At 46.4% G+C, this 71,833-nt stretch overlaps 1 protein-coding gene across 1 annotated transcript; it reads left to right on the forward strand.

Annotated features, from left to right (window-relative positions):
* The first annotated feature begins 22,116 nt into the window (after positions 1 to 22,116).
* PXDC1 (PX domain containing 1) lies at positions 22,117 to 50,445 on the forward strand. Its single transcript, XM_086706404.1, has 5 exons — positions 22,117 to 22,517; positions 37,180 to 37,271; positions 37,971 to 38,088; positions 46,014 to 46,125; positions 50,194 to 50,445. The coding sequence occupies exons 1-5, from the start codon at positions 22,262 to 22,264 to the stop codon at positions 50,309 to 50,311; spliced, it is 696 nt and encodes a 231-aa protein (XP_086562530.1). The 5' UTR covers positions 22,117 to 22,261; the 3' UTR covers positions 50,312 to 50,445.
* Positions 50,446 to 71,833: the final 21,388 nt, after the last annotated feature.

Here is a 71,833-nt window from a genome sequence, read left to right on the forward strand (position 1 = left end):
GGGTGTTCATAGCTATGGAAAATTTGAGAGATAAAGTATCCTTGGACGCATGAAGAATAGGCCACACACACACACACACACACACACACACACACTCCCAAACTTTGAGAGGTTCATGCCTTGATTGTTGTATAAAAATAACAAGTTAATGTGAATGTGGTTTGAAAAGTAGACATGGATTTCAGTTATGAGAGAGGGAATGGAAGTTGAGATTCCCTTACTGGAGGCTGAACTGGGTTAACTTAAACACACACTGCTTTTCTGGTAAAGAAGGGGCTATATTTTCATCTCGAGCAGGCGGCGACAGATGAGATGAGCTTACTTACGCTTTGGCACGCGGACAGTCTATCAGCATTTAGCGATGCGTGTAGCTACACATCCTTGCTGATTTCATCGCATTTGTTTTCTTAGAAGGAACTTCAAGCTGCTGCATGAAAATGACATGTTAGCAGTGGGAAAAAGGAACCCAAAAAAGCCATGTTCTGGACTAGCTTTCAGCAGGGAGACAGGTCCTACGGGTGTCAGAAAAACGGTTTCTTCCAGCTTTGCTGGCAATTGTCACTTATTGATCTATTGATTTGGAGGAGAAAAGCAGTGACTTAAAAAGGCTCCCTCCTGAATCCTGCTGTTGAACAAAACAGCACATGGCAAGAAGGGAAGTCCCTTGAGAGGAGGGGCCCAGGGCATTCCCTGACATTCACACTGACCACCCCGCAGACCTTGAAAAGAAGCTTTACCACCAGCTGCTTCAGGGCCTGGCCATGTCACACGGAGAAGGAAAGAGCCCATGCACTGTTTCGTGGGCTCGACTCACCTTCCAGGAGGTTTGCATGGACTCCACAGAAAATTCCTCTGACAGGGACTATTGGGTGGAGGAGGCTGATTAACACGCAGCTCTGTATTGTCCTTGGCGGTTCCCAGGGACGCTTTGCAGCTTTCCATGTTCTCTTTAGAGTTTCTCCGCCATTTCCAAGTCCTAACTACTATCTCCATCCACATTCAAAGGACACCGTGCTTGCCTGGGACACAGACCTGGCCAGACAGCAGGTCCGAGAGCTCAGGGACATGCTGCTTATGCTGCTTGGAACAGCTGCCATTCCAGCCAGGCCTGTCACCTCACCTAATGCCCCTCCTGCCCCTACCCAAACATTTCCTTGCTCCATTCCTCTCTCTTCCACAATATTCTAACTAGTGTCTTGAGTTTCATGGCCCCTTGAGCAAAAAATTTCAGTGCTGAGTTAGAGCTCAGCCAAGCCACGCACGAGACCAAGGCTTCTCCCCAGTTCCCTCCTGTGCTTCCCACTTCCTTTAGAGGCATCATCACGGTGGTAAGCACAGCTCATAGTCACATTATCCATTCCTGGGTCCCCACATCTAGTTAGTGTCAAATTCTGACACCAGCCCCTTTTCCATGTTTCTTATCCCAGCCCTTTCCTCCTGTTTCCTCTGGTACTTTCTAACTAGCCAACAGCCCCCTTCCAGCTCTCCCTGTCCCCAACCAGAGACTGTCCTGGACAATGTATCCTACAAACCCCTAAAGACTATCCCCCCAACAATGCCTCCTATGTGCTACTACCAGGCATCAGATAGGTCTACTCCTATCACGTATGCCCCTAACATACATGTGCCTGTGCATGTACACAAACCCAACACACACACACCTAAAACACACATCCAACATATTCACCCAATACACACACGCTCAACACATCTGCCCAACATACACATATCTAACACATTCACATCCAGCACACTCACCCAACACACACACACTCAGCACATATACCCAACACTCACCCAACACACACATAGACCCAACACCCAACTGAACACAAACACACACATGTAACACACACACCTAACACACACACCTTCAACATGCACATCACACACACACACATATACACATACACATACACACAAACTCCTGCCAGCTCTTCCTAATATTCAGAGTAAAGTTTGTAGACAATGTCCAGCCTGACATGCAAAGCCTCCCACAGTTAGCCCCTACTTACTTATCTAGCTCTCCTCTCACTAGCTCTCTGCTCCAGAGATGACACATTTGGTTTTTTTAACACATTTATTATTGAGAGACAGAGACAGAGCGTGAGCATGGGAGGGCAGAGAGAGGAGGAGACACAGAATCCAAGCAGGCTCCAGGCTCTGAGCTGTTAGCACAGAGTCCGACATGGGGCTCGAACTCACAAACCGCGAGATCATGACCTGAGCCGAAGTCGGACGCTCAACCGAGCCACCCAGGTGCCCTCAGAGATGACACATTTAAGGACAATTTGAAATAAGCTCATCATTTGCAGTGGAAAAAATTTTCAGTGGAATATTTTGTGGTTGTTTAACTGTTCTGCAGACAACACAAGCTATATATGTATATACACATCTGCACATACATACATATGTAGATATATATGAGAAATGTATGTTATGTAATATATAGTATATCCACGTCTATGAGGAAGGAGAAATGACCCAAATGCCGGTCTTTGTCCTTATAACTTTTGGATCCAAGGCAGTGGTGAGGTTCTGTAGGATCCAGATATCGATCCCCCAGCTCACTACTGGTGCCCCATTACAGCTTTTATCACAACCAGCTGTAATCCTTGATTTGCTTGTCTGTCCTCAACGGGATGGGGTTTCCTCTGAGACAGGGGAGAGGGTGGTGCACCCTCTTCATCAGTGTGTTCTCAGTGCTCAGCACAGCACAGAGCCAGTGTGGACCCCCTGCGATCTCCTCTAGTGAAACAGAATCGGGAGAGTTCTTCCACATTGGGGTTGTGGGGAACATGGCAAGGGTGCTGCTCAGTGATGTGTGTGTGAGCCTCCATGAAGCCTTCATTTGCAAATCTGTGATCTCTAAAAGGTAAGTTTCCAAAATCCTCAGGCAACATTTTTTTGGGGGAGATGTGTGGTTTCCTTAAGCCAATCCACACCACTGTGGACACTGAGGCAGTGGCAGGCCTAGGGGAGATGACCAGGATCCTATAATGGCACTTCACATCCAAGAAAGACCTACTTGCCCCCCAAATTTTCCCCCTACTAATATCGTCACAGTGTCCAATCCATCCCTTTGGGTTGTGACCGTGGTTCTCAACCCTGGCTACGTGTTTAAATCACCTGAAGCACTCAGTCCTGACACTGGAAGCTTCTGCTGAAGGTTCTGGTTAATGGTCTAGGGAGGGCGATCAGGATTGAGGACGCTTGCTAACACATCAAGAGGCACAGTGCTTCATTTCTTAGTTCCCAACCAGTGTTAGCGACAGTGTTCCATGAAGCTTCATGTTGTTGAAGGTGCCAATGGCACCTGCTTCTACTTTCATTTCAAAACAATAAATGAATAAAGCAATTACTCAGAGATTCCTCCCTTTCCAGCCTAACAACTTGCACTTCTAAGTATTCAGGGAGTGAGCCCACATGGCTATGCACCTAGACAGTGCTCAGATTTTGTTACTCAGTTTGCTGGGTACAGCTAGCCATGCTGGTACTTGTGACAGATTTTATATCATTCTTCATCTTAGTTTTACCTTTTAAATTCGTGCCCATAATGGGCCGTTGGCTAAGCAAACAAGGTGTTTGAAATACTGACATTTAAATACAAGTTTATGAAGAAAATAACACAATCACTCCCTAAATAAGCCTCAAAAATTCTACCAGTTATATTCATTGAATCAAAATTCTTAAAGGACATCAGCTTCCAGTATCTCAAAACCATTGTCTACAAGAGAAAATACAGGAACTATTTTACCCAGTTGCTTTTCCATTTACTGAAAAGAAAATTTCACAAAAGAAATACCCTCTCCTTTATCTTCTCATTTTGAAACAAAGTATGAAAATTATTAAAAAAATAAGTGTATGGGTTACTTTTCATGCCCCTAACATGACTAACTTTCAAGCTGCATTTTAATATTCGTTCTTTGCCCAAACCAAACACAATATAACAGGCCATTTTAAAAATTAGTTTGTGGGGCGCCTGGGTGGCGCAGTCGGTTAAGCGTCCGACTTCAGCCAGGTCACGATCTCGCGGTCCGTGAGTTCGAGCCCCGCGTCGGGTTCTGGGCTGATGGCTCAGAGCCTGGAGCCTGTTTCCGATTCTGTGTCTCCCTCTCTCTCTGCCCCTCCCCCGTTCATGCTCTGTCTCTCTCTGTCCCAAAAATAAATAAACGTTGAAAAAAAAATGTTTAAAAAAAATAAAAATTAGTTTGTCAGCAAATTGTGCTTTTTCATATGAAATGAACACATATTAAACAGCACAAGCCACTTATTAAGTGAGAAAAATAAAATGCATCTTATAAATAGTGATCGTCATTACTCTAGCATTAGAAATACTTTATGACATCCTTTAATATCAGATTGATATGAAATAAAACACTAAAATGAAAATAGCTTTTGGTCAAAGCCATGCAAAAATAATAAAATTGGGGCGCCTGGGTGGCTCAGTTGGTTGAGCGTCCAACTTCGGCTCAGGTCATGATCTTGCGGTTTGTGAGTTTGAGCCCCTCATTGGGCTCTGTGCTGACAGCTCAGAGCCTGAAACTTGCTTCAGATTCTGTGTGTGTCTCTCTCTCTGCCCCTCCCCCACTCACACTCTGTCTCTCTTTCCTTCAAAAATAAACATTAAAAAATTTTTTTAAATAATAATAAAATTATTTTTCTTAATTTTGAAGGAGTTCTTCAGATTATACATTACAAAAAAGAGGTACGTGAGTTACAAACTTTGGGGAAATGGCATCTTTCCCATAACTTGATTATCAGAATCACCCAGGGAGCTTGTAAATAAAGAGACTTCTATTTCCTATCTCCTAGACCCACAAATTAATCTCCAAGAGATGCTGAGGCACCTCTATTTTTATATGCACCCCAGATGATTCTGATGGTGGGCCTGGTGTGGGAAACACCCGTCTTGCCAGAAAGCAGTTTCTCGAGGCAAAAAGAAGCCAGAAAAGCAACTGTCTCAGCTGGCAGGAGAACACAATTGGCAGAAGGCAGCCAGAGCGGCACGTAGCCCTGCCCCGGAAGATGTTAGCAAGCTGGAGGGAAGGCAGGAAGACACTGAAGGGCTAGATTCAGGATTCCATGAGGATTAAAGCTATAGGTTATTGCAAACCTGCAGATGAAATTACTTGTCTCAGAACTGTCTCTTACCGTGGGACCTAGGGGCAGTCATTTGCCTCAGGTTCTTCATGTGTATAATGAAGGTTTTTATTTCTGAAGATTTTTATTTCTTTTCTTTTTTTTGTTTTTCTTTCTTTTATTTATTTTTTTGAACGTTTATTTATTTATTTTGAGAGACAGAGACAGTGTGAGTTGGGGAGGGGCAGAGAGAGAGGGAAACAGAGAATCCCAGGCAGGCTTTGCAGTTAGCTCAGAGCCCAGTGCAGGGCTCGAACTCATGAAACCACGAGATCAAGATCTGAGCCAAAACCAAGAGTTGGATGCTTAAAAGACTGAGCCACCCAGGCGCCCCAGTAATTAAGATTTAAAAAACAAACAGACAAACAAACAAACAAACAACAACCTGCTAAGGTTGTGATAGGGGTTAAAATAAATTATCCAGGCAAGGCATTTGGCCCCTAAACAGCCCCAACATAAGTAGGGAGCCCCAAAGAGAGGCTGGGAATAACTTTGAAGAATGCTTTTGATTCTGCTTTTGACCTGCCTCAGCAAAACTATTATTATATTTTTTGAAACTATAACTTGTGTTTTGTCCTATTCTTTTAGGAGTGAGCGACTGTCTATTCATAACCAATCTGGGATCCCATGCCATTTCACTCAGCTGGCATTTCAAGAGGTGAACACTGTCTCCAAGCCTGGAAATGATTCTTCTCTAGGGAGATAGAGTTAAGGGCATCCTGGTAAAGGAGGTTGAACAATGCTGCCCTTTGAAAGTAGCTTCTGTAACGTTCTCTGGGTGATGATGAAGGTTCTGGAGAAGGGGAGTTTTACAACACCAACCTCCACTGAACAAGCCAAGTAGTCAGGCTACCAGTTGGGGGCTGCCTACGCTGAGGTCTTCGATTTAATTCTGACCACAAAGCATTCGTTTATTTAACATCTTTCAGAGATGAAAATGTGATTGGGAGCTAGGCTTACAAATTGGTGGTCCAATTCTAAAGCCTGTAGACTAACTCAATGGAAGCATACGGGCTGGTAATGAGATTAGAGACTCAGCTCTCAGATATCACACAGACTAAAATACATATTCAGGAAGCCAGAGATGGGGTCCTGGAGCGGACCAAAAATATGTTATGCAAATACAGTGTGTCTGTATTAGTCTGGGAAGTAATGAAAAATAGAAAGAAAGTAATCTTGAGAACTTTCTTGTCCTTAAAGATGTGGTGGGTTCAGAATCACCCCCCTGAGAGGATGCCCCCTCTCTGGGTTCTGGCTGGCTCTGCAGAACACGGATGGGTAGCTCTGGGAAGGCACATGTAGATGAAACCTGTCCCCCTCCCACCCCCCGCCTGCTTCTGCCAATGCACAGGACCTGCAGCAATAAAGTGAAAAGCAGAGGAAAGTATGAAGTGATTATTTTTCTCTTTATCCCTTGTGGTTGGGCATGGCTGCCCTCAATCTGTTGTTTGAATTGATTGTGTTTTCATATCTCTGCCTTCCTTCCAGACACAATGCTCTTCACTGCTACAAATTATTAGCATATTTCATCAGAAATTCTTACAGCAGAAGTATGCCACATGATGATAATTCTTTTCATCAGCAGAATGGGACATTGCTATTCATGAAGTTATGTATCCATGGCATCTCTCCTTGATGAGTTTCCTCCCTAGTCCATAGGCTAACTAAATCCAGGACAGGAAATGTGTATGTGAATGTGATAAAGAGAAATTGAGATAATTTGCTCTGACAAATCTAATGTGCTGTTTTAAATTTACTAGAGAGGTCCAGCACGGGGGCCTCTCAACATGTACTCAATCTGTAAGTGAGCTCGTTACCACAGAAAAAGTGTCCCTTTAAATGAGTGAGAAAATTGGTTCAGAAGTTAATGGTCTGATGTCTGGAGGGGGGGGGGAGGGGTGGCGGAGAGGCGGTATAGAAAAAAAAATTCCAAACTTTATTATCCAGGTAGCAGTCTACAGAAGGTACAGATAGCATGGCTACCTACTAAATCCAAAACAGCATTCTAAAGATCTCCCATTGGGGCGCCTGGGTGGCTCAGTTGATTGAGTGTCCGACTCTTGATTTCTGCACAGGACATGATCCCAGGGTCATGGGATCCATCCTTGTGTCCAGCTTCACTCTAAACATGGAGCCGGTTTAAGATTCTCTCTCTCTCTCTCTCTCTCTCTCTCTCCCCCCACCCTCTGTCCCTCTCCCCCACTCACACTCTCTCTCTAAACAAAGAAAATGAAATTTAAAAATAAAAATAAAAAAAGAATAAAGAGTTCCCATTGATTATAGTCAAGGGTGAGGCAGATATTGCTTACGATATGCCACAGATTTCTTCCTCCTGAAAATTAAGCCATGGTGGAATGAAAAGCTGATATACGGATTTACCAGAGGCACCAGATGATCGGCTTCTAGAATATCATCTTTCCTTCCCCAGACCCCAAGAGCCAGTAATTCATGATCTCTTAGGCTAACAAATGCAAATTTAAAAAAGATAAATGAAAGCCCTGACTTCTCAGGGCCCAGAGGACCTGGTTATGTTTCACAAGGAAGCAGCTGAAAACAGAAGATTCCACACTTGTCTTGGTGCTCTTCTGACCTGGTTTACCAGCCAGCAATACAAAATCTGTGCATTGAAGGAATGAATGAGTGGTAAAAGAATGGAAATGTGGACAAAGAGGGCCTTTCACAGGGAGAGGAAAGGGTTGGGTGGCTATATTTTATGAAATTGAATTGGAGGTTGTGCCTGGGTGGCTTGGTCGGTTAAGTGTACGACTCTTTATTTCAGTTCAGGTCATGATCTCATGGTTTGTGAATTCAAGCCCCACATCAGGCTCTGTGCTTGACAGTGCGGAGCCTGCTTGGGACTCTCTCTCTCTCTCTCTCTCTCTCTTCTGCTCACTTTCTCTCTCTCAAAACAAATAAATAAGCTTTAAAAAAAGACATTAAATTGGAGGAGTGAAAAGAATTTACACATGTAAGAAAAATAACTGGTTAATTGAGTAAATAGTCATAGGTTTTAAACCTGGGTTTATAAGCAGCAAACTGAAAAGTAAGGAAACAAACAAACAAACAAACAAAAAAACTTCTCGAGATCACCAATAAAGTTACAGAGGCATTTCGGAGTTTCATTTCCTTAGGAAGTGTGCTCGTTCATACCACACTGACGTAAAAACTTTTTTTTTTAAGTTTATTTATTTTGAGAGAGACAGAGACAGCGTGAAGGGGAGAAGGGCCGAGAGAGAATTGAAAACAGACTCCACACTGCCAGCACAGAGTCCGACGCGGGGCTCACACCCAGGAACCGTGAGATCATGACCTAAGCCGAAATTGAGTCAAATGCTTAACCAGGTGAGCCACCCAGGCACCATGCCATAGAAACTTTTCTTAAGTATTTTCCTGCCATTCTGTTGTTCCACTGAAGGATCCAGAAGACCGTCCTATAGTGGATCGAGAGGACATTCCCACTTTTACCCCTATCCTGCTCACTCCCTCCACTAAAAGAATTTTGTATTAGTCCTTTCTTTGATATAAGAGTTCCTCGAAGTGCCTCCCAGCTAGGAGCCTGTTCAGAGAAGTCTACCTATTCAGGAATAAGCCTTCCAGGCAGGAGGTATTCAGGCTGCAAGAAGACAGTGCAGACTTCCTATACAAAGGCATTATCTAATTTGGGATAATTTGGAATATGCATAAATATTTTTACCCACCTTATTAAGATGATTTTAATTCCATGTTTGTATTGACAGCTAAATGGTATAAAAAATGGCCTGAATGATACACTTAGTCCTGTTTGCTTTTGAAGCCTCTAACTGGAACAGGGTATTCCCAGATTCAGAGTCATTTTTCCCAGGACAATCACCCTTATACCTCATGAACTGAAATGAACGGCCAGAGCAATAGAGAAGTGAAATAATTTGGATATGCTCAGTTTCTGCCTAATATTCTTAGCTATTAAAATAATTCTTTTGTTCATTGTGTTGGAAGTCACTTCAAACCCTTTTCAGAATGAAACAGTTATAATAAATAATTGAACAGTGTGTGTGTGGTTGCAATTCGAGGAATAACTACGTTTCTCCTAACATGGGACTTAAAATCCTTGGAATTAATTTGAAAACACCCTCCTCGATTTCATTTTCTCTCAATTTAAAAAATACTGAGTACATGTCAAAATCTGTTTCCTGAAGGTGACCAGAGCAGCAAAATTAATCACCAAGAGCTATTATCATTGAATATAAAACTGCATAAAGGCCCCTGAAGACTAGACTGTGCTTAAATTTCAAGAGGGTGTGGTTGTGGGTGTGAAATATGGGGCTATCATGTAAACCTTGGATGTTTGCCCAAAGCATGCCCACACAGCCACCCCTGGTTGGCCAGCTCTCTCAGACAGACTGCCTTTAAGTAAGGCCCTCTTACAGCATGGTCTGAGAAGGAGCCATGTGGGCTGTGCCACAGCAGCTGCTTTGGTGATGAGTCTGTTTCTCAAATGCCGTGCATCAGCAAACCAAGGAAACGATCTCACTTACCATCACACTGTCATCTGCTGACACTGAACTTGGAGATTCAGGAGTATAGTCAGAATCAAAGGAGATCCCGGTCTGCTAAACTTTAAAATAGGTTAGTAATGGCTTAGCTTCTGGACTATAGCTGCAGCCCAAAATTGGTCTTCAGAACTAGCCTTGGTTCCTTGGAACATACTTAATTTGGGGGTCTGATGGTGGATAGTCCCTCAATAGTAAACTTCCCACACATACATGATCTTCTCATTCGGAAGTTTAATGTAAATGTCATAACAATTTAACAAAAACTTCAGTAAGGAGGAAGCAAACTTTCCAGTTATTCTCAGCTCCTCTTCCATCACTGGCCCGAACAGGAGGTTTTTGGAAAGCAGTGTTTTGTCCATCCCTTTAAAAATATATTTACATGTTTTTTCAGGCTTATGACTTCTGCTCTAGGCTTATTGAAGCCAGGTCATTTTGAATGTTTGAGTTAAACAGCCCTTGGGAAAAGAAACTTCAATTATTTTCCTGTCTGGATAAGTGTCAGAACAATTCATCATAACAACTAATACAAATGTACTTACTTCTATGAAAGTCAACTCCTTGAACCAAGACACTGGTATTTGTTCCATTGCCCTGAGCTTTTTTTCTGATTTCAGTTCACTGAGCCCTTTATGCCTGGGCAGAATTTAAGCCCCATTGGTGAGGTCTGCATAGTCACGAGATAACATATAGCAGAAATTTGACAATTAGCTGAAATACTTGGGCTGTGCAGACAAGTAATTTGGGCTGCTACTTAAAAAATACATATTCAGGCCAACTAGAGAGAAGGAGAGAGGGGTAAAAGTAGAAGCTTTCATTAACATGGCCATATCTGCATTGAACATATCTGGGGATGAAAATACAAATAGGCACAAAAGCCAAAAAGAAAATCAGCATGTGATGATTTACCTTAGAAAGGAAGGTCACCCAAGACTCTCTAAAATTCTCTTGATTTGCAGTAAGCTATCTTCAAACATTATCTTGATGTAAATTTTCCCTTATTTTCTTAGACTGACCCTCAAGAAGAGCTAGAATGTTTGTGTCAAAAAGGCAAAGAGAAAAAACAAGAGTGTTCCACCCTAGAATGGTTATCTTGAGATTCCAAAAGGAAAGTCACAGTGGTGCAGGAAATAAGAGATTATGTCCTGGAAGGAGAGGAAAGGAAGAACCCAAGTCACATGGGGTGTATGGCAGGGAACATGGCAGCAAAGGTGCTGTGGGCAGTGGGTGGGAAGAAAATTGAGACAGAAGAGGACCATCTGGCAGGCAGCACAGCTGCTGCCTGGAAGACAAATCACACAGGCAGATCCTGACATTGTGAGTGGTGAAGAGCTGTTCTACCTGTCCTCATTGGGCCAGGACCCTCATAGACACCTGCCTGCCTACTGCCAATGGACAGGGTGCTCATTTCTCCAAACATCTGCTGAGCCCTAGAACTGCCTCTTGTTTCCTCCCTTGAATGGCCTAAACAGAATTCCCCCCAAAGTAGAGTGGGTCTTTGCTACTCAGTCACGCTGTTGGAGACAAATCCAAGGCCCTCAACCGTGTGGGTGAGATTGAGTGGAAAAATATAGCTCCCATTACAAATTCCTGCTCATTCTAATCAAATTTATGGAAATTGAGTCAATCCATATCTTTTCAGAAGCATATCTTCTCCATAAAGAGAGGGGTCCTGGAAGTAACCTTGGTCTTCTTAACTAGGAGCCCTTGTTCACCTCACCTATATGGCTGATGGGTGATGTGTTAGTTTGAGAAGGCAGTAAATGGACAATATTTGGGGTATACAGATATGAGCAGATATCAAATGGAGTAAACATGACCCAAATGTTTCCCCATAATTTCCTAAAGAAGCCTGAAGTGCCTCACTCTCCTTTTCATTCACTCATAGAAGAAAACGTTTGCCAGGTACTAATCTAGAGTCCCTCTGTTATATCATGCAACTAATGCAGGTACATTCAGGGAAATAGCTGTACCTTCAGGAGCATTAATAATTGTACAACCAACATTGACTACAGTGAAATGATCATTAAAGTCCCATCTAGCTAGCAGGTGAAATGATTCTATTAAACTTTAGTTGAATATCTAACTTGGGGAAATTGGGTATAAAATGCAATGTCCTGGACTTAATTTGGGGGAGGGGGGTTCTTGTGTCCTACAGTGATGATGGTGTGCAATAAACCTGGGTATCTCAGGACCAAGGACCCTTGAAATATGGCTGTCCCCACACTCTTTATTGCCTTGTGCACAGCTACAAGTTACACACAAGAAGCAGTATTGTTTGATTTAGCTTTTTCCTTGACTTTTAACTCAGTGAATAGGAATTCCTCTGGGACGAATTTTAACATGCTCGATAAAAATCCTTGCCCACTGATGCTTATACAGAATCTGAGCCTTAATACCACTTTAAGACTATCAGCAGAAATAAATGGCTTCTCAAGGCAGAAAACAGGACTTTTCCCCTCTCTTCTTGCTGATTTATGACTTACTGATTTGAAATCACATTTAGATTATCTGCATACTATAAAGGAGTAGAAATAAAAATATATTCTCCCTCTACAATTTTTTCTTTTAAAAATTTTCAAATATTCAAAAGTTGAAAGAATAAAATAGTAATAAGGGACTGCAACCCTTTCCTTGGATTCCACAATTATTAACATTTTGCTATAATCACCTCACCTATCTATTTATTTATTGTGAAGCCAATTGAAAGCTAATGTTTAACATTATGGCATGTCATTATAAGGACTTTGGCATGCAAAGCCTAAAAACAAGGACATTTTCAGTACAAAATATCATTATTACACTTATGAAAACAAAAATTCTGAAATGCCATTTAATATCTTGTTCATCGTCTTTTCCAATGGTCTAAAAATTATTCTTTATGCTGATTAATAGATTTACTTTGATGTACTAGGTGTGACTTCTCAACACTTGGTTTCCTCTATTGGCAGAAAGCATGACTTATGAGATTTGAGACTGTTGTAATATGCAGATTCTCATTTCTAGTAAATGTACTCCAAACTCAGTTACTTGAAGGCATATTTTATTTGACAATGAAGTTAGCCTGGTGGGATCACCAGTAATCTAAGTTGGTTATCTGTCTATGTGCATAGGCATGTGGCAACCAATTACTAAATGTTACTCTGACCTTTTCCTAGACGCAGATCACCGTGGACCATCTTGAGGGTGGACAATACCAGGGCCTCAACTGTTGTTTTGTTCAGGCAGGAAAGCAGCTCCTGGGCTATGGGCAGTTTTAGGTGTAGATCCTCCTTGCCCTACAACCATATGTGCTGGATGTTCCTCAGACATCGCAGTTATGAGGATTAATCAGATCCAGACAAGAATCCTGTCCTAGTGATTGAGAGCATATCCATGCACTTAAAAAAAAAAACAAAAAAAAAAACAGAAAAACAAAATAACAAAAAAGCAAAAAAACACCAGCTGAGCATTCAGACAGCAGGATGGAGTTCTTTCATGCAAAAATGCCTGCACTCTCCCCTGGCCAGAGTCAAAGCCTTAGCCATTTGCTATCTCACAGAGTTTCCCTGCCAGTGAGGGGACAGATCATGCCTAGTCCTCGGAAGGAAAAGAAAACATGGGAAGGAGTTAGTGATGGGTGGAAGCATCATGCTCTTTTGGTAGGGGGGTTGGGAATGACTCTCTTGTGAAATGGTGGATTTGAGTAGAGACCAGGGAGGGCGGGAGCCATCCTGCCATCCAGTAGGACACCGGGCAGCTTTAAGCCCAGGCAAAGTAGCTGTGAAGGCCTGGGGTGGGTCTGCCTGACGTATCTGCAGGGGAGTGGACTGAGGGAGTGGAAGAATGGTAGGGGATAAGCTGCAGGCCTGGGAGGGCTGGGGGGAGAGGGTGACACAGCAGGTCATGTAAAAGTCTTGGAGGACAGGCTGGATTTGGGAGCTTAACTCTCAGATGGAAAGCCATTTACAATCTGCATTTAGTACCTGAATGCAGGTCTGTGGCCTGCATATCTATGTAGCAAATTTCCTTTGCTCCTCTTTCTCATCCCCTGTATTGTTTTAGACTTTCAGTTGTAAATTATGCATTTTTTATTGCATGTATAATTTGGCAAGTCACCTGAAATCTTTTGTGGAATCAAACAAGACATATCTGTATCTCTAAATCTATCTATCTAAACAGTAACAAAAATTTAAATTATATTACCTGTCTTGGCCTAACATTTCTGGTTAATATGAGCTGCTATGTTAGCTCAAAACACTAAAACCAAGTTCAGGCATGGAAATTTTATTTTGATTCAGAATAAGGAAATTCAGAATCCTAGTAGTAACCATGATCCTTTATTTAATCTAACTATTCAAAGAGGACTGATATCTGTCCTAATATAATAGATAGCCCTCATATAAATATTATGGTCAGTCACTGTGTCTCAAGCTACAATGCCAATTCCTTAATATTTCAACTTTGGTCTCGGGGTGCCTGGGCAGCTCAGTTGGTTGAGCGTCCAAATCTTGGTTTCAGTTCAGGTCATGATATGGTTCTTGAGTTAGAGCCCTATGCTGGGCTCTGTGCTGAGCATAGGGCCTGCTTGGGATTCTCTGTCTCTCTCCCTCCGCCCTTCTCCCCTGCATGTGTGCTCTCTCTCTCTAAAATAAATAAAATGAAAAAAAAAATTAAAAGTATTTCAACTTTGATCTTTAAAGTTTCCTTATTTTTCCTGTATAGTTTCCACAAACAATTCTGCTCATGGTGGCCAATAGAAAACAGCTTGACTGGATGTTTTGATGAGCTAATAAATGTGAAAACAATGTTTATCTTGAAACCAGAAAATTATGTTAAATCACCTCATATATTCATGCATTTGTACCATTAGAGGAAATGGAATGGGTGCGGGGAAGAACTACAAATGTTGTGTCTGTCCACAGGCTGTTTGCTGACTCACCTCACACAGGTTATACATTGAAGAATATTTATGGAATTCCAGTAACTAAACAGTGTGAACACCATCAGCCTTTCCCAGTGGGATTTTTAGGGCTGTGACTAATGCTGATAGTCTCAGTCTTGGGTTTTCATAGAATTTTCAGAGTGTCATGCTAAAAAATGGCAACTTAAATTTAGGCAAACACCTTGGCTGCAGCGAAGGGTGAAGTCTGTTATCTGGGCCTTAAGTAACGAAATTCCATCCTCAGAAAAGGGAGAGTGTGAAACAATACTCAGTTTGGCAGAAGCAAAGATGAGATTGGCGGTGTAGGGGCTGAGGGCAGGTCACCTCAACATGTGCCACTTTGGCATACTGATGATTTCAAAGAAAAGTTACCTAAGATACAGCAGTGCAAGAAGCAGTGCTGAAGGACTTTCAGACTGTCCTCCCTTCCCCTAGAAGCAGGATATAAATCTCACATGCAAAAGGGAGCCTCCTTGTACCAGGAGGTAAAGAGATATCCTTACCACCAGACAGAGGGAATTCAGAGCTTAGAAGGCCGTATAAACAACTTTTGCTACTTTTTACTAATTTACCACCCAGCCCAAATTCTGTTTAGAATTTTTTTTTAAGTTTTCTTTATTTATTTTGAGAGAGAGAGAGAGAGAGAGAGAGAGAGAGGCGGGGAGGGACAGAACGAGAGGGGGAGACAGAGGGAATCCCAAGCAGGATCCACACTGTCAGCACAGAGCAGGACGCAAGGCTTGAAATCAGGAACCATGATGAGATCGTGACCTGAGCTGAAGTTGGTTGTTTAACAGACTGAGCCATCCAGGTACCCCTAGAATTTCTTACTGAACGAAGCTCTCAAAGTTAAGTTTTATTCGTTCTGTCAACTCCCTGTAGATTTACGGTCTCTTTGGCTAAAAAGTATGAAAACTGCCTGTTTGGTCATTTCCTTAGTTCTTAATTTCACTGTTGGGCCTTCATGCACATTTAATAAAACTTTGGGTTTTTTCTCCTGCCAATTTGTCTTATGTAAATTTAATTCTTCATCCAGCTAGAAGAATTCGAAAGATAGAGGAAGAATTTTTCCTTTCCCACAATAGGAATAGGGTTAGGATCCCTTGGGGATAAGAAGGACGAGATGGATTATATGGATAAAAAGACAGATTCAGGGAGAACTGATGCGTGAGTGAGTCTCAGTGGTCATCTACAGCCTGATCTTACTTCGTAGTCAGGAAACAGAGACATTAGGAGCACAAGTGATTGACTACACAGCTAGCTGAATATCCTTAGTGACAAAGGAGAAGTGACCGTGTAGACAGTATGAGAAAGAATCTGCTTAGATGAACTTGAACTTTTAAATTACCTTCGATTTACTGCAGTCATGCCTGATTATTGCATGAAATCTGGAAAATACAAAAGTGCACAAAAGAAAATAAAAACCCATCACTGAGAAATAGTCATCATGAACATTTTAGTCTGTCCCTTTTTAAAACGGTTCAATGCCTGGGGTTGGATGATAAATTATGAAACTTCCCCAATGTCTAATTGTTGGAAATCAAGGGATGTCATTTTGGCAGGAGAACAGTGTTGGCTCTCTGGCTCATTCAGCCATTCCACAGTTATTCAGTGAGCATTCATCAGGCGCCAGGCCCTGTGTTGGGCATGAGGCATACAAATATGAATAAAACAGGTATAGTTAGTCCCTGACCTCATGGAGATTACATTTCTCTCCAGGAAAACACGATTAACACTTAGGTACAATTATGAATGAATGCAGGCATTATGAGATTGTACAATGGTGTCTCTTGACATATTCCAGAGTCACTTTCTCTGGTTGTTGCTACCCAGAGTGGACTGCAGGCCATGAGCATCAACATCTCCTAGGAACCTGTCAGAGATACAGACTCTCAGGCCCATCCAGACCTAATGAAACACGATCTGCTGTTCACCAAGCTTCCTGGGGACCCACAAGCACATGAGGGTTTGAGGAGCACTGGTCTAAAGTATGACTGGGAATCAGCAGTCCATGGCAAGTGGTGGAGGGAATGGGGAAGGCCTGTCAGGCCCATAAGTGGGCTCTGGGTGGAGGTGCCTGCCACCTGGAGACAGTGGAGGCAGGCCAGTGTGGCTGGAGCAAGACCAGATGGGGCTGGTGGGATGAGCAGGGAGGCCCTCAGTCTGGGGCTTGCCATGGGTTGGAACCACTTTAGATCCTCTTGGAGCCTTCAGTGTCCTCACCTGCCAAGGGACAATTATCCTCCGCCCCATCCCCCCATCCCCAGGGGCTGTTGGGAGGCTCAGATTCGTTAATGTGCCACAGGTGTTCACAGCTGTGGGCCTCTCACTGCTCTTCTTTGGAAGAAAAACGAAGAGCTGTGGTTTCCAGGATGCTCACTGAATTACCTTACCATGTCTGGAACTGGTGAGGTAGGACTCAAAAGTAATTCCTGGTGCTCATACAAATAGTTTATCAAATGCATACTAAGCACAGGTAGTCATTCTGCATATTGGTGGAGGTAGAGTGTTAGGAGAGGGGTTACAAATGGTGGAAACTGTGAGGTTAGGGCTGCCCCTGGGGCTAGGACTACCTCCCCCATCCCCGGCTCACTGCCTGGCATCAGCGCCCTGCTTCCTATAGTGTTGTGTTGTCAGATACAGGAGGGGGACACAGGGTGACCTGGAGAAGTGACTATCAACCTTTGCACTGTCTTCCTCTTAACAGTGAGGCCTGGAGAGAAAGGGAAGAACTTAAAACAAAGCAAAACAAAACACCACCAACAAACGACAAAGCCAAAACAAAACAACAAGAGAAGAAAAATAAACAGAGAAACCAACCTCCCTTCAAAAGTAAAGGCCTTGAAGCTCATTTGCTATTATGAATCCGACTGAAGTATCTGGTTTCCATGGCTCTTACCCAGAGCAGGGCTCTTCCTGCGTTGCACCTGTGTAACTCTGCACCAGGCTTGAAAGATGGACAAGGTGAGCCGGAGAGCTCCTCTTTGTTCTCCACTTTCACACGCTATTATGCAGGCTCAGGCACTGAGCTGGCTAATCAGCTTGATTTACAGCCTGAAACCACCCTACCTCCTGTGTATCTGGTCCTAACATTTATATACTACGGACCTCAAAGGTGTTCACGGCTCACTTTCTGCCACCTACCATGTTATCTGTCCTAGTAACAGGCATGGGCTTTTCCAAATTCTTGTTTACAATTCCTAATTCACAGAAAGGCATATCCAGGCCAAGAAAGTTTAGGTGGGTTTGAGGTAAAACAGCTGGAATCAGTCAGTGGCCCCACAGGACCAGAACTCAGAAGTGCTAGTACTTATTTCAGAGATCCATTCATCACCATCAGATGATGATATTTAAGTAACAAAAAAATACTAAGACAGAAATCTCATTAGCAGTTATTCCCACCACTGAGACGCTAGCACTGGGGAACGCTCTGGCTATGTACTACCAGCCTCCTATAGCACCCTAGCCTTTTTAAAAATTACACAGTAGGGGCGCCTGGGTGGCGCAGTCGGTTAAGCGGCCGACTTTAGCCAGGTCACGATCTCGCGGTCCGTGAGTTCGAGCCCCGCGTCAGGCTCTGGGCGGATGGCTCAGAGCCTGGAGCCTGTTTCCGATTCTGTGTCTCCCTCTCTCTCTGCCCCGCCCCCGTTCATGCTCTGTCTCTCTCTGTCCCAAAAATAAATAAACGTTGAAAAAAAAAATGTTTAAAAATTACACAGTATATGGGGCGCCTGTGTGGCTCAATCAGTTGAGCATCTGACTTCGGCTCAGGTCATGATCTCACAGTTCGTGAGCTCGAGCCCGGAGTCTGGAGCCTACTTGGGATTCTGTGTCTCCTATCTCTCTGCCCCTCCTCTCCTTCAAAAAAATAAAAATAAATAAACATTTAAAAAAATTACATGGTATGTGAATTCCTCTAATTCAGAAATATACATAAGAACAGTATAGATAAAGCCAATATCCCTCTGACACCCTCCTATCTGGACTCATTCACCACCCCAAAGGTAGCTTTATGAATTTGGCAGTATCTTTCTAAATTTAGAATTGCTTTGTCATACATATCTTTATTACTACACTATACCCATCAGCCGTTTCCACTGACATTTTGTTTCTGGGATCTATCATACTTTTATAACTGATCCATTTTTTTGTAGCTGCATTGTATTCTATCACGTGTCACTAATTTATTCATTCCACTTTTGATGAATGTTGAAGCCCTTTCCAATTTCTTACTGTGACAAACACTGCAACAATGAGTGTCTTTGTACCTTTCTTTTCCTGCCCACATGTAAATACTTCTTTAGGATAGAATCCCAGGTGTTGTTGGTTGAAAAGTTACACACATTTTCAATTTTAACAACTACTGCTAAAGTGCCTTCCAGAGAGCCTGTCCCATCTGATGCAACCAAATCAGTGTATGAGGGTACGTGTCTGTCCATAATCTTGCAAAAATCCTTATTGTCAGACGTGTCCAAGTATACTTTTCAAAAGTTAAATACAACTCTCAAATGTTTCTACAAATATGGCATGCACATGTGTCAAAATTTTTTTTACTTCATCAATTAATGAGAAAATTTGTAAGATGAAAAAGTTGATTTGAAGACCATTTGAAGAAACAGGTTTATACAATCCTTAAAATATATCAAAACAATATTGCTAGACTAGACATAAAGATGGTTAATGTCCAGGGTGCCTGGTTGGCTCAGTAGGTTAAGCATCTGACTCTTGATTTCTGTTCAGCCGACTCTTAATTTCTGCTCAGTTCATGATCTCATGGTTGCTGGGATCAAGCCTGATTAAGCCCCACGTGAGCTCTGTCAGCACAGAGCCTGCTTGCAATTCTTTCCCTCTCTCTCTCTGCCCCTACCCTGCATTCGCATGCACACGTGCATGCTCTCTCTCTGCGTCTGTCTCAAATAAATAAAATTTTAAAAAATGGTTAATGTCCTACAGGGCAATAAATTATAACCTGTGAAGTTATCTTTTCTCTGGGGCGAAAATTATCTGCATCTCTACCAAGCACAAATCTACAAGTTAATATATAACTTTACAGTCTTAGCCTTTCATTAATAGTAAATAGCAACATCAAACAATGGTGCATTCTGCTAGAAAATTAAGTAATCCTTAGGCTTTAAAACAATGCCCAATAACTATGAAAGAACATAGATTGAGAGGGTGACTATTCTCTTGGCCTTCTTTCTAGATATTGGATAAGTTTCTTAACAGATTTTTAGAAATCTGTATCAATGCAATGTATTAAAAAATAGTAGTTCATTGTGTTTTAATCTGAAGTTCTGTAATTACTAGTGGCTTTGGGGCAGTCATTACTTTTTAGTTAGCCCTGGTTTTCTCTCCTTCCAGGTCTCTTGAAACAAATATCACTGATAGGAAAACACTTTCTTCTCTTTAGTGACCAGGAATGCCCGCCACAGCCTGAGGGGCAACTTGACAAAGTTAGGTCTCCCTAGCAACAGGGGCCCAAAGACCTGATTGTTCCTAGGCAAGATTTTACAGAATGCTTAAAAGCACCTTAATTCTGGCCTTTAAAGTACCAGGGATGGCTGTTCAGCTCAGTGGCAGTAAGAGAAAAAGCGTGTGTGTCCTGGGAGGGTGACCATGGGGGGGGGGGGGCGGGGGGAGAATTGGGGGGCTCAGTGGGGCTTTGTTGAGGGAGGTCAAACTCCGCCCTGCTCCACTCCTTCAGCCTCTGCCCTCAGGCCCCTGGGTGCACAGAGCAGACTCCCTGGGGTCAGCCTATCAATCACACCACACTTACTGACTGCCACCACAGTGCCAGGAGGCCATGCCAGATTGTGGAAAACCTCTTCTCCTCCCAGTTTGCACAGCAAACGGGGACTATGACCAGCACGGGGGGACCGGGCGGGGGTGGGGGGTGGTTTAAGATAAACCTAGATGGTGAACCATGAAGATAGGATACCTACAAGTCACTGGAGCAGTCTGAATAAAACCTGGTGGTGGTGATGGCGTGATGGGGGTGGGAAGGAGGACACGTCTGGGTCTGGACTCCGTCAAGTGACCAGCAACCTGCCCTCAACCTCTAAAGTTTTTGTGCACTAGCTGGCCTTTCGATACTTTCTAGAAATCTGTAAAGTGCTGAAGAGCCAACCCGGTCTCTCCCACCCCTGCCTAGGGCGATGTGAAGTCACTTGAGACACTTCAGGACCCAAGTTCCAATTCTTAAACTATCCCTTGAAATTATCCACCAATGAGGAACAGCCTAAGAAATCAAGGCTGCTATAGATCCCAGTTTTCAATGTGGGCAGTTAACCCACTTAGACTTCCGAAATCCCAGTCTCACAAAGGGCTACCAGGCTCCGGGGGAGGCTCTTTCAGAGGAGACGCCTTTCCCACCACCAGTTTGTCCCACTTCTTAAAAAGATTTAGGGTCTTCTTTTCCTTTTGGGGGCGACCGCTTGGCTGGCTGGCCGGACGAGATCTCAAGAGACGCCCCTTCTCAGTCTGTCCATCCCGCCGCGTCCTGATCTGCAGCAGGCGTCCGGGCTGCTGCAGCACGACTGGAATGCGCGGGGGGACGCGGGGCGGGGAGCGGACGCGGGGCGGGGTGGAGACGCTGGGCACGGGGAGGGGACGCCGGGCGCGGGGAGAACGCGGGGCAGGCGGGTCTCTGCCCTAGACCTCGGCTCCCGGCCCTGCCTGGGGTGGGTGGGCGACGGCTCAAGGACTAGGGCGAGACCAACAGTCCCGACGCCCGGCGCGACCGGACCTCTGGCACCGCAGCCTCGCCCGCGCTCCGCCCAACCCTCGTCCCGGCCCCGGCACACGTGCAGTTTCCTTCCCGGTCGCCGGCCGGGTGGGGCGCGCAGCCCCCACCCACGAGTTCCCCAGGACCGAGAAACGGAAGAGAAGAAAGTCTGCACCGCGAGCCCCGGGAGTGCAGGCCCGCCCCCGCCCTCCCTTCCCAGCTTCTCGTCCAGTCACCGGCCGGCGGCTCAGGGGCCGGGAGGGGAAGGAAGCGGCGGGGGCGGTCCGGGTCCGGGCCCGGGCGGGGGGCGCGGGGGAGGGGCCCGGCGCTCGGGTTTCGGCCGGGCTCCCGGCCGCCAGGGTGCCGGCGGCCCCAGCAGCGCGGGCTTCGCGTGGGCGGCGCGGGGCGCGGCGGGCCAGGCCACCCCCTCCGCTTGCGGCCCGCGGCCCGCGGCGCGTCCGCTCACCCGGAGGCGGGAGGAAGGCGGCGGCGGCGGCCTCGACGTCGACGACCGCGCCGCCCGCGATGGGAAGTGCCTTATAAAGCCGCAACTCGGCCGGGCCCGACCGACTCGCCGCCGCGCTTCCCCTGGAGTGCGCGCAGAGGCCGGGGGCTGACCCCTGACAGACCGGGGTTACTACGGACTCCGGCCCTTGACAGCCGCCAGACGGACCGCGGCTCCGGACAGACCTCGGACGGCCGGCGGACTCCGGCCCCATCCCGGGTCCGAGCGGCCCACAGGCAGACCCCGGCCCGATCCCAGCTCCGGACAGACATCGGACGGACCCTGGCCCCGGATAGACCTCAATCCCGGGCAGACCGCAGGCACACGGCGGCCCGATCCCGGCTCCGGAGACCTCGGACCGACCCCGGCCCGGCAGGCGGGCGGGCGGGCGGGGGCCGAGGGCGCCCCCGGAGGCGGGGGCATGCGCGGCCCGCGGCATGGCCTCGGCGGTGTTTGAGGGCACCTCGCTCGTGAACATGTTTGTGCGCGGCTGCTGGGTGAACGGCATCCGCAGGCTCATCGTCAGCCGGCGCGGCGACGAGGAGGAGTTCTTCGAGATCCGCACCGAGTGGTCGGACCGCAGCGTGCTCTACCTGCACCGCAGCTTCGCAGACCTGGGCCGCCTCTGGCAGCGCCTCCGCGACGCCTTCCCCGAGGACCGGCCCGAGCTAGCGCGCGCGCCGCTGCGGCAAGGTTCGGGGGCCCGCGGGCACCGGGGTGGGGCCGGGGGGCGCCTCGGATGGGATCTTAGCCGGAGATGTGGTTGCATGGTCGTCTTACAGCGCAATGAAAGGAGGAGGGGAAGTTACTTAAACCGAGATTGCGGCTTTCCCCTCCATCCCTGGCACGGGACAGGGGACGCTCAGATCCTCCGCTCCCAAATGAAGGGCGCCCGAGGCGGCAGTGGTCGGAGGACACGGAGTCAGCCCGTGGAGCTCTGGGGCCTCTGGGCCGAGATTAGCAAGACAGGCGCCCTGACTGTCCCCAGGGACGAGTCACTGACCAGTACCAGTGCAGCGGCCAGTGTTGGGGTGAACCCAGCCCCTGCTCCGGCCTGGCGGCCTCCCCACCTCCCAACCCCCGGGAGGGCGGGCTGCGACCCCCGCCTCGCCCGGAAGGGGACAGGAGAGAGTCGGTGAAACATTTGGGAGGAGTTAACCACAGTGTCCGGCTGGGGTCGCGTCGGCTCTGGCAGCCGCCCCTCCGAGGGCTCCGCTGGAAGGGGCTGTGTCTCCGGTCTCCTCCGGTGACGGAGGAGCCTGGGTGCGAGGTGCCACGCAGCCTTCTGTCACTCCTCCGGAGGGGCCTCCCTTCTGGCGACTACTAGGGAGAGCCCGGTCCCCACCCCAGGGGTGGGTCCAACATTTGGGTTTGATTAACCGCGGCAGCCTCCTCCCTGGCCTTGTGACTGCCCTGGCCCTTGGAGATTTGAGTTCTCAGAGGACTACCGCGGCTTCCTTCTGCCAGGCTGACGCCCTTCCAGGGGCTGCACTTGGGAGGCAGTAGGAGAGGCGGCCGGCCGCCAGAGGGAAGGAAGCGCCTGAGCGAGGCGAGCCTAGAAGTAGGAGGGGCTGGGGGAGAGGGGGCCAGGGAAGGCTGTAGGGCTCTGAGCAATCTTCCTCCACCACCGCTTGTGACCACCTGCAGCGCTGAGAATGGTCACACATCACCCAGAGGCCGTCCTGTCCACAGTCTTCTAAACATACCTGGGGGCTCCTTTGGGGGCATTTTACTGAAGCAGAGGGTGGCCGGGACGAGTCTCCTTAGCTGCTGGTCTGCCTGAGGTCTTATGATAACCTCTACTTCCCCGGGTCGATTCCCCTCCCCAGTGTGTGAATTATATGGATAATTAGCTCAGTTCTCATGACACATCCTTTGGAAAGGCTCCCAAAGCCAGCAAGTTTGAAGGCCCTGAGCCAGACGGCCTGCCTTTCAGGGTTCTCTTTGCCCCCCAGATTCTCACATTGATTTCGGATATGGAGATAGCTTTGTATTGTTTCAGCATGGCAGAGTTTTCCTTGGATTTGCTATTTGGGTGTGGATGTTGTTGTATTTTTTGATTTACCAAATGAATGCCTGAATCAGGAAAGCTTAGATGCAGGAACAGCAGTTTATTGTTGACTTACGTCCTTGCTGGAACAAGGCTGACCATTAACACATGAGAGCCCCTGAGAGCTGGCAGAGAGCTGGCCCTCCCCTCTGTGCTCCCCCCGACACACCCCCTCCACCCCTGCTCTAGGTCTCACTCTGGTCAGGTGACACAGCTAAAGTGTGTGACCCCAAGCAGGTAGATTGGCTGGAATTGTTCCCCCCCGACCCCGCCCCGTAGCATAGTACTTTTCCTATTCTTGTCTTTTTCTTTTCCTTTTTTTTTTTTTTTTTTTTGGTGAGAATTACAATGCATAGTATAGTGTCCAGCAATAGTTAGTCCTTCCTATACTCTAGTTGTTACTGTTACCCTCAGCGTCAGCACTTCTGGCAAGGGTTGTAGCCAGCTGGGAGGCCCCAGGATATGGTAGTGAAAACACCTTGCCTGGAGCAGAGGTGGGGGTGAGTGTGAGGCACCAGACTTGCTTTACACACGCAGCCAGGCTCTGTCCTCTCTGCACTCACACTCTGGATCCGTTCTGGGTTCGTGATGCGGAGACACATAGCGTGCGTCTGAAGAGTGGAGCATCTACAAGTGAGAAAGGTTTAGGAAGAAAGTGATTATCAGGGAGAAAAGAAGATCCAGAGGGACAGGATGGCTGCTCAGGTATCTGAGGGGGACTAGAACTGGGTGTTAGCCAGGCTGCTGGTAGAGGTAGGGGCGGTGGGGGTGATCAGGACGGGGACCAGTGGTTGGCTTTATACTGGAACTGTTGGCACTACCTCCTGGGCTAGAGTCCTGTCCAGTGGAGACCTCCTGCCAGGGCTGGGCTGGCACCCCCTGGAGGGGAGGAGATGGGGCACTGGGACCAGAGGAAGGCGTGACCTTAATTCTTTGTTCCGGTCCTAGATTCTCTGCCTGGGGGCAAGCTGGTACTGACCCTTCCTGCACTACCTGAGTTTTGGGGCGCAATCCCAGGGGAACCCCTTTTCCTTTCTTAGATCCTTTTAAGTCCAGGGAAATTGTGCACGGAATAAAACACATAACAGTAACGTAAGAGAAGATTCTACCTTATTTTTATGCAGGTTTATTATTTGCATAAAAACATTGTCTGGATATACAAACTGTAAATACAAAAGGTAACCAGGTGCATGTATTCTATTGGAAATGCCAGGTTTTCTCAGTATAATTCCCCATCAGATTCCCTCGCTTGAAATTTATTAAAATAGTTCTGGGCTGGGCTAGATCTGGGCTCTCTACTTTTATTAAAAAGCTTTGTGAGGAAATCTGGGTTTCGGAGCTCACGCTGGCAGCCGGTTGGTAGCTCTTATAAATGTCTGACTGAACACCCTCACGGGGTGTGAAAGCCTTGGCCCCTACTTGCATTTTTGAATCTGCATGCAATTAAAAGGATGTTGAGCCCTTTTTCTTAGTCCCCCAAGTACTGCAGTGGAGGAAAATGTTTATGTGGAGAGAATGTGTTTTTTTCTCCCTTGTGCACATGCACTGTGGTGTTAAGCTCGGCAACCGTCCGTGGGCCTTAATATTTCACAGAGACACATGCGCAGAGATACTTAAAGCCCTGCATGGGTAGAGGCACAGTGCTCACTAATTTACCTTCCTGGCCTCCTCTTTGGGCAGGGCTGACCACCCCGTCCTTTCTTGGGCCCCAGCCTGAGAAGATGGAGACAGCTGCTTCCTGTGGATATTATCTCTGGGTGACCAAGGGGTTCCTTTTGCCTTTTCTACACCTTCTACCCAGTGGGGCTGGGTCTTTAAGTTGAGTTCCCTCTGCATAATACTTGTGTGGTTCAGAGTTTCCTGACCGTGGCCAAGGTTTCCTGCCTATTACATCCCTTACATCTGGAAAGGTTTAACATGTTAAAACATCAGCATGTAGAATCTCTGATTGACCATTTGGGGCTCTTGGACTATTCTTATTTTTGTTTTTTTAATAGCACCAATATCAGGCTTTGTGAAGTCATCTGGTCATCACTGCAGCAAGAAATTCTATTTCCAAAATAGTCAGGTGATCTTTGATTCCTGACTACCGTGAAGTCAACATTTTGATTTCCCATTCATCCATTCAGTGAGTATCCGCTGAGTACCTACCATGTGCCAGGAATTAGTCTAGGTGGTGGGGACACAGCAGTGATCAAAAGAGACAAAAAAAAAAAAAAATCCCTGCCTTCATGACTCTCATTCTCTTGTTGGGATAAATCTAATAATAAACAAGAAAGACAAATAAATAATATGTTAGATAGTAATAAGTATTAAGAAGAAAAAAGTAAGCAAGGAAAGGGCCTATGACCTCTAAGGGGAAGAGTTAACTTTCAGATAAGGTTCTCCAGAAAATCTCAAAGGAAATGAACTTTGAGTCGAGACCTGAAGGAAGGGAGGGAACAAGCCATTTTGTCAATACCTGGGGAAGAAAGCATTCCAGACAGAGGTGAGAACAAGTGCAAAGGCCCTGAGGCCAGCATATGCCTGATGGCTTCAAGAAGTGAGGAGGCAGCCCTCATGGCTGGAGTGGAGAGTAGGCTATGGAGAGTAGGTGACCAGAGAGGAGGGAATGGGCAGATCTGGGAATACTCTGGCCGCTGAGAAAGAGTGGAGGTGGGCAAGGGGGAGTCAAGGAGATGGGAGACAGGTGCTAGGGCATCCTGCCAGGTGCAGCAGAGCAAGTGTAAGAAGTAGTCAAACACTGATGTGTGTGGAAGGGAGAGAGATGAGATTTACTGAGAGACCAGAGGTGGGGGGTACGGGAGGGTCAGGGCCACACCACCGCATTCAGTGTGAGAAGTAGAATAGCCATTTCCTGGAATGGGGGAGCCTGCAGGAGGGCTGGTATTGGGGCCCAGCTTGAGTGTGGTATTTGAGCATTTTCTCTAAATAAAGCCCATCATTGAGGGCCTGGCTGTGCTGCTAGCATACAGGCCCGTATTCACTTGTATCACCAAGGACGTTAATCTACCTGCATATCGCAGACGGTCTATTCTTCAGTTTGAGATCTGAGGAATGGAGTTAAGGCATCCAGGACAGCAGCAGAAAGGGCTGGCCATGGATCCACTTGCCCAGCTCGCACAAGCCTGACTGTGCCCCCAGGCCCTAAGCCTGCATGCTTATTCTCATGTGGACTGCGGGGGCGAAGGTCTGTGCTACCCTGAAGCTAAAGGGGAGATCACCACCTGATGCAGGGACAAAGCCACTGACTTTACTTTCTTAGTGAAAGTGGCTGAAAAAAGGTTAGAGGCCACACGGGTCCCAGGCAGCAGACCAGAGACAAAAAGCCCACCTCTGCCTAGCCCAGTGGACCCTTGCAGCGTGGTTCTCAGTGGTGTGGGTCTGACACAGCTCCCCAGGCCCCATGCATGGCTTCACTTTAGGGCATCCTGCCCCTTCTGACTGGGGCAACTTCACTTCTCACAGGGATTTGGGGTGTTTTTGATTCACAGGTGTATTTTTGAATCTCTTCTATGTATAGGGCGCCGGGGCTGGTGTGCTTTTCCCGGGCCCCCGGGGTATGCTGTGCTGCCCTAGCCCAGCACCAGGACCTCCGTCTCCTTGTAACTTGTTCTCTCCTCTCTGCCTTCTGTTTTCTCTTTCTTCCCCAAATGTGCACCCTTGCTGCCACCCAGCCTCCGCTGTGATTTCCTTTTCCACTCTTCCAGGGCCCTCTCCTTTCTCTTTAAGTGGCCACGTGGCTGAATTTGGTTCTTGGTCCTGTGATCTTATCCCATCGGATCTCAGACTGTGCTGTGGGCCCCTGGTGACCTGACCTAACCTCTCAGCTGGAGAAGGAGCCAGCCAGAAACTTACACAGGTGGTTAGGTAGCTTGCTTCTAGGTCACCGTGACTTTCCGCCCAATTTCCAGGGAGAAATTTGGCCTGCTTCTTGAGCAGACAGCATTGTGAACCTACTGGTGGCATCTTGGCTGCCCTTGAACTAGCCCCCTGGAGACACAGGTCCCCTTCCCTTTTAAAACAAGTCTGGGCCTCCTGTGTCTCTGCTGTCTGTTTTTACAGACACTTTTCCAAACGGTGAAAGATGTTTCTGTGTTGTGAAGAGTCAAGTAAAAGGAAGATTCAAAGTGCTAGTGGATGGTGACAGTGCCACGCAAAGTTACTGAAATAATGGGCATTTGATTGGGGTGCCTGGGTGGCTCAGTTGGTTAAGCGTCTGACTTCAGCTTGGGTCATGATCTCACAGCTCATGAGTTCGAGCCCCATGATGGGCTCTATATTGACAGCTCAGAGCCTGGAGCCTGCTTTGGATTCTGTGGTCTCCCTCTCTCTCTGCCCCTCCCCCAATCACACTCTGTCTCTGTCTCTGTCTCTCTCTCAAAATAAATATTTAAAAGATAAAAAAAAATAATAATTTGATCAGTTTGCCACTTCTCACTGAAGCTCCGTGTGGAGGGGGGTGGGATTCGGGAGAGTGAGGACAGGCTAGGAGTATGAACCCAATATGCATTTTACCCTCATGGCCTCCCCGACAGACATTGGCCATGGCCCACTCTTTGTGTGTCCTTGGGAGGGAGTGGGAGAGACAGTAAACTGAAGTGAGTCCTCATCAGTAGTTGGTTGCTGGTCCACTGAATCCATGGAAATAGCTTTTTATTGGTGTTTGTGTCACGTTTACTTTTTTGGGTGACAGTAGGCATCCACTGGACACTTTTGGTCGTCATCACTGAAACATGGACCCCGTGTCCTGGAACGGGTCTGGGAAGCTCCCCGGGGCCGCTTCATCTGCATCCTCTCTTTGATTGATGGGTGGGGCAGGGACAACGTGGGGGCGAAGGTGTCCATGCCCCATCCTTTCCTGGCCAGGCTGCAGCCTCCCTTAAATGGTGAGAGCACAGATGTGTCATGCCCGGCACAGACCCATGTGCGGGGATGATCGTATTCTCCAGACAGACTCTTCCAGTCCACCCTCCTCACCCCACCCCCTAAATTGAGTCATGACTGTGGACAGAGCCACTTAGCTCTTTGGCTGATTTACACTGGCAAGTTTTCATATTTGTCTTAAGAACAAAACATCTTAATCACCCTTTGCAGGTACATAACTTAGAATCAGCAGGAAAAATATGATGCACAGCAATTGGACAGAGGATAGAGAGGGAGGAGGGAAGGAATAACATGTGATTAAAGCTTTTACCTAGAGAATCTGAATCCCACCAGAAGCCCCTCCTGTGTCCTTCAGGAGAAAATCCCCAAGGCCCTGCAAGATTGAGGACCCACCTGGGGACAGAGGGTCCAGGTGGGAGAGGTCAGGGTCATAGTGACTCACCTATGGATACAGCAGCGTCACCGTGGAAGAGGATCAGGCTGAGTGGTTGAAGGCATTGGCTTTGGAACCAGATGGGTGAAGATTCAGACTCTGGCTCTGTCACCTGCTATTTGCTGGGTGACTTCAGGCAAGCTGCTTGGTTCCTCAAGCCTCAATGCCTGACTGATGAAAGAGCAGTAATGATATCCACAGGCAGGACTGCTGGAGTACCGAAGCAGTGACAGCCACAAAGTACCCAGCACCTTGGTGGACACTGGAGAGCTGCTTTGGACTCAGGTCCCTGAAGCTTCTGCCCTTTGCTCTCGAACACACAGCCTTCCCTCACTGAGAGTCAACCAGATGGGCAAGTGCGAGTATCATTGCCCGGCCTGCTGCCCCTGACAGCGTCCTCTCCAGGTGTGGCTCTTCGTCCTCATGTCCCTAGGAGGCAGGGATGGTGATAGCCCCTGCCTAGGCTAAAGAGAGCCCACAAAGGGGGTCACCGAAATTACCTCAGTGGGATGCTTACAGACCAGGTCTGTGGCTTTGCTTATCCAGAAACTAGAATTTGGTGTTTGACGTGGGTCATGCTTGGGGACTGTGCTCCAGGGGGCAGTTTCACAGGGGGCAGATTAGGGTGGACTCCTAGGGCAGGTATATGTATTAACCGTAAGAAATAGAACTGCCAAGTGGGTAGAGTTGGGACCAGAGCCTGCATAGGAGGCCACGGCTCCCATTGCCTGCCACAGGGCAAACCCTTAATGCAGTTTGTAAGGGCCTACTTGTCTCAGTCCTCGCCTTCCAGCCTCCTTAGGGCCTCTACACTTCCTGACCCTGTTCCCTGTTCCCGTCCTCCCTCCCTGCCTCCTGTATCTGCTCACCCTTCAGGCTTCCTCGCCTAGAGAGGGTGGTCTCCCTGCTGGGAGTCTTCCCAGCCCCCCATGTGACACCCTACTCTTTGTGTCCAGTGTTTGCCACAGCTCCGTTCTCCTGGCTCTCAGGAAAACTCTGGGGATCTAGGGGTGCCACGGCACCCCCACCTGACAGGGTGCCCGGCCAGTCAGTACTTCAGCATGTGTGGGTAAATACATGCTTCCTGTTTTGTGAGTGTGGCATGGGATGGGGTGCCCTGAATACCTTTGTTGGTTGAAGACAGACTGGCCGAGTGAGTGGATCTTAAACTCATGAAGTGTGAAGTTCAGGAAGGGAACTGTGCTTTTATTGGGAGAGAATAATGAAGAGGCCCAGGGAAGGAGGGATTGGGAAAGGGCACAGTAGAGACCAGTACGTTTAAGTCAAGCACTCACTCTCTTGTGCTGGTAAAAGGATGTGTCACTCAAGGGAGCACCTCCCAGGTGCAAGAAGCAGCAGAGGAAGGAGGGTCTTCTTCTCTCAGCCCCTTCTTCGATCCTCAGGGAAGTGCTATTTCTTCTCTGCCTCTCTGTGTCCTCCTCCTCCTCCTTTCTGTCCCCTGCTTTTCATTCTTGGAAAGATGCAGGGAAGAAATTAATGCCCATCAGGATTCCCCCTCTTACAGCAGGTGTGAGCATCACTGAACTAGAGCAGCCTATAAGAGGGAGGGTAGGTACCACCGTCAGCCGGGAACGAGGGACAGACAGGGTTTCTGTCCTTCCAGAAATGCTGTGCAATACCCCACACATGGGAACAAGGAGACCTGCATAGAGTAACCACGGGCTCCCAGGGAATTAGAACTTCCACTGAGATGCTTAAGTACGCACAGAATAACCACCTGAGTCACGCTGTCAAGCAAATCATTACTTACTTGCCACTTCTTGAATGTTGAGTACCTACCTAGAAAACAGGCACTTAGGAAATCAGCACTGAAAATTTCCCTTAGAAGATTTATAATATTTTGCTTCTAAAACTCATACGCAACCTTTAAAGAATACCTACCCCTATGCTCCCAGGATGACCGTGCATTCCTCACCTCACCCGAGCAATCTGCCTTGCTGTACAGTGTGTTCATGGACACATTTTTTAAATGGAAAAGGACCTCTTTAAATGTAATTTATTATTTGAGTCAGTTTGAAAGGTCACTTTACAGAAAATTTCCGTAGGGCTGTATTCTGAGAATCTCCTCTAAGAGACTTGTGTTCTTAGGGTAATGGGCACTTCTTAATGTGCTTTGAAAAGGACGTTCTTCCTTCCCAATTGACCCAAGAGACACCTTGTCTTTATTTCTGAAATGATGGAAGACGGCACTCAGGTTAGATTCTGACCTCTGAAGCCCAGCCCCCCGGGGAAGCCTGGCTCAGTTATCAGAGGAGTTCATTCCAAAGCCTCCACTTACTGAAACAGTGGGACTTTGGACCCACGTTTCTGAGGTTAGAAACTGGTTTGTTTACATTAGCTCTTACTGATAAGTTTTTGTGCTGACCCTGAAATGTTCAGTTTGGGTTCCAAGAATAAGTCAGGTGTTTATGATTGCATGAAGAGGTTAATCCTGAAAAGTGACAGAATCACATTTTCTGTTCTCAATTTTCAGTGCCAAACTAGTTTAGGAATAAAGGGCACCCTGGCTGCTCTAGGCTGATTTTTGGCCACCAAATGTATGTTAAATTGGCACACTGTAATTTACATATAATCATATTATCAGTCTTTCGGATTCAAATCTCTATTTTAGGATAATCTGGTTAAAATCTCCACATCACAAACTGTGTAGATTGTAATTTTACAAATTGAAGTTTTATTAAGTGATTATGCTTTATCAGAAATTAGAAAAATTGCCAGGCGCTGTGAAGTTTTCTGAGTCAACTTCGTAACAACTACAACATCCAGGCGGACGATTATCCTATCCTCACAGGAGTAAATCCCGTGTGTTCCACAGAGTGCTGGCCCTCTCTGCTGGCCAGTTCCGGAATGACATTCTCAGTACCAATAGATAATAAAGTTTTTCCATCCGGCTGTGCAAAATCACAGCCGTTGGCCCGCCTGCAGTTTTTGTTATTACCATCTCAGATAGTACAACGGAGCCAAACAATATCTCCACAGAATTATCATTTCATCCACAATATTTGGAATAAAAACCTAAAAGTATTTACATTGTTGTATTTAAACATATTTTTGAAATAAGTTTTAAAATTGGTATTCACTGTAAACAGTTGCTATCTGGAGAAGCTTTAGCAGCCATTAAAAACCAAAGCTGTTGGAGCGCCTGGGTGGCGCAGTTGGTTAAGCGTCCGACTTCAGCCAGGTCACTATCTCGCGGTCCGTGAGTTCGAGCCCCGCGTCAGGCTCTGGGCTGATGGCTCAGAGCCTGGAGCCTGTTTCCGATTCTATGTCTCCCTCTCTCTGCCCCTCCCCTGTTCATGCTCTGTCTCTCTCTGTCCCAAAAATAAATAAACGTTGAAAAAAGAAATTTAAAAAAAAATAAAAAAAAAAAACACCAAAGCTGTTGCGTCACAAAGGAAAAACACAACCGTTAGGGTAGAAAACCCCAATGCATAGAATTATGGGATGGGCTCAGTTCTTGGCCACCTGCCACAGAAAAGTAACGCAATGACCCACATGTGGGTTCTCTTCACTACTTCACTCATCAGCAGTTGTAGCATTTTGAGAATTTATAATAATTTTGGGTGTCGCCAGCAGGTGTCTAAGGTTTCCACCAGTTATGAAACAAACCTGAAAGGAACCCAGTGACTATGAAACAATTAGAAATTTTAAATTTTTTTAACTTAATTTATTTATTTTGAGAGAGAGAGGGAGAGAGAGAATCCCAAGCAGGCTCTGCACTGTCAGCATGAAACCTGTTGTGGGGTTCAAACTCACGAAACCGTGAGATCATGACCCAAGCTGAAACCAGGAGTCGTATGCTTAACCAAATGGGCCACCCAGGTACCCCAACAATTAAGAAATTTTAAAATAAATATTTATTTCATTTTTGCACTGTGGCCGTTTGGGGTGTGTCTTCTTAAAAATATTTTCCGGGGCGCCTGGGTGGCGCAGTCGGTTAAGCGTCCGACTTCAGCCAGGTCACGATCTCGCGGTCCGTGAGTTCGAGCCCCGCGTCGGGCTCTGGGCTGATGGCTCAGAGCCTGGAGCCTGTTTCCGATTCTGTGTCTCCCTCTCTCTCTGCCTCTCCCCCGTTCATGCTCTGTCTCTCTCTGTCCCAAAAATAAATAAACGTTGAAAAAAAAAATTAAAAAAAAAAAATTTTTCCTAAAGCATTTCAGGTACCCATTGTTCAATGGGAGGCACTTTTAAAACAGTCCAGAAGAGTGATGTCCAGGGCCCAGGACAGAAGGAAAATGCAGATGTCTGGCCAGGCAGCCAGGGGCTGCTTGGAGAGTGGTGACTCCTTCATGCCCACGTTTGGGGTGTTGGGAGACTTGCTGTGCTCTTAGCTCTGGTGGTGGCTGTTAGACGGCTTTCCCCACATTCTGCTAGATCCATCATTTCATCAATTTCTGCCTTTTATTAGCTGAGGCCCCTGCTGGGGAAGAGGCCAGTGCTAGTTGTCACCCCGTGGATATATTTCTTCAGAGAGAGGGGGACGGCACCTTGAGGGAGCTGATCCAGATTGCCAGCGTGATTGTCTCTGGGAAGCCCTGAGAGAAGCAAATGATAAAATGTGCCCCCAGCAAAAGGCCCAGAGCTTAAAAAGTAATCATCTGTCCTTTCTGTTCTTGCAGTGAGGGATTCCAGCATCTTCCTTTCCCTGGTTAAATTTCCTCAGCCTCCTTTTGTTTGGAAACATGTTTACATTTCCAAGGAGGACCATCTGGCCGCCATTCGGAAACATAAAGATGGGTCAAAGGAAGCAGTGTGGTCCACACACTTTCACAAATAAAATCGAGCCAGACTGGCCGGTGACTCACACGGTATGCCCCTTTGCTCTCAGGCAGCTCTCCTGTGAGGCCTGTGACCTAGAGCCAGCTGGCAGGAGGTTCTAGCTGGGGTCTGGCTGAGTGTGGTGCTGAGAAGCAGGAATTAGGGTCACTGCCCCGTGGGCAAGACAGAGCACACGCTTGGAAGATAACGCATGCTTGACTTGTGTTCACTAATACTAGACTTCTGTGCTCTCTTATGCAACTTTACTCAGTCAGCAAACGGCTAACAAACATGGATCCCCTGCTTATGTCAGGCCCTGTGCTCAGTGATGATAAAGGTGAGATGAGCCACAGGCACGTCCTACCCTCAGTTTTGCACAGTGGGCTTGGGGAGACCCAGAGGTCCAGGAGCAGTCACAGTGCCAAGTAGCAAATACTGTGGTGGGGGAAGGTCAAGGGGTTTGGGTAGCATGGACCTTCTCAATGGGCATGAGAGTATGGGGATGGCAGGGCACAGAGCTGGGCAGGTGGGGTGGGGTTGGTCATGGAGGGTCTGTGCATTGAGCTCAGATACCCATACTTTTTCCAGTAAAATCATCAGGTTCTTCATCAGCTACTTCCAGAGGCCTCTTCTGGTATTTCCTGCCTTTCTCCACTTCATTCTGGAAAATGGAATACTCTACCAGGAAGAGAGCATTGCCAGATAAAATACAGAACCCCCAGTTAACTTTGAATTTCAGATAAACAGCCAATAATTTTTCAGTAGAAGTCTATCCATACTATTGTATTATTCACTGCTTATCTGAAATTCCTATTTAACTAGGTGTCGCATGTTTTATTTGCTAAACCCGACCATGCTTAAAAAAATCAGTATAGAAAAGAATGTATTTATCTGACTAAATCTTAGCCTTTGAGGTCATAGACCCAACCAGGGGCTGAACATTAATTAAATCAAAGATGTAACCAAAACTATGTCATTAAGGCAAAAATGCAAGAATTATAAACCTCTGTGCTAACTTAAGATTGTTAAATTATGATTTATATTCTATAAAATGGGTTTGAGTATGTTGCATGCATTGATTATATGAGAGGCTAATCTTCCTACAAATGTACGTACAGAATATTAAAATACAGCTACTGTGTCATAAACTTGAGTGATTTAAAACTTATGTTCTAGAGGTAATCAAAGTTGTAATTTAGTAATAGTTTTGATCATCTTAGGATACAGAAGCATTCAGTGGAGATGATTTATTTAATTGTCCTCTCTTTAAAAACAGTTTTGCAGTGGGTTTTGCACTGGCCCTCTTTTCCTGTGTAAACTCCCCTGTGGTAAGCAGAAGATGAAAGCATTTTGGTTCCAAGGGCGGCAGCACAGTGTGTGTGTGTGTGTGTGTGTGTGTGTGTGTGTGTGTGTGTGTGTGTGTATGTGTGTGTTTCTAAGCAGGGAATTTAGGGCCTAGGGGAGAAGCATCCTGAAAATCTGGCACTATTTTCTTTCTTTTCCCTGCTTCCCACAATATGAAGGGTGGTGTGGTAGGGCCTGGTAACTCAAGGAGAAGGGGAGAAGGCCCGGTCCCTTTCTCTAGTGACTGCTGGGATGTCATTCCGGGGTGTGTGTTCGAGTGGACAGAGGCTGTAGGTTTCTCAGCAGGCGAGTCACAGCCCACCCACCTCTGGGACTCCTCCCTGAACAGCTACAGGCTGGCCACCTGGGCCTGCATGGCTGAGGAGGTAGGCAGGGCCAGACGGCCCCTCTGATACCCAAGGTGGCCTGTACTTTAGGAAGTTGAGAGAACAATTCTCAGCCTTGACTACAATTTGTCCCTGACTCAGGCTGATGTGAGGGATCCCCCTGCTACCACCCAGGCTTTCAGAAATGTCCTCACTCATGTTTGGGGGTGTCCCTGGCTCCAAGAAATGTATGTTCTGGTCATCTTATTTTAATCATATAGTTCAGGAAATTAATTTTATCATGATGTAGTCTTAGTCAATGACTTGCCTGAAAAACAAACAACCCTTTTGGGACACCTGGGTGGCTCAGTTGGCTCAGTTGGTTAAGCGCTTGACTCTTGGGTTTCAGCTCAGGTCATGATCTCGTGGTTCGTGAGTTCGAGCCCCACACAGCAAAGAGCCTGATTGGGATTCTCTCTCCCTCTCTCTCTGCCCCTCCCCCACTCGCTCTTTCAAAATGAATAAACTTAAAAAATTAAAAGACAAAGCAAAACAAACAAAAAAAAAGAACCTGTCTCCTGCAGAGCAAAACCAAACCAGAAATGAAAAACTTAGATTCAGCAAGTGACAACAATTCTGGGGTTCTGGCGTCTGGTTTGGTCATGACTCAGGGACAGTCATGCTGGGTCACACGAAGTATGGAGAAGAGGCCAGTGCCCATGGGAATCTCCTATTCCCCTGTCTCTAGGACCCCGATGTGGAGAAACTGAAAGGGGAAGGTTTGTGTCCTTTACTGTTCCTGGGGAGAGGGAAACGTACCCCGGACCTCCAGGCTGCCAGCTGTAGTATTTTACAAACAAAGGACTATACTTTCTAACAGCCCCTTGGGACTTCTGGTAAGTGTAACAAGGATAGATATTCAGATTCCTGAAAAGTGCTGTGAGTCATACCCACTTTGGGTTTTTCTGGTTAAAGGTCTGATTTTTCCCTTCCAAACCCAGCATTTAAATGACTTGCCTAAATATGGGCTCCATTTACATATGCCCTGCAGTGAGGTCAGCTGAGGCTGGCAGGGCAAGCCCTTCCACTGTGTGGTTGGGGGTAGGCAGGTCCTGGGGAGCCTCCCCTGGCTGTGGCCACCACGCTGGCAGGGGCTGAGTGGTCCCCAGCCAAGCTGTGGCCTTCTCCAGGGTGTTTACAGGGCTGGCCCAGACTGTCCCATTCAGAGGAGACTTTGATATGTGGCTTACACCTACCTTCCCCACTCATTCCACTGTCCCCAGCCTGCCTGACTTCTTTTGGATGGACATTGTCCACTTCGGCACATGTGTAAATCATTCAATGGGTCACTGAAACTCAAAATGAGGTTTAGAGGAGGGCTTTCAGGGTAGGACTAAGGAAATAATCCCAGACACCTTTTATGGAGGATGGCGCAGGGCATCCTTGTCATGGGATGCCTGTTGTTCTGTATTTAACTTAGGGGCACAGTTCCTGGTCTGATTTTTTGGCTTTAAGGCATTTCTGTCTCAATTCTAGGACTGGTCGCCATAAAGGATGCGCATGATATAGAGACCAGGCTCAATGAAGTGGAGAAGTTGCTGAAAACCATCATAAGCATGCCGTGCAAAGTAAGTAGCATCTGGGCTGTGCTGGAGGTGGGAGGTCAGGACACATCCGGCCAGCTGCCCCCTCCCTGTGGGGGTAGGAATAGCCAGGGGAAAGGAAGATTTTTGTGGGGTGTTATGGCTCCATTGTTTTCTCCTTGGGGAAGAAGCGGGAATGAAGGGCCAAGGAGGCATTGAGTAGGAAGAGACAAGGTCCTTCCATTGCCGTGGTCTTTGCTCTCTTGCCTCCACTCAGAAGCCCACTCGTCTTGCAGCGGGTGTTTTGGAAGAGGGTGTATGGGAGCCAAGAAGAGTGTTAGTAGATGAAGTTTGCAAGCTTCATGTGTGGTCATGAGGAAGAACCTGGACTCTAGTCAGGCAGTCACCATTTGACTACCATAGCATCCGTTTCCTCACCTGTGAACAGGGAAAGTCGACACACTGCAGTTTATTGTACAGTGAAGGGACCTGTGTGTGGAACACTGGCACATACCAAGCGCTCAGAAAAACTCACCAGCGTTTCCATTAACCCCATCTTATCTGTCCCTGGGGCCTTGCATTTTTGCCACATGGGGCCCAAAGTAAATGAAGAGTGTGCCATTATTGAAGCCTCATCAGTGTGGTCAGTCCCGCAGAGCGTCTGAACAGTCCGGGGACGTTAACATCAGGTGAGGCTGCCATGACGGAGGATGAAGTTTTAGTAATTAATGTACTTACTCTCAGTATTCTAGGTCAGAAGTTGTGCTCACCTTCTTTGAAAGATCTCCTTTGGATCAGGTGTTAAAAAATGACAATGTCCATAAAATTCAACCCAGCTTTCAAAGCCCAGTGAAAATATCAGGTAAGAGCTACAGGGAAGGCATGGCGGGGGGTAGGTGCTGCTGTTGATGGGTGTGGTTTCCCAGAAGCCCTTCCAGTTCAGTGTCTGTGTGGTGGGCACCCCCTTCTATGGGATCCAGAAAGACAGTGCAGCAGAAGGGGGAAGATAGTGGGTGTAGCTGTGGCCTGATTTTCATGACACACTGTGTTTTCTACCTACTGACCTGCATTTACACTTTTCCTGTTTCCAAAGTGAGTGACATGGCATGTAAATTGGAACTTACCTAAGAAATAGCATAACGAGAGGCCCGAGAGGGCGGCTCAGCTGGTTAAGTGTCTGACTCCTGGTTTCAGATCAGGTTATGATCTCACGGTTCATGGGTTTGAGCCCCGAGTCAGCCTCCACACTGAGAGTGCAGAGCCTGCTTGGGATTCTCTCTCTCCCTGTCTCTGCCCCTCCCCTACTTACTCACTCTCTCTTTCTATCAAAATAAAGAAACTTTAAAAAAAAGATATGATGAAAACATTAATAAGGCTTTTTGAAGCGAACTACTGTAATCAGGAGCCTAGTGTGCTAAAATAAGATAGTTTCTGTAAGGTGGCAATGAATTTGGTTGTAGGGCACCCAGGACAAACAGGGAAGCCAGTTTGGGTATCACCAGTCTTGATGCCGGGCCATGCCTTCTAGCCCCAAACAGGCAGATGTCCCAGCAGCAGGAAGAGCGAATGGTCAGCTGGGAGGAGCTGCTGGCTGGCTCAGCTGTGGGGTGGATGGAAAGGGAGGGCAGGCCTGGACTTCACCCTGTTGGGTAGCTTTCTGAATCTAGGTCACACCTGTTGCTAGGACAGTAGACTTTTATTTCTGCAGTACGATTGTGGTGAAGGCTGCTGAGGGGCATTTTGTGGGGAAAAGAGCTCTGTCCTGGGAGCCTCAGCTACGGGGCTCCCTCAGGCAGTGGATCTATTTCTGAATGGAGGAGGGAGGAGAGAAGAAGGAGCAGTGGAGGAGGAAGGCTCAGGAAGTTGATGAAGAAGAGTCCACAGATGAGAGCACATCTGAGCCCAGAGCTGGCTTGTAAGAAGGCATGGGGGGTTCATGGTGATGGGGAGACATAGGACAAATCAGGATGGTGGCAGCCGATATCTTTGGTAGAAAAGTGTCCTTACTGAGCTATGCGTCACACAGCAGGGTTGAGATTCCTAGTTGTGTGCGGTGGCGGTGTGGACAGAATGGACAAGTCCTGGGGCCCTGGAGTGGAAAACACGTTTGGATATGGCTACATGTAAGCAGGATGGCTGTTAGGCCTGGGTTTGTTGGGGTCTGGTGCTTTTGATGTCTTCCTGTGTGTTCTTAAAAGAGCAGGGTTGTTTGGGCATCTCTCCTTAGCTGGCACCTGGCACCCAGAAACTCCTTTATAAGAGAAATGGCAGTCACTTATCTTGGTTGGGTGTCTACAGACCCCAGTCCTGCAGGGCACAACCAGGACTCCAGGAACCTAACTGTCAGTCATGTTGGGCTTTACTTGCTGTCACCAGGACTGTGGGCAAGTGTCTGTTCTTTAGCCCTGAGCAGAAAAGTCCCAGAACTGGTGTCTCTGTTTTGCCTTATTTCTTTCTGCTTTGAGCAAATAGGACAACAGAGAGCCACAGAACCCTTTCAGACCTTGTGTTGGTGGCTGAGCTGCATGGAGTTGCTTCTGATTCATTCCTGGAGTGCAGCAAACTGGAACACTCCCTTTGTCTCTGTGTCCTGTTTGTACCTGTGGCTTGGATAAACACAGGACCCATGTTTACCCTAAAGGGCTGAGAGTAATGAGGTGAAAATTAACAGGGGTAACTGTAGTGTCCCAGGTGAGATTTGAACTACATTCTCTGGGTCTATTTGCGAGGACTCAGGACAGGTTTCAGCCTGCAGGGACACGGCAGTAGGTGGAAGAAACTGGAACAATTTTGGCTCCACACAGAACGCTTTGTAACAACTGTGCCTGCCTAACAATGAAGTCTGTAAACATCTATTGTAAGTCTGTGCTGAAAGACTTACACTCCGTGCAAAGGCCAGGGGGCCTATCAGAGGCATCCCTCTCAGGGTTAGCAGGCTGTGAGAAGCCTCTCCACCCCTCCAGGGCTAAGATTCTCTGACTCCTGGGGATTTTATCCTGTTCATCAGCTCTGATCTATTGGGCACCAAGTCTGGGGCTTTTCCCTTGGAAGCTTCCCAGGCTTCCCATCTTTGCTCCAGGAGTAGCCAGCCCTCACTCTGTCTGAGTGAGTGCTTCTCACCATAAATTAGTGTGTACATGTGCAGGCAGTGAGGGGGCATTCCCCAGGAAGTAAGATGTACTTTCATTATTCACAGAGGGAGGAAACCAATCCAGTAAGACAATGAACTATAGTAAATTCAAAAATACTTTTCAGTGAAACTTCTACTTACAGTAACACAAACAGCCCTTTTGGGAACTAGCCTGCACAGGGGCAAGCCATATTATGCTGGCTGGTTCCCCTGTGTGGGTGTTTATGGATTCGGGGAGCCTCAGGCTCTGGAGAGCATGGCCAGCCTGGGAACATGCCCCAGGACACACCCTGAATACTGAGGTCGGTCATAACTCTGACTTCCTGGGCTCACCCATTTTCTCAAGACCTTACACTCATGGTAAAGGCCAAGTGCCCTAGTCATTCCAGGCATGCCAGAGTCTGATCCTGTCACCATAGAACCCTTTGCTCCAGACCCTCAGCCTCCCCTCAGTGGGGCTTTGCAGGACTGTGGGCCCCTGTCTTCCCTCTGTTCACACAAACTCTGCCTGTCTGTCACATCCTGCTAAATTCCATTCGGTGGTAAAAACCCACTAAATTGCACTCAATCGTGAAAATGTCCTTGCCTCCTGCGACTCACTGCACCCTTCCTCCTCCTCTCCTGTCTCATTTCTTAATGTCTTTTTATGCTGTGGATGTGGCATTTATGGAGGTGGCACCGTGGGGGACAGGCACTTGACCTAGGCTGTCAGAGGCTTGCTTCCCTTTATGGGTAGGCAGGCAGGCACACAGCCTCTTCTTTCTCCTATTGAGACCGCCTTGTGGTCGGGGCTCCACTAGATGGTGCCAGGTGCTAGCAGTGTGGGAACCACGCCACATCCTGGGGCCCAGGCAAGGCAGTCAGGAAACTCTGTGGCCCCTTCAGCAATGCTTTGGGCCAGTACAGCCTTAAACATTCTTCATCCTATGTTAATCTAAATGTTTATGGAATAAAAAAACCCTAAATGTTCTTTTCTACACTGTGGCTGTGTCTGTGCTTTTAAGCATAAACCCCAGCTGAGATCTGGCTACTTGGACTAATCAACATAAGCCATAAAAATCTAATTATTCAGGTTTGGGGGGCCTGGAAATGACCTATAATTTCATATTTCATTAACCAAACATCTGTACAATCTCAACTCTAACTTTTACCTTAAAAGGTTAATCCGATTAGCCAATTAATAAAAAGGTGGTGCTTTGGATTTTGTTCTATTGCTGGACTACACTGAAAATATAACGGGAGAGAGGATTTAGATGGAGGGTGGCTACGCTATGAATGCTTTCAGGACTGAGCTAATGTCTGCTGAAAAAAGGAATGTATGAATTACTGAACTGAAGGAATGATGGCCTAGGGGACATATGAAAACATGGCTACAGATAAAAATATAGAGAAGTTGCCACTGGGCAAACACCACAGTAGTACAGTTGACCCTTGACCAACATGGGGGTTGGGGCACCCACTCCCCACAGTTGAAAATCCGTGTATAACTTTGACTCCCCCAAAACTTAACGACTGGTAGCCCATTGTTGACCAGAAGCCTTACCAATAACATAAACAGTTGATAGCATATATTTTGTATGTTATATGTATTACACACTATATTCTTATAAAAGTAAACTAGAGGAAAGAAAACATTAATAAGGAAATCATAAGGAAAATACATGTACAGTACTGTACTATATTTATCCAAAACCAAATCCACATATTAGTGGACCCATGTAGTTCAAATTTGTATCATTCAAGGGTCAAGTATAATTGTTGCAGTAAAGACCCTATCTTTCCTGTTAAGATAGTAGGGCAAAGTTTAAGGTTTTACACACTCTCAATGCATCTCCCCTGGGATATTTATTAACTACAAAGAGAAAGAGTAAATGTGGCAGAAACTTCTTATGCAAGTGATCCTGATGAACATCCTGGAAAAAAGGCCTGTTGACATCAGACACCCCCTGGCAGGATGCATGGAGGGGACACAGGGTCACCCTGCAGGATTCCTGCCTGGAACGCACCACCTGGGTCACATCACAAAAGCATCAGGCAAATCCAGGGACCTTCGATAAAATACCTCACCAGTCCTGCCCAAAGTGTTACTTTCATGAGAGATGAGAGGAGAGATCGAGGGACCATCAGAGGTCATACAAAACTGGGACACAGCAACTCAAGGCAATAAGGGATCCTGGATTGGGTCTGGAACAGAAAAAAAAGAGGGACATTAGTGAAAAAGCCTGTGACACTCAAGTAAGGGAAGTATTTAGTTATATCCAGCTTTCTTCACAGCACCATAGTTATGTAGAATATTAACATCAGGAGAAGCTGGGGGGAACTCCATGAGAACTCTGTACTATTCTTGTAACTTTTCTGTAATTCTAAAATTAGCTCAAAATAAAAAGTTAAGAAATGGCAAAGCAGAACTCTTCATGTGAAAAAAAATATGAATGCAGAAAAGTAGCTTGAAAGTGAACGGCTTCGTGGAATTAGTCAATTATGTGATTAAGGCAATTACATTGGCCAGTGATTTTTGCTATAGGTACTAAGCTGACTTCTAAGAAATTCACATTTTAAGTATGTTTGAAGATCGCCTTCAGAGGTTAGCACTTTTCTGTAATAATAACATTTTCTTTGGTTCTTTTTATTTGCTTGACATTAGCAATAATGATACCATCATTACCATTTTTCAAGCCCTCCACATTTGTTAGATTCTTTACAAATACCATCTCATGTCATCTCCACCTAGGTCTTTTAGGATGGGCACCATTATTCCCATTTTGCAGATGAAGAAACCGAGCAAGAAGTAACCTGCTCCTCATGCACAAGTAGCAGAACTAGTTTCCAGCTTGCCTTGTAAAAAATTAAACCACATGACTGTGTACAGAGGTTTCTTTGCATAAGCAGTTAAGGGATGATTTGTTACAAATCTGTTTTGGGGGGCTGGCAAAGATTCCATGTTTTAGAGTTCCAAATTTCATATTTAAGAAAAATTAGGAAGTTCAAAAGTTCCCAAGCAAGGTAACTCTTCAGAAACATGTTCAGAAATGTTTTGCTGCACGTACATTCGTTTTCACTTGTAGGGTTTTCCCCTCCAAATTCCCTTAGCAAAGGGGTGGGAGAGGGGCTGGAAGCTATTAGCTGGCTGAGGTTTTATGTGCTTCTGAGACAGATTTGAGTCAGTTAGGAAAACACAATAAAGAAAGTGGTTCTGTGCTGCCATGGATTTTTATTTGAGCGGCGAGGGAATCTTAATCTTTCCTGTTAAAAGTTAGTCATCTTCAGAGTCTGTTCACTGAGACTTTGGTAAACATCTTCTCTCACATAGAAATGCTGTTGTTCCCAGAGGCTCCAAGCACTGACTTCTCCTTGGGTTTTGATGCTCCTTCTCGTGACTTTAGGCTCTCCATGCTTGTTCTTGCACAGGGAAGGCAGGTGGGCTTCAATCCAGAGGGGTGGGGTGGGCAGGAAGAGCAATGTGCTGATGTCACCCAGAGTGTGATTAACTGGGCTGGTGTTTCAAAAGACCAAAGGCACTGGACCTGTCACTTCTGCAGAAAGTCAGGAGGAAATTTTAGCAATTACTTGGCTAAATTGGCAAATCTGGTTGAGGAAGAGTCATTTTAGTCCTGTGGGGTAAGGAGGAAATCTTCTGTTTTTCTTTGTTCATTTTTGTGTGGTTTCCCTAAATCTCTTTGTATGGAGAAAACTTTGAAGAACTGTGAACCAAATACCTAGAAAGATTAAAAATAAACAGGAAGTTGTAATTATACTTATGAAAAAAGCAAATCCACACATGGGAATAAAAGAACCTAAATTATAACAAGATATAAGAAAAAAATATAAGGAAACAATCCCCCAAACAATTGCATCAGATGCCCACTGAGACTGTGGATAGTGAGGAATGTTCTTGTTGGCTGGGCTGGGCCAGTAGGAGAGGAAAGCTATTTAGAGCTGTGTGTGTTTCTATGTGTTAGACCTTGAATGGGGAGAGGATAATCCTTTGAATTTGAGAATGCCCCAGAAATTTGGAGTCTATTTTAAGCCTTTTTTTTTTAAGTTTATTTTTATTTATTTTGAGAGAGAGAGATAGAGGACAAGCAGGGATGGGGCAGAAAGAGAGGGAGACAGAATCCCAAGCAGGCTCCACACTGTCAGCACAGAGCCCACCATGGGCTCGAACTCACGAACCATGAGATCATGACCTGAGCTTTGCTGTCAAGAGTTGGACGCTTAACCAAGTGAGCCACCCAGGCACCCCTTAAGCATGTTTTTTAAGATGAGGTAAATAGAGGGCCTGATTTGAGAAGACAGACAAGGGCCATAAACATGGAGCTTAGCTAAGAGCTGAGGTTAGGGGCTAAGCCAGCCCCACAGAGAGATGGAGAACTACAACAACAAGGAGAACTGGTAATGGCTACCAGCTATATTCTTGGAGTGTGTTTAATCTACTGAAGTGACAAGAAACACATTCCTGGGGAAAGGTAAATAAAAGCTACACCAGATATTACAAGTGAATCAAGCCACATTGGCTCCTCATACTTAAATGGACCAGATGATGTGATGGAATCTGGAAGTTCATGGGAGTTCAGAGCAGAAAGGATCCTTGGAGATCACCCAGCAGTATTCTGAAACTTTCCAGTTGAGGATACTGAGTCCCAAGACCATGGAACTCATTGTTGGGCTGAGGTGCGGTGTCCAGGCCCCAAGCCAGTGCTGTTTCAGCTACCACACATTCACGCATCCCTTTTCTTTCCTCTCCCAGTGCTGGGTAAGCACCAGCCTTCCATCCTTGGAAGCTGTCCCCATACAGCCAACATAGGCATATGAAGATGTATTCTTTGTTGGCCTTTTTAAATTACCAAGATTTGTGCTTACAGATAAAAAAAAATCAGTTTTTTTATAGAATTATATAAAGTAAAAAACTGAATTTGCCCATTGGTTTAAAGTGCATACTGATCTCAGGGCACCTGGGTGGCTCAGTCAGTTAAGCGTCCAACTCTTGATTTTGGTTCAGGTCATGATCTCATGGTTAGTGAGTTTGGGCCCCACATTGGGCTCTGTGCTGACAGTGTGGAGCCTACTTGGGATTCTCTCTCTCTGCCCTCTCTCTGCCCTTACCCTGCGCGCACGCTCTCTCTCTCTCTCTCTCTCTCTCTCTCTCTCTCTCAAAATAAATAAATAAACTTAAAAATATATATGTAGATAAATAAAATGCATACTTATCTCATTTGACCCTCCCAGCAACCCAGGGTGGTAGACAGTGTTATCCCCATCTCAGGCACAGGGGAGACTGGATACCCTGTGCAGAGCCTCATGGCAGTGTGTGCCAGACCAATAGATGTGAGCTCAGTAGTCTTTCTACCCCAGCTGTAAACCAATGGGGAAGGCATTTGGGGAGGGTGCTGTGCAACCACAGTATCTTTCTCGGGGGAGTGATGTGGCTTTTGGCTTGCATGGGGTCCACAGGTGTGGTTTCTGTGGAGGTTGGCATCAGCTCCTGAATCTGTGTGGTAGAGCTCCAGAATGGGCCTCTAGGGTGCAGAACGTTCTCTCAGAGCATGGGGGAGAATCTGGGGCAGTAGATGGAGGGGGAAATAGGGAGATTGGTATAAGCTCAAAACTTCAAATTCTGGCCTCTCCTGAATATTTACTTTGTTGCTTTCATTTTTCAGAAATCATGAGATCCAATGGATTTTGCTTAGCAAATACAGAAACAATTGTTATTGACCACAGTATACCAAACGGAAAAGACCAACACCTGGGTGTGGATCCCACAGAGCATTTGTAAGTACATTGATTTGAATATAGTTTTCTAGAAGGGCTGCCTGAATGGTCAGCTGGTGCCAGGGACTGGATTTCTCTCCCCAGACAGAGCTCTAGAGGAAGTAGATGTGGCCAGAAACATTGAGCCATCCTATCTGTATTTGGATACTTATCCTAAGTGTTTGCCTCTTCTAGAGGATGGTGAGAGCTTGATTCATAAACTTTGTGGGACCAAGTGGCTGGTTGTGAGGGGGCATTGAGGAGAAGTTGCCAGGCTCATATCTGTGCTGGGCCCTGAGGGGCTATAGAGGCCATAAGCCTCTTCATTCAAAGGGTCTGGTCTCCTGGGATGGGAAGGAGTGTCACCTGCATGGTCTTACATCGCAGAGCTGGAGGTTCTCCTGACTCTGAGGTGGCCTCTGTGTGGCTCACAGGCTAAGGCCTGGCCCTGCTGGGCCTGCTGATTAGTGCAGTCTGATTAGTGAAGGTGGGACCACCAAAGACACCACTGTCTTCCCTGTTCTTCTTTCCCCTAATAATGGGGAACTTTGACCATGATAAGTGCTCTAGGAAAGCCCAACCCTGGGGTCCCTAAGGGGCACCTTCATCGTTGGTTCACTTCCAGGTCATGTCCTTGGGAGTCCTTGGGAGTCAGCTTGAGGGGACATCACAACTTGGCTTCTGTTGACTGTCAAGGCCGATCCCAGGGCTCTTCCTGGTTGTGTGAGCTTCAGAAAGCTATTTAACCTCTTCTGGCTTCTTTTCTTCAAAGTGGGGCCCACTCTGCTCTCACAGGGTCACTGAAAGATCTCAGATGGTGACTGTGAGACATTTGGCTCAGGAGCCCCTGAAGGCAGCTCTGGGTGCTCAGGGTCTCCCTGTGGGTACATGGGCAGCTCATCCCGGGATCAAGGGCCTTGGGGTCCTACATCCTGCCCCACCCAACTGAGCTGCAAATAAAAATGAACTAGGAAAACTCATGTGCTGAGACACACCCAGACCAGCTGAATGCAGAACAGAGCATTACCCCAGGATGTACAGGTGACTGGAGCCGCCTCTACTGGACTCTTCCTGTGTGGCAGAGCACAGCAGGAGCCCTGTCCAGCCCATGGAACTGGCTCTGGCCAGCAGCACCCACTTTCCCAGGTGTCTCTTAGGTGGATGGCACAGGGATCCCTCACAATGGTGATGTCAAGAGCTACTTGTTTAAAAGGATATGCTGGTGAGGCTGCAAGGGGTGGCCCTTCTCTGAAGTGCCATTGTCTCTTCTGCATGCCTTGCCATGACACCACATGGCATCGCACCCACTATATGTGTATATAGGTAGCTCATTAGTTCTTGACCTAAGGGTCCTCTGTGCTGGCATGGGGCTGGCATCATGGGGGAACAAGATGGCTGTGTATTAAGTGGGTGACAGGAAGGAGAGGCCCTTTACCTTCACAGGAGGAGCTTCTGGAGAGAGCTTGTCTTGGTGGAGGAGAAACAGGTGGAGACCCTCCCTCATCACCCTGCAGGGCCCTGGCTCTGGCCCCACAGTATTCCCAGGGGGGACCATTTCCATCGTCAGGAGGCCTCAGGATGCCATCTCTGCACCTGGCCAGATTTGACAAGCAAGTTGAACCTGTGGATGGTTTTGCCAAGGAGAGGCACGCAGAGAGAAAGCAAGGGTCGTCACGTGACCCCCCCCCCCTCCGTGGCTTTGCATGGACAAGCATGACACACCCCCAGTATGTGGCCCCCTGGCTCCAGGATGCCCAGCTGGCAGGAAGCCAGCAAGAAAAACCTCTGTGATCCCAGAAAAGCTTAACAAAGAAACGTCTGCCTCCAAATGGCTCAGAGGAGCATTTAGAGGAAATTCCTGACTCGGGCTTGCCAGGATTTTCTCTAGGTGCCTAATGTAGAGCAGCACAGCTGAGCTAATGGTCTGCTGCTGGAGTCACTCAAGAGCAGCCTGTTTTAACACTGCACAGGGCTGCAGCAGGGGAGGGGGGTGATGATGGGACAGGAGGTCGCAGAGATGACGTTTGAGTAACAGGGCTGTGCTTCCCTGCCACAGCCGTCCTCAGTGGTACCCGGGAGTTACCATTTGGCCCTGACACTGGGAATTTGGTGCTGTTGAGCCTGCCAGTAGGACCAGTGCTGTAAAGCCAAGCAGATAGGACAGAGACCCCACTGCACTCAGGGAATGGGGGACGGGGTATGCCTAGCACAGATATGAGTCAGTGTGACAGTGGGGCCTCTGCCTGGTGACCATCCTAGCTGGCTGGAGTGGTGCCCAGGCTCCCAGGAAACTCACTCAGGGATGAAGCAGCCCCCACCCTGTCCTCACAGGATAGGAGCAGAGGTATCTGCTCCTGGTCACTCACCTTCCCCAGCCTCCCAGCCTCCCCTCCCTGCCTGGGTTTTCAGGGTCACCTGATCTGAGGGCAGGCGGTGTAGGAAGGGTGAGAAGTTGTCCCCACAGGGCTGTATCTTGGTCCTGTCCCTCCCCTGGCTTGAGCCTTCCCCTACACTCAAGTCCTCTTTTAATTCATTCCAATGCTTGTTTTCCAGAAGAGACTTCACATCCTGTAATAAAGTTGGAGAGTTGGTCTTCCCTCCACCAGACATGCTGCCTGGCTGGCTGCGCACACTTGTGTCCATGCTACATCTCTTTCTCCGCAGCCTGGAGCTACCACCTGGGCGGGCAGTGTGGGGAGGAGTAGCTGAGCCCCCAGCCCTTCCCCTGCGGGTGTGGGGAGGCCCCACGCATCCACACACACACCCCTCACTCTGGAATTAAAGGAAGACATGCTTCTGTGGCCTTTTCTGTCTAATTTCAAACCTCCTCCAACACTTCTAAATTTCAGCTTCCACTGAGAGGAAGCCTGCTTCCCTGGGAGCCCCACCTCTGCATCTGCAGGATTCTGCCCAGTATGCTCTGCAGGCACGGGCTGGGCTCCTTCTCTGCACCCCATGCAGCCCCCTGGCCCCCTGGCTGGTGCAGCCAAGCAGACTCCCCTTGCCGTCTCCTTTGCTCCGTTCGTACCCTTCCTGGTTAGGCCAAACCTTTCCAGGTACAGCGGAGCTCTTACAGCTGTACTGCTTAGTGCCGGGAATCAGCGTAGGGACACAGTGTGCACTGTGGCCCCTGCTTTCCTGGGAGAGCCGAGGGGAAGCCTGCATCAGCCCACCTCTGCCCTGCCCCGCTTTTTGGGACTGATCCTTAGCCTAGGAAAGTGGAAACAGCCCAAGCAACTTCTCTGTTTCCCTTCCTGGGGAGAGTGTCCTTCAGGTGCTTCTTTCTCTTTTAGGCATTTTTTTTTTTTTAATTTGGAGTCTTTTTTTCTAGCTTAGGAGGCCTTGTCTGGGTTAGACAGGGACTGGAAATGGTTTCAATTCATGGGGGAATGTCAGGAAGGTGTTAGTCACCTTACATTTGGCGTACATATTCACCTGCCTCCCCTCCCCCCAGGTACACCCCCCAGTCAGATGAAGACCCCCTCTAGGAGGAGCCCTCCCTCCATGAACCTCCCCTGCCCCCTGCCCTGCCCACACCTCTCTGGACCGCTGCTCTCAGTCCCTGTAGTCCCCTGTGCACGTGTCCCAGGGATGTGGTTAGGTTGTGAGCTTGTGACCACAGTGGCTTCTCTCACTCATCTTTGCTGTTGTCTGCGTTCCCACAGACCCACTCCCTGCCTGGCTATGTGCTGTGTCCCCAGACACAGAATGGATCCCTAGATAGAGAAAAATAATCACTCTGTGAATGAATGAATGCCTCAGTAAATATTGGCTAATGAATACAGATAGCAGTCTCTAAGGCAGTAAAAAGCAGAGCTATCACAGTCTTTAGAGAAGGGTCCATTTCACCTAATTAATTTGTAATCATGGTTCTTCCCCATACTTCATGCATTGAAAGGACTGTGCCTGTTGGTCTGATGCACCTGTGTATCCTGAAGAGCATTGTGGACAGGCCCTCTCACAGTGTTTGGCATTGACCCTGAAGCGCCCTCTTGCCAATGACCTTCTGCCCTTTATTTCTCCTCTTCAGTGGTGGTGGGGAGTCAGTGAGCCAGCCCCAGCCCTCACCTCTGGACTTTTCCATTTCAGGTTTGAGAATGGCAGTGAGTTTACCTCAGAGCTGGAGGATGGCGATGACCCAGCGGCTTATGTCACCAACCTATCCTATTACCACCTGGTCCCCTTTGAGACGGACATTTTGGACTGAGTCTCTATTGGGCCCCCACTGCTCTCCAACCCTTGACTGCTGGTTCGGCACTGGCTACAGTGGGCAGAGCTGCTGCCCCAGGCCTGGGCCAGGTGGTGCCTCTGTGGGGATAGTGCCCGGGAGGCCCAGGTGTCCTGCCAGTGTAGCAGCAGGGTTTTCTGGAGTGAGGGCTGACTCACAGGTCAGCCAGGTCACCAGAGTCCCGCACAGCCTGCTGCTTCTGAGGGCTCTTCTCTCTGCACCCGACACCACCAGCCTGTCTCTGCACCCCTGGGACTCGCTCCTCACCCTTGTGTGGGAGACCCACAAGTGCCTGCAGGACATGTGGGTGCCAGGGTAGACACCCAGGGCCCGGCCAGGTTCCTCCTTTCTCCGTGACTGTTTCCTGGAGAGGAGCCTTCCTCTGGGTGCTGGCGGCCCAAGGCCACCCGGCCACCCTCACTCCCCACCATTCCTTCATACAACAAGCGCACAAAACATTGCCTGTTAGATTGTGTTGGGTTGCCAAGTTCTGGACGACATACACGGGGAATGTTAGGTAATCCAGGATTTCCCTGGGAACCAGGATGTGTGGCTTTCGTTTCTGTTTTTCATCTTCTATCTGGAAACTGTGGGTTTTGTGTCAGCCAAAGGGGCTCTTCACAGAAGAGTCATTGTGAATGGCGCATATTGGCTGTGGAGACAGGGGAAGCCGTTGCTGAGCAGGTGCCCCTGAGCGGATACTGAGAAGTGCTGATTCTCCTCAAGAGGAAGAGAGTTCCTGCCTGGCCTGCCAGCCCCTCTTCAGCCCTGCAGTGTGGGGTAACAGTGCCGTAACCCCTGGACCGCGGACTGTGGGAGGTTCACCTCTCCTCCTGTATACAAAGCTCTCAGTGATGTCATGCCATATTGACCTGCAGGGGGGGGATCAACAGGAAAGCGCTAAGTCTCCCCTTTGCCCCTGGGTGGGCGGGTCTGGGTTCTGTGTGCTCCTCTCCTCATGGTGTCTACTAACGACCAACATTTGCTAATGTAAATACTAGTAAATTATTGAGAATCCTAATTCTTTTACACAGTCTGTTTTTTAATCTATTTTAATTAAATAAAGTGTATTACTCTACTCGTGGATTTAAGATGTTTGGTGTGTCAAGGTATGTCTCTTTTTATTCCATGCAGCCTCAGAGCTGGCCACGGGGCACTCTGGTCTCATTGTTCTGCAGGAAATGTGTTCAGTTTTCACCCTAGGAATAATCTGTCCAAACTGAAATGTGAGCAAACAGCTTGTGTTTTGTGTGTGTGTGTGTGTGTGTGTGTGTGGTTGTTTTTTTTTTTTTTTTTTACTTCAGGTTGTCCACCTTCTCCATGTTCCTTTTGGCAGTCCCAGGAAACCTCCTCCGTGACCCAAGTGCATAGCATATGGGATTTCCATGGCACCTACGTTTCCCTTCTGCCTTCCAGCTGCATTTGGTTTAATACACCCTGCTTTCAAATAGGCTGTTGGGTGGCTGATGGCGGTTGACCAGTTGCCTTTCTTATCTTGCAGGGTGAAGTGCATTCTTTCCAAGGAAAGGGCTGCTTGCCTGGCAGTTAAGACTGGAAATCAATCACCACATTTAGTTAATCACCACCTAGATTTCGGTTGTTGATCCTCATTATCCCTGTTACCCAGAAGTGCTTCTCCTTTCTGTCCAGCCACTGTCAGGCAGCTGCCTGTGGTTCTCAGCTGACTTGGACTGTATTTCCCCATCAGGTCCCAAGGTTGGTTCCAGAAGCTCCCTATCTGCCTTCACTGAAGAAGCTTCACTATTTCCAGTCAACACACCGTAAAATTTCTCAACTAAGAGTCAGCTGTTGGCATATTTGTTTTTCTATGAAGCACATCAGAATATTCTCTGGTTTCCTTCCCCCCCCCCCGCGAAAAAACACAATGTAGGCTCATTCTTCATGTTCCCACATTTGAAACAGTCAGAAGTACAGATAAATAGTTCTTTAAGTGGCATGGTAACTGGTTGCTGGCACTCAACCTCACTGTGGGAAGGGCAGTGTGGAGCAGTGGGGACTGGAGCAAATGCACAGCTTGTGCACTGTAGAAAGGGACCCATTCCCACCGCTCAGTTTAGCGGACTGTTCCAGCCAGTAGTGTGAGCCCAGTGTGGCCAGTTCTCCTGGTTTTTCAGTAGGAGCTGGAAATTGGGACTTTTCATATGAAATATTCCAGTTTTGAAGGGCTACAAAAAACAACAGTGATGAGAAACTTTTCCAAGTAAAAGAATAAGGAACTTTGAGCTTCTAAACCCAGAGAATCAACACCAGAGGAGTTCAAGTTCATGTGGGAAGTTTGCACTCTTGCCCTCACATGTTTCTCCAGAGAATGCTTTTAGAACAACCTGCCTCTCATCTTCTTTCTTCTGTGACATGTCCCTTGTGCTGCCCTGGTAGCCAGGAGGCCCTTGGCAGGGGTGGCCTGGCTACTGCCCTTTATTACTGAATCCTGAGGACTACTGTCAAGAAGTTCATTTACTCTGCTAGAGAGGCCCCTGTGAAGGGGTATGCAGTTAAAACAATTTCTTAGCAAATCAAATGAAAGTTGCCTAAGTTTCCTATTCAATAGGAACCTTCAGCAAAGGCTATAGGTGGTGGTGGGGGTGGTCATCTGCTCTTTGTGTCGTAAATAGATGCTGTATTTCACGGAGGAGGTTTGCTTGAAGGGAAGATGCACAATGAGGACATGATCTAGGTCTGCCCTCTCACGAGCCTGCAGAGTTGACATGCTGAGCAGGACGCGTCCTTGCTGTGGGACAGCAGACAAGCACAAGCTACCTGGTAATTGAGCAGACTGGGGGCTGATTAATAACCACACAGTTCTCACAGATAGAACATTCATTAATAGCAATATATGCAGGGGTGTTGGCAGCCAAACTGCCCTGAGCAATGTGTCCTAACCTTGGCTGCATTCTCCTGCTGGGGATAGAATGCACTCTTGGTCTTCATTTAAGAGGGCATTCTGTCAAATTACAAGCATTTTTATTGCAGGTGAAGTTTCTGACCCATGTCGGGTGCACTAATGTGTCCGCTGCAGATCAGTATTCTACTCTAGGGTCCTACTGTTTTAAAATGTAGATTTTACAGCAGGGGGAGAGGGGAAGGGAAGGTGCATGGGTGGCTCAGTTGGTTAAGAGTCGAACTCCTGGTTTTGGCTCACGTCATGATCTCAAGGTTCATGGGTTTGAGCTCCGCATCAGGCTCAGTGCTGCTGGTGTAGGATACTCTTTCTGCCCCTCCCCTGCTCTCTCTCTCTCTCTCTCTCTCTCTCTCTCTCTCTCAAAAAAACAAAAAAAAAAAAAAAGAAAGGAAAAAAATTAAAATGTAGATTTTATGGTTATACAGGTATGGCAAGGCCACCAGATCAGATGATTGCCATTGAAAACATAGTTTGTTACTCACAGATCCCAAAAGGAGGGAGGCACAACACTATGTAGCACCACATGGAGAGACACTAGAGCTGGTCAGGAAACAGAGAAGGGAGGGCCTGGGGGCAAGAGCCTTTTCATTATTTCTACAGACAGAAACAGAGGCAGGGTAAGCAGCTTTAGGATTGGCTAGGTTGAATAATTTCAGTGGGCTCTGGGGCACAGGGCTGTCCCTACTTGTAGGATACCTGGCCTTGAGGAGATTATGGCAGGTGGACAGTGACCCAAAGTATGAAAGCCCATAAAGGAGGTGGTGAGGGTGTGGACTCTGCATTGGTTGGTTTTCATATACTCAAAGGCAAGTTGTTCACTATCTCTAGGACTTGGCTAATCCACGGAGGGGCAGCCCCTCCAACATGAGCAAGACCTCAAGATGTCTAAGCATCAAATACAGAAACTAGAAGATGCTGTTTTACACATATTAATCCCTATGAGTCCTTGGTCTACAGAGGGATCTGATTTTATCCCCTGATGAGGACACAGAGAAAATCAAACTTGCGGCATGACATTGTGCCTCATGCAAAAATCTTCCAACAGGTACAGGTCTCCATATAGATATAGACATTACTTTTTCTTAAATCTTTTTTTAAACTTATTTATTTATTCTGAGAGATCGAGAGGGAGAGAGAGAGAGAATGAGCAGGGAAAGGGCAGAGAGAGAGGGAGACAGAGAATCCCAAGCAGGCTCCGTGTCATCAGCACAGAGCCCAATACAGAGCTTGATCTCATGACCATGAGATCATGACCTGAGCTGAAATCAAAAGTCATATGCTCAACCAACTGAGCCACCCAGGCACCCCATAGATGTTACTTTTTCTTCATTTGAATAGGTAATATATTCCTGTGGTGCAAAACTCAAAATGATTTAAAGGGTTTTGCACAGAAAGTATCATTCCTATTCCTGCCTCTATCCTATCTTCCCTAATACCGATTAGTTTCTAGGGCAGGCTTCTAATATTTCCTTATGAAAATACCAAACAAATATGAATATACCTATTTTTTTAGACAATAACTAAAGAAGTCTTCTGAAGTCTATATAACTTAGCATTTATGGTCAATAACAATGTGTCTTGAAGCACCTCAGAATTCAATAGTCTGCTCAAACTTGATAAATTTTGCTCCTAATCAGAGAGTGTGAACAGCTAACTGACTTGGCAGGTGTGCAGTGTATCAAATCTTAGACATGCTTAATTTTATTAGATTGTTGGGCACAGTGTTAGCATTTCTCTTATTTGCTCCTGTCTGTTTTGGGGGTGGGGGTGGGGATAGGAGTGGTAGGAATTGACAGATGATTGTGAATTTGCCATAAGCTAGGGGCTGCCCTTGGTTAAGACAGTAAATCCCAAGAGCAAATTTTTTCTGTGGGCATATTCACGTTAAACAATCTTGAGACAGATGTCTAAACACCAAAGTGCCTGGTCATTTATTTATTTACATCAGAGACAACTGATCCAGGAACCAGAATCCTTAGAAGTTATGGCTGGCCAGTGCCTTCACTTCTGGCAAGTGAGAAAAGTTGAATAATGATCTAAAGCTTGTTCATGAATATGGAAATTAGAAGAGAGATTAATTATATTAAATGCCACTAGAAATAGCAGTGATACCAAGACTCTAGAGTTTTATGGAAGGCATTTTGACACCACACAGAGTCAACAGATTCACAGTTTTTAAAAGTGACTATGTTTTTTTTCTCATCTCTCTGCAGGCAAGTAGACAAGCAATGAATTATTGGAAACCCAAGAGTTGAATGAAAAGACAATAGAGATGACCTCACCAATGTTACAAGCAGTAACATCTCCAAAGTCAGGATGGCCTTGCCTATCTGACTCAAATATTCAGATGAGGATTATGGGAGGGTAGACCCTCTTCTTGGCCCTGCAGCATCCTTGCTCAGCAGGGAAACACTTCTCCAGGAAGAGTTTGTTGGTGGGAGGTGGGGGCATATAAATTTTCATCCTTTATGTTCTTTTGGACGGAACAATTATGGCTTCCTACTGGACCAAAAACTCAGTTGGTTGGGTGGATCAAGATTTTTCCAATGGATGGTGCTTGGTAGGCACTGAACAGATTTGCTTCTGCAATGCACTTCTTCTGTGAGACACATTCTTTCTTCAGACACTTGAATATATTCAGACATGTCTTGCAGTCAAGTCTTGGGATCCATTCTTCCTATTAAAGGAGAATTCGCATATCTTAATTCTAATCAATTAAGTGTTAATTCTGGAATGTAACTCTCAATGGCAATCTTATTTGACTTTATGTTCTGAGTAGATATTGTTTGCACATGATACAAAATTCAAAATAATACAAAGTGGTGCTCTTTGAAAAGCAAGTTCCTGCTCATCCTTATGCCCTAGTTACCCTAGGGACAATGATTATGACCAGTTTCTTGGGTATACTCCAGAAGTATATATGAATGTATATACATTTTAATGTATGCACCTGGCTCTTTAACATATGCACATATTGGGGGTGATCTTATAGGCCACAGTAAGGCATTGGCTTTACTGTGTGATTGAACCCCAGGGAGAATTTGAAAGGAGGAGTAATAAGATATGATGTATATAAGGGTCATTCTGGCTGCTGGGTAGAGAATAGGACTGAGGGGGCAGAGTAGAAGTAGGGAGATTAGTCAGGAGGTGTTTCAGTAATCCAGGAGGAGATGATTGTAGACCATGGTGGTAACACTGGAAGTAAGGAACCGTGGTAGGGTTGGTCACTGGGTATGAGAGGGTAACTACAAGATTTTGAGCGCAAGCACCAGATCATTTGGTTTCCCTCAACTGAAATGCCAAAGGCAGAGCAGGTTTTGGAAAGGAAAAGCAGGAAATAATTTGGACATGTTAAATTTGAAATGACTATCACTATTACTTGGCTTTGAAGTTCAGGAAAGAGAGCAGATCTGAGGGTGGATATTTGGGAATTACCAAAATAAAAGACAAACTATTTAAAGCCATGGGACTGGATTTGATCACCATAAGAGTGGGTGTAGACAGAAAAGAGTTCCGAAGATTATTCCCTAGGGCCCTTCAACACTGAGAGAAAAGAAGAAAAGAGAAAACAAGAATCAGAAGGGTCAGTGAGGTAAGAGAGAAACTGAGAGAATGTGGAGTCCAGAAGCTAAGCAGAGATGGTATTTCAGGAAAAGAAACAGATCAAGTGTGTTCAATGCTCCTGATAACTAAGTATGGTGACAATGGAGAAAAGAATATTGGATTTTAGCATAGTGGAAGTCATTGTTAACCTTAACAAGTGCAGTTTTGGTGGAATAATGAGGGAAAAAACCTGATTGGAATAAAAAGATAACCAATGAAAATTTTCCTTCCTGTCTCCCCCATATACCATTTCCCCCAACCCTCTACCCCCAGCTGGGTAACCACTTTCATTGTTCCTCATCTGTCGACCAAGAGTTTTTATATGAATATAAGCATACATTTACCCATTTTTTTTGTACTCTCCACTTTTTTTACACAAAAGGTAGCATACTATGCACACTTCTCTACATCTTGCTTTTTTACTTAAAAAGATACCCTGAGTGTCTTTATCTATCAATTCTGAAAGAGCTTCTTCATCCTTGGCTGGCATCTGCACAACATTTCATTGTGGAAGTACTCTATCTAACCAGTTGTCTGCTGACAGATGTGTGCATTGTTTCCAATATTCTTCAGTTATTACAAACAATATTGCAGAGAAGAACCTTTTTACAGTACACATCTAAGTATATCTGTAGAGTAATCCCTCCAAAGCAAGAGATCTGGGTTACAGGGTACATTAATTTATAATTTGGTAGACATTGTCAAATCGTCTTCCTCAGGAGCTAGACCAGTTTGTACACCCACCAACAATTCATGTGAATATAACTAGGCCTCTATTGATGGAAAGTGAGATTGCTTCAAAAATTTTGCCATTGCCACAGTAAGAAGCAAAAGTATACCTGAGCATATAAAATTTCTCACGAATAAGAATGAATGTATTTGTTGAATAAAGCCTTATTGGCGGTAGAAGTATTTTTACATGTGAAAGATGTGTAGGAGTTTTTTGTTTGTTTCATTTTTCAATGAAGGAAATTAGCCTTTGTATCGCTTAGCTTTTGCTGCATAACACAAGCTCCACACTTAGTGATTGAACTGCTATTTATTTAGCTTCCAGTTCTGTGGATCAGCACCATGTCCTGGGATTCACTGGGTAGTTCTGCTGGTTGGGACCCCTCTGGGCCAATCTTGGCTGCGCTCTCTGCAGGAGAGCTGGTGTAGGAGAGCTCCTGGGATGGCTCATCATTCCTGCTTCATGTGTTCTCTCCTCCTCCAGCTGGTCAAGTCAAGCTTTTTCACATGGGAACTCAGGATTCCATAGGCAGAAAGAAGGGAAGCCCCAATGTGCAAGTGTTTTTCAAGGCTGTTTCCATAACATTTGTTACAGGTCCATGGACTCAGGTCCATGTGGAAAGACACTACCAACAATATGGGTACAAGGAGGTTTGAACAAGTTGGAGCCATTACTGCAATGAATCCACTATATCCCTTAAAGGCCCAATCTTAATTCTCTGTTTTAAGTATTTGGGGTCAGTCTTGTCCCTATTATCAATAAAGCCAGGTACTGTGCTAGGGTGGAAGACACATGAGTTATGATCTCCAAGCCCTGGACTCTAAAGCAGTTTCAGGTCTAGAATATGAGCTTTTTTGCTCTGGAGTTTATTTCTTCTGAAAAGACATAGATTTAGTGGGAGTGAGACCCAGGGAGGAAGGCTGCTACCCAATGTGGGATGCACCTCATTTTTGTGGTTTTGAAAATAAAGTTTTATTTTATGAACAGTTTGTTTTCCTTCACTCAAAAGGAGCTTAATGACCAGGTATCCCTCAGGCATCCCATGCAACCCAGAAAGATTTTGCTGATTTCAGCTGATAATGTGTTTAAATGGAAACAGCATTCATGCTAGGGCTTTCAGAAATGGACTGGAATGGCTGGATGATTAGATTAAAAGTTCCCCAGTGACTTGAAATTTTGACTCATTGAGAATAGCCTGATTGACACTTCTCCACCCAATTTATTTCTTTTCATATTGTGAGTGGTGTTGACTTGATTAAGTCAGCCCAGGAGCCTCCTGTTTGGGAGAGAGAAGCCGGCAATAAAATCCATGAAATTAGTCCTCTGAGAATTTAGGCAAACAGCTGACAATGACCTCCCAACCCCTGAGGCATGAGGGTTGGTATGACATGACTGTTGTCATCCACATCCAGGCCTGGGAAACCATGGAAGGCCCTTGACAGGGAGTGGGAAGAAGAGGAAGAGAAGGAACATTTGTTGAGCATCTATTATGTCTCAGGTACTGCTCAACACATTAAGTGTCCAGAGGTGTCTAAGATGCTATCTTGAGTAGACAGCAGCTAGCCTGTGAAAACATGAAACAAAACATAGTAGGAAGGAGGAAAGGGAGAAGAAGGAGGAGATAAGTAAGAAGAAAAAGAAGAACAAGAAAGAAAAAGAATTCCAGAAAAGCAAGGATAGTGAGAAGGTGTGTACTAACTGCCTGGTAGGGCATTTGAAGGTGCTCTTTAACCATTGTAGATGGGCCCCGACTCCTTCAACCTCTGCTTAGTTTCAAGATACTAGTCAACTCACAGAACAGTTTGAGCTTTCAATCTACCTCTGAATGTGGGGCTGGGTGCACAGTGTCCACAGCCTGTGTGGTCTTTATGCTTGAGTCTGGTCTGCACTCTGAGCTAGGATTTGCGAGTTAGAGTCACAAGTCCAGGAACTTCTTTCTTTAGAAGTAGACTCCACTGGTATGAGATCGGCATGCAGACAAGAGCAGAGCACTTTGAAAATCTCGGGAATTCCTTCAGGGCGCCTGGGATCTGAGTGAGACCGGTGACCCAGTGTGTCTTGCTCGCCTCATCATCCCAGCCCTAGAAAGGGCTCCTTGCACACAGGGAGGCGCTAAGTGGTAGCATGTCGTGAGAGCATGTCATTATGGCCGGAATGGGTTAATACTTTTTCCCCAAACACCCACAGTGCCCTGGGGAGTTATTTATTCTCTCTGGGAATCTGGTTCAACTTGATCTTCAGTATTCCTGGTGGGGGTGGGAGCATGGGCCCTGGCTTGTACGTGTCCCTCACCAGAAGGAATTTCTCCTCTCGCTCACCACAAAGAAAATAAGAAGAAAGAATGAGGAAGCATAAACCATACTTTCTCTGTGTCTGGCTTATCTGCTACAGGAAAATCCTTGTGACTGGCACCTGAGGATGACAAAGACCCTGGGTGTGCTCTCCTGGGCTGTGGATGATGGGTTACTTAGCTGCTTGGATCACTAGAAGCAACATACAAGTTTGGATTCCAAAGGTCCCAGATCTTACAGCAGGTAGCAGCTGGGTACTCCAAACTACTCTCCACCAGCAGGTGGGCTGTGGTCTGGGTGCTCAGGAGCTGCTGCCTTTGATCCAGCCCCTGGCGCATCTGCTCGCCGGAAAGGCAGGACTTTAGTCTGGGTTTGCTGAAGTATCCAGGTGCCTGAGGGGTGGGGCCTTTCCTGAATCCAATTTGTCCTGTGTGGAGCTCTGACAGCCTGCCCATCTCCTGCCAAGGCACCCTGCTTCTACAGTTCGGCTGTGGCCACAACCCTGTGGCCCACGGTCCCATCATCCGCCAACAGCAGAGCATTGCACCACCATGAGTGGGGCTTCTGACTTCCAGTAGATTTATCACTTGGCATGTTTTGTTTAAAACCTTCCCCCCAAAGCCCCCAGATACACTGCCTAGAACCCACACAATCCATTCTGTGTTGCTGGCTCTGTCACAGTGAGATAAAAATGAGTTTTGGTGATGAATTAAATGGAGAACTCCTAAGAAGTTTTATTTTCTCCAATATTTTCTAAAAATCTAAGAGCTTGATTAGATTTCACAGTTTATTATCATCTTGAAAATTAATTTTGGGGCACCAGGGTGGCTCAGTCGGATTTTGGCTCAGGTCATGATCTCACAGTTCATGGGCTTGACAGTGGGAAGCCTGCTTGGGATTCTCTCTCTCTCACTCTCTCTCTGTCCCTCCCTCACTCGCACATGTGCTCTCTCTCTCTCTTTCAAAATAAATAAGCTTAAAAAAATTAATTTTGAAAATCAATACCAAGCAGGGCCAAGATTAGGTTGGTGTCGGTGGGTTTGGGGTGGCCTGATTGCTGGTGGTAGGTATCACCTCTTCTTCCTATGACCTGGCTTTTTCCACCAAACCTTTTCTGTAAACCATAATTTATTACTTTCCCTCTCTGATTACCCTAAGTAGACTGGGTTCAAGTGCCAGTCTCTTGTTAGGTCATCGTAGTTCATAATTGCTACCCTTTAGTGGGGAAATAGTAACTATAAGTCTTCTTTTATAGTTATGTATTAAGGACAAGGTTCAAAGTTGCTGTGATAACTTACAAAGCCAGCAGTATAACATCATAGTTGTAGTACAGTCCTTGGAGCCAGATAGACCTGGTTCAAATCTCACCACACCATTGAATGGCCATAAATTCAGCTGGCTGCATGATCTCTCTGAGTCTGAGTTTACTCAGCTGGAAACATGGACAATGGTAATTTCTTCATAGATTTGTTAAAGAATTTTAATGAAATAAGGAATGTGAAACTCTAGGGTCTAGGAAATAATATGTGGGCAATAGATGACAGATTCTGCTCTATGCATCTATTTTGGAAGCAATGTATATTGGAATTTGGTCTAGAGCAACTTCTGTTTGCTTTCTTAAAGATGAAGCACACTGTTCATATTTATATATACAAATTTCTATTTCTAAGTGAGTACCAGAAGGATTAAGTGACTTGCAGTTTGTATATCTACAGCTGTGGCAGGGGGAAACTGAGGAAGTGGGCACAGGGACCTGTTGGCTTTGAGGTTGGTACAAATGCTGCCTTCTCGTGGGCATCTCATGCACCATGCTGGTGACTGTGAACTGGAGAGATCATCCAACGGACTCATGTCTGATGTTTTCATGGATAATTCAGCTGAAAACATTCAGCATGCATCTGAGGAATATGCTCAAGGAACAAGAGGAAAATAGGGTGAAGACAAAGGGTGAAGGACTCTGTGTTTTGCTTTGACCATCTTTTGTTATCACTATGCAAACTCAGAGAGGAAAGGTGTTGGGCACCATGTAGATCTGCAATCTCTCTCCCCATGTCAATCATCTATCTGTTGTCTGGCCCTGAGTCCCCCACACATGTCCTCACATACAGCCTCTCACAGCTCCCAGACTGCTTATTTCTCCTGGAGCACCAAAGCTTGACTAAAGTATAGGGAGTCATCCCTCCTCTGGGTATTAAAAGTTTTACCAGGGGATCAAAATCTCAAACCAAAGGGCGGATAGAGGGTGGGACTTCAGGGCTTGGTCTCCGTGCACAGGGGACGAATAGGGGATTCAGTATCACAATAACACCCAGAGGCGGACACTGAAATAGTGTTGGGCATGGACCCTGAATTGTCTTAGCACACTGTGATGAAGTGCCAGGTGTTGCCTCAGGACTGTGAGGAGCCATATGCTGATGATTGGACTTGACCCTGGGGCAAGCGCGTTAGGCAAGCCCTTGCCCTACTACTGCCACCTCCAGCTGGCAGCTTCTACAAGTGTTCAGGAGGACACTACAATTTTAGTTTATATTAAGCCACTTACATATTATAGCTGTGATCATGAGCACTAAAGTCCTTCCTCCCCTCCCCCGCTTCTGCTGCCATTTGGTGTGGTCAAAAGCACCTGAGCTTTGGAATCCGAACCATGCGTGTTTAAATCTTCATTCCTACCTGGGCTGAGTCATCCTGTAAGTATGTGAAGGGCATTACAGCTGGACCAGACCCCAGGGCTGCAAGCATAAAAGGACAGAAGAAGACCCTCACCTTGAGGTAGTTTGCATTCTAGCAGGAGGAACAGGGACACAGGGACACATCAGGCAGTGTTTAATCACAACAGGGAAGCAGAGTTGAGCAGGAGCTTATGTAAATCGAGGAAGCTGGTGTGGCCCAAGGGTCTGAGTGGGCTTTCCTGAGGGAGTGACAGGTAAACTGAAATGAGGAGGGAAGATTAGTGAGGGGGTGGTGGTAGGAAAGAACAGCTCCAGAGAGGGAATGGTAAGAGGACAGCCCCTGAGTAGGAAGGATCTTGACCCTGAGTGTTTGGGCACACTTTCGGTTACCAGCTTTTCCCCAAAATTGTTCAAGAGGACAAGTGAAAGGCTAAGGTGAATATGAAGTGTCTTGCACAGTGTTGGCCTGCTACCCTGTAGGACTGGCTGCCTTTCCCCCAGTACTCTCTTTTTTCTAAGGACTGTGAATGCCTATCTTCTCCTTATTTTTAAAAAATGTTTATTTAGTCATTTTGAGAGAGATAGAGAATTAGGGAGGGGCAGGGAGAAAGAGAAGGAGAGAATCCCAAGGAGGCTCCACCCTGTCAGTGCAGAGCCCAACACAGAACTTGATCTAATGAACTGTGAGATCAGCACCTGACCCAAGATCAACAGTTGGATGCTTAACCGACTGAGCCACCGGCAGGTGGGGGGGGGGGGGGGGGGAGGGGTGCCATCTTCTTATTATTAAAACGCTAGTAAAATTTTCTCCCCTCACAAAGAGTGAATGTTCTGGAATTTAGAAAATTTTGCCACCACAGGGATTGAGGAAGCCTGAAGTCTCACACAGCACAAGGAAACACCAGCTCCAGAAGGACTGGGCTGTAAAATGATAAGGGGGTGAGATTGTGTAACTTTGCCTCGGGGCTGGGCAGCAGGTGGTTGATGCCTCATCTGGCTCCCTGTGGGACTGGCCACCTGCATGAGTATTTCCTACTCTGTCACTGTACCTTTGTCAAAGAATTCTTGGTTCCTTCCATTACACTGCGTGAGAAAGCCTAATGACCGTAGGATTTCTCAGCTATAGGTCTCAACTGAGCCTTAATTATTCATATGTGCTGGATTAATTATTGAAGACGACGAATTGGCGTGTGCAGTGCGGGTTTACTAGTAAACAAGAGGCTATGTGAACAGCGTTTGGCAGGGGAGACAAGGCCTCTTGATGATTTCATTCGTGTATGGAAAGAAGGGTTTGTTCAGTGATGACTTATGCTGACTTCAGGATGCAGCTGTCTGCTGGTGTGAAAAGCGACTTTGCCTATACTTTCTGGACAGGGAGGAGAAATGTGCTTAGACCCTGTCTCTGGGCCATGGCTCCTGGGGCCAGATTATATTTGATCTTCAACTGGTGATAGCTCTGCCAAGATTTCTTATGTGTTTGCATTCTTGATCGTTTGTTGTAAAATGTGTTCATGAAACAGATCTTTGGCACAAATTCTCCTCCCAGCCTGGAGTGCATGAAATTGGAAACCAACAGAGCCAAGGACATGGAGCTCAATCCTAAGACAGATATGGACTCTTACTGCTGATGAGGTGGCTGAGATTTTCCGAGATACCCCATCCAGATGGCCAGAGCAGCCTCTCAGGGCCCCTGCGCCCCTTCCCTGCCCGACTTCACCTCACCCAGCAGAGCCCTGGTTCTGCCCCAGAACCCCTTTCCCTGCACCCACTGCAGTGGAGAATGCTCATTTTCCTACAGCCCGGGCGTTCCAGACTTTGCACCTTATCCCAGGCTGACCAAAAGCTCCCTCCCCTTGTGAAGGAGGCTGGTGCCTCTCTACCCCCAGTCATGCCTGACCTCCAGGGGGCAGCACTGTTCAAAGTCCCTCTCCTCAGTCACAGGGATGGTGACTTTGCAGCCTTAGCTCCTTGATCTCTTTCCTCCCAGTAACATCTCATCCTGCTCCCCCTAAGCCACCCACTGTCATGGCCACACTCTAGATTTTAATGATATAATTACCAGCTCCAAAATAATAAAACCAAACACGTCAGTCTCTGGCCACAACTTCCTGTTCTTTCTAGCTCGCTGGCTCACTGATTCTCATTTTAAAAAAAATTTGTGGTAAAACATACACAACGTAAAATTTACCATTTAAACCATTTCAGGTGCACAGTGCTATGGCGCTAAGTACAGTCACATTGTAGTGCATCCAATCACCACATCCATCTCCAGACCTTTTTCATCTTCTGAAACTCTGTCCCCATTGAATACTATCTCCCCACTCCCACCTCCTCCTCCTAGCCCCTGGCACACACCATTTTATTTCCTGTCTCTGTGAGTTTGACTATTCTATAGGTGCAATCATACAGTATTTGTCCTTTTTTGACTGGCTTAGTTCACTCAGCACAATGTCGTTAAGAGCCCTCTGTGTCGTAGCACTTGTCAGACTGCCTTTCCTTTTTAGGACTCAATCATATTCTACTACGTGTTGGGACCACATTTTGTTTATCTATTCACATGTTGATGGATATGATCATCCATCATATGTTGATGGGTTGTTTCTACCTTTTTGGCTACTGTGAATAATGCTGCTATGAACATGACTCTACGAATACCTTTTTGAGTCCCTGCTTCCAGTTATTTTGGGCATATATCCAAAGATGGCACTGCTGGGTCATATAGTTCGGCTTTTTGAAGAGCTACCAAAATGTTTCCCATAACTGCTGTACCATTTTACATTCCTAACACTAATGCACGAGAATTTCGGTTTCTCCACATCCTCACAAGCACTTGTTATTTTTGTTTATTTCTTTACTTACTTATTTACTTAGTTACATGTTTGTTTGTTTATAATAGCCACCCTCATGGGTGTGAAGCAGTCTCTCATTACGGTTTTGATTTGCATTTTCCTACTGGCCAATGACGCTGAACATCTATGTCTTTATGTGTTTACGGGCCATTTGTTTCTATACATTCTTTGGAGAAATATCTATTCAAGTCCTTTGCCAATTTTTCAAGCAGGTTGTTTTGTTGTTGGGTTGTAGGGTTTTTAAACATACATATTCTGGATATGAATCCCTCATCAGGTATATGATCTGCAAATATTTTTGCCCCTTTTGTGGGTTGCCTCTTTATTCTGTTGACTGTGTTCCTTGATGCACAAAGTTTTAAAATTTTGATCAAGTCCAAGTTATCTGTTTACTTTAGTTGCCTGTGCTTTTAGTGTCATATCCAAGAAATGATTGCCAGATCCAATGTCCTGAAGCTTTTGCTCTATGAGTTTTAGAGTTTTAGAGTTTAGCTCTTATTTTTAGATCACTGAAATATTTTGAGTTGATTTTTATATATAGTATAAGGTAAGGGCTCAACCTCATTCTTTTGCATGTGAATATCTAGTTGTCTCAGACCTATTTGTTGGAAAAATTGTCCTTTCCCCATTGGATGGTCTTGGTACACTTGCCAAAAGTCATTTGGCCATATATGTGAGGTTTATTCCTGGACTCTCCTTTCCATTAATCTATGTGTCTGTCTCTATGCCAGCACCATATTATTTTGGTGATTGTAGCTGTGCAAATTTTGAAATTAGGAAGTATGAAACTTCTACCTTTTTTCTTTTTTCTTTTTTCTTTTGTTATTCAATATTATTGTTACTATTCAGGGTCCCTTAAGATTCCATACAAATTTTAAGATGAATTTTTCTATTTGTGAATTTTTTTTTTTTTACTTTGGAGCTCCTCCAGTCTATCAACGCTTTCCTTCGGTCCCTCTTCCATGGCCCATCATTATCACTGGTTTCTTGCAAACATTCTCAACTCCCTGGCTTCTCCCTCTCCTCTTCACATAAGCTTGGGTGCCCAACCATCTGCCTTCTCCCTGCCTGAACTGATGTACTACTACTACTCTGATTGCCACCACTGCTGCTGTGAATATTACAATAATAACAGCCTAACACACACTGAGTGCTCACTGTGAGCCCCACACAGTTCTAAGCACTTTATGTGAATTAACTCATTCAGTCCTCTTACTTCAGTAAGATGTTTCTGGAGACAGCAGAGCAGACTCACATCACTATAAATTCATAATCATTCTCCCAAATGAATACCTAGCACTGCCCTGTAGTCTCACTATTTTTTCCGCTAAGCTGAACTTTTCACTCTCCAAAATGATTATTTCTTACCTTCATGTTTTCCAAAACCTCACCTCTCCACATTCTTTCTCAGCTGATGACCTTGCTTCACACTCCAATGGAAAAAAAAAGCCATCAGATGGGAGCTCCTGCTGCCAAATCCACAGACCTATTTGCATCTACTCTCCTCTTCTTTATTCTTTGTGGGCCAGAGTCTCTCAACATGGAATTCCTGATCCCATCCATTCTCAATCTTTCAAGAATCTTACTCCCTTGCTGTTTCCTCTTATATCCTCTTCAACCTCTCTATCTACGGGATGCAGATATGGTGTAGTGTTTACTACCACAAAAAAAAAAAATCCTCCTTTCATATTCTTCTGGTTAACATGTCTAAAGCAACTTATCTCTCTATTCTTCCTTCCTTCTTTTCTTCCTTCCTTTCTTTTCTTTCTTTCCTTCCTTCCTTCCTTTTTTCTTTCTTTCTTTCTTTCTTTCTTTCTTTCTTTCTTTCTTTCTTTCTTTCTTTCTCCTTTCTCTCTTTCTTTCTTCTTTCTCCAAACCTACTTTCCCCCAAGCAATCTCCATCTTGGTGAACGGCACTTTCATCTACCCATCCAGAAACTTGGGAACCATTCTTGACACAGCCCCAACATTTTCCTACCCCACACTCATGCCATCAAGAAATCCTATAGATTCTACTTCCAAATTAGATCTCACATCCATTCACCTCTCTTCTTTTCCACTGCCACCTGCCACTGGCTAGTCCCATTCACCACCATCTCTTTTCCAGACAACTATAGCAATCTGCTCACTGCTTCTCATAAAGGGCAAACATCGACAACACCTCCTCAAATCATGGCAGAAGTCTGTCATGATTCCGGAGAGGGAAGTGGAGTTCTAGGATCCATCCTGGTCTCAGAAACTGTAATAGAGCAGGGGCACCTGGGTGGCTCAGTCGGTTAAGCATCTGACTCTTGATTTCGGTTCAGGTCATGATTTCATGGTTCATGAGATCAAGCCCAGTGTCAGGGTCTGTGCTGTCAGCACAGAGCCTGCTTGGGATTCTCTCTCCCTCTCTCTCTGCCCCTCCCTTGCCTGTACATGTGCTCTCTCTCTCTCTCAACATAAATAAATAAACTAAAAAAAAGAAGCTGTAATAGAGCAGATTTTTCTTCTCTGGGAACCTATGGATTGTTGTATCTGAATAAAATCAAGTTTTCAACCCAGGGTTCTATATATACTTCCAAACTCACATTCTCTTGATCTGAGAGGCTAGGTCTCCTGGGGCTTTAGCCCTCCAGGTGGCATAGAGAAATCCTTAAAGAGCAGTTACTTATAGATTCTGTTTCCATAACCATGTGCATGAAAGGAGAAATGGGAGAATCTGAAGGGCTAATTCAGCTATGGGCTGCAGTCACCCTGCATGCTGGGTTGTGAGTGCACTATTTCTCCAGAGGTGGTAACTCCTGAAACAGCTGGGGGAGAATGTGACTAAAAAAATGGCTCCCACCTCATCTCTGACCTTGCCATTTCTTTTCACATGCACACACACATACACACACACACACACACACACACACACACACACACTCAGCAGATGTGTTATTGAAGTCTCTTTTTGTCTTTGTTTTATTTTTTTTTCAACGTTTATTTATTTTTGGGACAGAGAGAGACAGAGCATGAACGGGGGAGGGGCAGAGAGAGAGGGAGACACAGAATCGGAAACAGGCTCCAGGCTCTGAGCCATCAGCCCAGAGCCCGACGCGGGGCTCGAACTCACGGACCGCGAGATCGTGACCTGGCTGAAGTCGGACGCTTAACCGACTGCGCCACCCAGGCGCCCCGCTTTTTGTCTTTGTTTTAATTCAGGAGCCTGGACAGAGTTCTGACTATGGCCAGAGGAACCGGCCAGGTGGTTGGGAGTAGGCTTTCCTTGTTACTACTTGGTCCCTGCCATTTTGGCCACTAGCAGACAGTTGAGTTCAACCAGCTTAATCCAGTAATCCATGGCACTTAATCCATCCACTGCAGACCTCAGAATTCACTGGCTGTTCTCGTGTTGGGGTGGAGAGGGAGAGGGATGAATTTCCCAGCAGTCGCTGGAAGAGAGGACAACAGTGCTGTAGCTCCATCCTTTCCTGGAAGAGCTGGTGTCTGGGTGAGGCAAGCAGCTCCCAGAAGTGCCAGCAGACCATGTACCAGATCCAGGGACAGCTTATAGCAAACACGTGGGTGAGAGCAGTCTACACTCAGCTCCTTAGAGTCCCTTTTGCACTGTCCCATTCTTCTCCTAGGGATCCTTCAGGTGTCATTGATCCTTCAGGTCTTGGCTTATTGAAAATAAGAAGAACTCACGTTTATTAAGAGTGTGCCCTGTGCCATGGGCTTTACAAGCATTTTCTCATTTAATCATCAAAATAAAGCTATCTCATCATCATCACCACCACCATCATTATCATCACCATCATCACCATTTTTTCCTTCCTTTTAATTTTTAGATGAAGAAAATGAGCTCAGTAGTGAATTGGTTCACTCCAGGTCACACAGGGAATGAGATTTGGCTCTGAGCCTAGCTCCGATCCTAGAGACATGCTATTGGCTCCTTCACTCTGCTGTCCCCGCCCCCACACTTTGGCTTGTCTGGGCTGGAGATGCCTCCATGCTCTGGAGAACCAATGCTCTGCTCCAAGGCGGGGAGCCGAGTGCCTGACTGGGGCTAACATTCAGCACTCTATGGCCTGGTGAGCAGAGGCAGACAGCCTCCCAAAGGTAAGGTGCCTCTTCACTCCACAAGCCCTGCCAGTCAAGCCCTGGGCCCACTTAGAGGGACACATCTTTTTAATTCACACGAAGGCACCATATAGGCTAAGGAGCTCTTGCATTAGCACCCCATAATTACCATCTTGTAGCAATTACCACAATTATCAAAAGTTTTAGATTTTCATCAACTGCCTTCACGCAGGTTTTATTATCATCAAGAAAAGTACCGCAAGGATGAGACAAGTGTGCAGAGGTCCTAGTAGCTCAGCTCTCTTCTTACTAGCTATGAAAACCTGGTCACATCATTCAGCCTCTTCCGGCCTCAGTTTCCTTATTTCTGAAATGGGAACACTAATGTCTACCTCATAAATTTGTTATGCTGTTTAAATGAAGCATTCCTGGGGAGGGTTTAGTATAGAGGCTGGTACAAATTACCTACTCAGTATACGTTAGCAATGTATAGGACTATACATACATATATTATTATTTAAAATTTTTTTTAATGTTTATTTATTTTTGAAGGAGAGAGAGATAGAGCATGAGTGGGGGAAAGGCTGAGAGAGAGGGAGACACAGAATCTGAAGCAGGCTCCAGGCTGTGAGCTGTCAGCACAGAGCCCAACCCGGGGATGGAACCCATGAGCCGCGAGATCATGACATGAGCTGAAGTCGGACACTCAGTTGACTGAACTATCCAGACCCCCCTAACCATTATCATTATTTCTGTGTGGAGAGCATGGCCATTGAATCCAAGTTGCTTAGACTCTGAACAAAACAGACACATCAGCAAAGGAACAACATCCCATGAGTCCCAAAGGTGTGAAGCAGACAAGGAGGGCTGTGGTAGCTGACATGAGGGTGGGAGCTTTGGGACTCAAGCAGGGCAGGGAGAAGCATATGGAAGGTGACTCTGAGTCAGATCTGGAGGGATGGGGGAGGAGGAATTCCAGATGCAAGAGCCGAATGAGTGAGCACCAAAGACTAAGTATTCCCCTCACCTCTTCAACACATCCATGGGTCTCAGCTTAAGTGCCATGACTCAAGCATTCCTGGACCCTTTCAGTAGGCCCATTCCTCTTGTCACGTGCTGCTGTATTCTGATGCCAATTCTCCAATGCCAAGTGGGTGTCCTGCAGCTCAGTTTAACTACCTGGTGTCAGCGTCAAATTGCACACATCAAAAGGCACAGTCTCATCAGGACTATCCTCACTTTACATGGGAGCTGCACTTTGGGGGTTCCCAGGCCACCTACATTCTTTTTTTCTGGCTTGACTACAAATTCAGGGGTTCCCACACCTCCCTTTAGGTTTGATAATTTCCTAGAGAGACCCACAAAACTCAGGAAAGTGCTATCTTTATGATTATGATTTTATTGTAAGGGATACAAATCAGGACCAGCACAGGGCAAGGATGGGGGAAGGGGGGAACACAGAACTTCCAAGCCCTCTCTGTGGAATCCGGGCATATCACCCTCAAAGCACATCAGTGTATTCACCAACCAGGAAGCTCCACTGAGCCTCGCTGCCTTCACGCCCATTGGGGTGTCATTACATAGGTATTGCTGATTAAATCTTTGGCCAGGCAACTGAACTCAATGTCCAGCCCCATTGCCTTCCCTGAGGGTTGGGCAGCTAAACATTCCAACTTCCAAATCACGTGGTTGGTCTTTCTGGTGACCGGTCCCATCCTGAAGCTCTCTAGGAGCCACCAAGGTTACCTCACTAGCATAACAAGGACACTCCTGTCACCCAGGAAATACTAAAACTTTCTGCAACTCTGTGCCAGGAACTGAGACAAAAACCAGATACAGTTTTTCATTGTACCGACAATACCTACAGCACTTTTCCCAGCTAAAATGGATTATTTGTGCAATTCAGTGTTGAATATTCCTTTCTCCCACTAGACTATGAGCCTCATGAAGGCAGGGATTTAGTTCTTGTTCCCCTATAGCCTCAGAATGTAGCTCAATTCCCAGCACCTACAATGGCTTAATAGATATTGACAAAGTGGATGCGTTGTGGGGAATAAGACTAGAAAGTTATATGGGGACCGGATTGCAGAAAGTCTGCCTGCTCTGTGGCCTTAAATGTTTTCAGCATTTCTCACATTTCATTGAAGCAATTTCTGGGAAAACATTGCTGGGAAGGTTTATGAACTCATCCAGCCTACTCTGGCTCCATGATGTTCCTCTGCAACATGAATCTTATGAAGTCTGGGAAGGAGAGGGTGGCAGGAATGAATGACTCAGCATGTAATCACAGTACGGGGTGTGAACTTATCTCTAAGTTGAGGGAAAATGGCCAAAAATACAAAAAGTGGAAAGATTAGTCTCTCTCATGTTTAACAGCCTGAGAAGCGATTTT

Source organism: Puma concolor, chromosome B2, assembly GCF_028749965.1.
Source record: "Puma concolor isolate L17-30 chromosome B2, mPumCon1.1.hap2, whole genome shotgun sequence".
NCBI classification, from domain to species: Eukaryota; Metazoa; Chordata; class Mammalia; order Carnivora; family Felidae; genus Puma; species Puma concolor.

Bases quoted from the DNA above. Each gene is read 5' to 3' on its own strand.
- PXDC1 (XM_086706404.1), top strand. From the start codon at position 22,262: ATGGCCTCGGCGGTGTTTGAGGGCACCTCGCTCGTGAACATGTTTGTG. The intron at 22,518-37,179 runs GTTCGGGGGCCC...TCTCAATTCTAG, and splicing joins GCGCGCGCCGCTGCGGCAAG to GACTGGTCGCCATAAAGGAT. The intron at 46,126-50,193 runs GTAAGTACATTG...TTTCCATTTCAG, and splicing joins GTGGATCCCACAGAGCATTT to GTTTGAGAATGGCAGTGAGT.